Below are 72,089 nucleotides of genomic sequence, written 5' to 3'. Positions count from 1 at the left end.
GGGTGGGATTCTTAGCTTCGTCTAAGAACTGTTTCTTAGCTTTTAACTAAGAAAAACTAAGAATCATCTCTTAAATATGAGATATAAGAGCACCATTAACCTTTGTTGCTTAAGGGGTACTTAGCAATTTTTTAATTAAAAAAAAAGAAAGAGGAGAAGAAGAAGCAGCAGTGCTTAATTAGACGTCACAAGCTGCTGTTGCTTGCACTGTTCGCGGGCCCTACTGACACGTGGCGGTCCGCGATTGATTATTTTTTTTAATTTTTTTTTTTTTTTCAGACAAATACAAATTAAAAAGTTTTTTAAGCACTTCACTAATGATGCTTCAAGAGCCGGCTCTTAACCGAAAAGTGTAAAAAAACAAAAAAAAAACAAAAAAAATGTTAAATCATGAGTTAAAAAACTCAAATTAAAAACCTGGTTAATCATACTCTTATTTTCTTACGAGAGAGTGAAAAACTAATTAATTAAGAATTTAAGATAATGATTAACCGGAGCTTTTACACTAGAAGCGTAAGACCACCTCCATCAGTAAGGAGTCCAAATGGGTACTTAACATTAAAGTAGTATTTAATTTTGTGATTTGATAGCTTAAGGACTCATGTTAGTGTATTTAATTTTTCATCCTCCATTGGTAGAACCACATTGAGGTTCCTTAAAATTTTTTTTTTTTTTTAAAGTAGAATGATTTAAAATAAAAGCATACATAAAAGTTTTAATAAATATTACACAAAACATATTAATAATACAAATACAAATCGTGAACGAGAAAAAACTGATTAGTTAAAATCTTGAGGAGTTCCAAACTTTTGTCATATATTCTCAACCAAATCAGCTTTCAGTCGTTGATGTATTTGGTTATCACGGACTTCATTCCGAATGGTCAGCATGCCCATAACATTATGGAGATTTGTAGGCATCTGTGTTGAAAAGTTTAAATCGACATGTGAACTTCGGCTTGATTCCGGTTGTTCGAAAACTGATACATCAGTAAGTGTGTACTTGTCTCGTTCATCTTCCACGATCATATTATGAAGAATGATACATGCTCTCATTATCTTTCCAATTTTTATTTTATCCCACAAAAGAGCTGGATTTTTGACAATGGCAAATCGAGCTTGCAAGACCCCAAAAGCACGCTCGACATCTTTACGAACAGCTTCTTGCTTTGTAGCAAATAAGGATGCTTTTGGACCTTGCGGTTCTCGAATAGATTGGACAAAAGTAGCCCAGTTTGGATAAATACCATCTGTGAGATAGTAAGCCAAACGGTAGTTATGTCCGTTAACAGTATAATTGACTTTTGGAGCTCGACCTTGTAATATATCATCAAAAATCGGTGATCGATCAAGAACATTGATATCGTTTAAGGTACCCGGAGGTCCGAAAAACGCATGCCATATCCAAAGATCTTCTGAAGCTACAGCCTCTAAAACAATAGTTGGTTTTCCTGATCCACGTGTATATTGAACTTTCCAAGCGGTCGGACAATTCTTCCACTCCCAATGCATACAATCGATGCTTCCTATCATCCCGGGAAATCCGCGCTCCTCTCCAGTATCAAGGAGTCGTTGAAGATCTTCTGGTGTGGGTCTTCTTAGATATTCTTCTCCAAATAAATCTATGATTCCTTGTACAAAATGTTCCAAGCATAAAAGCGCGGTGGTCTCACCAAGTCGGAGGTATTCGTCGACTGCATCAGCTGGGCAACCATATGCCATCATACGAATTGCTGCTGTTGCCTTTTGTAATGGAGAGTGACCGAACCTTCCAATAGCATCTCTTCTTTGTTGAATGTATGGAATTTCAGCGGAGAGTCGATCAACAATTCACATGAACAAAGACTTGTTCATTCTAAAACGGCGTCGAAACATGTAAGAAGGATATGTTGCATCTTCACTAAAATAATCGTTCCACAACTGCATGTGTCCTTATTCGCGTTGTCTTTCAATGTAAGCTCTTTTTTTTGGACTTTGCAGCTGCTTGACGATTTTCATGGTGAGTGTAAAGTTGCTCGAATTGTTCGTCCCAATGTTGATCAAATGCTTCATCCGAAATATCTTCAAAATTTTGTGAAGAAGAAGAAGAGGAAGACATTTGAAAGTGAAATGGTAAGAGAGAGATGACAAAAGAGAAATAGTTTGAGAGAATATGAAACGAGAGAAAACGTTTGGCACAATTTGAATTTTACAATGCAGCAAAAAAAGAGAGAAAGAAACCGTTTGGCACAATTTGGAGAATACAATTTTCTAAACATGCTACTACATTATAAAGGAAGAATATGAAACATATGGAACTTTAGGATTCACATGCTACGACATTTGAAAGTTGTTTGTTTGTGTCACATGCTTCCCTGCTGTTTCTTTTCCTTTTCTTGTTTGCTTGTGTCACATGCATCTCTCTCAACCATCAACCTGCAAAATTCATATGTATAGATCAGTTACACAACAAACGTCACATGCCACTCACTTTATTTCTTTTGTTGTTTGTGTCACGAGAACTCAAACTCAATCTCATAAAAGATAGAAACCAATATTATATATTAAAACTCAATATCATAAAATAGAAACCAATATTATACATTGAAACTCAATATCATAAAATAGAAACCAATATTATACATTGAAACCCAATATTATACAGACTCGAGAACTCAAACTCAGACATAATATGAGACACAATATCATACAGACTCGACATGCATATCACAGACTCGACAATATCAGAAACAATATCATACAAACTTAGAGACAACATCATAGAAACTCAGACACAACTCAATACAAACTCAGACACAATACCATACAAGATCGATCAGAAACAACATCATACACGCCCTCAAACCAACAGATCATTGATTAGCTTGTTTTTCAAAGCTTGCTCTGGTTCAATTAATGGCTCAGTCTTGCCAAGTAGCCTCTGAAGCAATTTTTGATTGTTAACCTTCTCTCTCAATGCAAAGTCCTTTTGCCTCATGTCCCACATGTTCTCAAGGTCCACACACACCTTCCCTTCTGCTTCTTCAGTGTTAGCCTTCCTCACAGCCGCTTTACTTAATCTCTTTGCAGCTTTGACACCCGCAGGCCGGACCTCCACACCATTTGCGTCCTCTTCTCCAAGGCTACATGGAACTGACGTTGATGACTGTCCTGTTTGGTTATCAACCTTTCTTCTCTTAGATGTCACACCATTTTTACTCGCCAGACCTCCACACCATTTTTGATCATGCCTCAGCTCCAACCAAGCATGCTCAAGTGTGAACTTGCTCTTGTAATCATTGAAGAATATCTGATGAGCCAGCTTTAAAACATTATCCTCACTTTGCCCACTAGATTTTTGTTTAGTTGCTGCATCATAGCACCCTACAAACTTGCACACGCCCTCATTAAGCTTCCCCCATCTCGATTTACAGCCAGTTGAGTCTCTCTTCTGCAAACCAGCAACCTGTGGACTTGCCCCAAAATATGTAGCAATTCTTTTCCAAAAAGCCATTGCTTTCTGGTCATTGCTTACGATAGGGTCTTTAGATGTATTCAACCAAGCACTGATGAGCACCTTGTCCTCAGTTGGTGACCATTTCCGCCTTTCTTTACGGTCACTCACGATGTCTGCTTCTTCATTTTCCTCTTCAGGCCATCCAGTACCATAGGCAGACGCATCAGAGACAGAGGGGTATGGTTGTTGACTGTTTAAAAGGTTTTGAAAGCTACAAGGTGACGTAAATGGATCCATAGCGAAGGGGAATGAATTAAAAATGGGGAATGAGAGCTTGTTCTATTTTATGAAATGCAATTTGAAAGGAGAAGAGATATGAAATGAGAAAGGGATACTTGGTCGTTTTTAAAGCAAACTTAATGAGAGTTTAGTAGGTGTTAAGTGTAAATGGTCATCAATGTACTTAAAACTAAAAAATCAAGAAAGTCAATGTATCTACCTAAACAATTGCCATCAACTACATGATCCTAAAGTCCATTTAATTCTAACCTAAACCATGTCTAACACGCATTAAAGGATGGACAGCTTACCTCTGAACCTGAAGAGATGGTTCGATATCTTTGATGAAGAGAGTCTTCAATGTGAGATGTCTTCTCCTTTCCTGTATCTTGCTGCTCTTTGGAGGATCTTTGTCTTCAATGTTATCTGTCTTCTCCTTTACTGTCTCCCACACGGCTAAACCATCCAAAGCTGCTACGAACTGTCCTGTTATCAAAACCGAAGACACTTGGTTAATTACAACACCAAAATCATCGGATTCGACAACCATAAACCTCAAAGTTGTCAGAGGAGTTGTCGAATTGAATCAACCGGTTCCGAGAGTCACTACCTCTATGTTGGAAGAGACAGACGAGATATCGAAGGCACCGGTGGAAGATCAGCGACTCGGTGCCGATAAAATCGATGGAGGAGATGGTGAGGAGTCACAGCGAGTTGGCTAAGGACTTGCAGAGCTTGGAGTCGCTGATCGAGAGGAACTTGAGGATGGACGAGAGGAGGAGCCACGACGTCGTCGGTATCGGATTCTGGGGCTGGGACATCGTTGATATCAGATTCGGCGCGTTACTCCACTGCTGTCTCCTCTTTGTCGTCGTCGGCGTTAAATCACGAAGAGGAGAGACGGAGAGACCGAGCCATCATCAAGCTTTGGAGATTTCATCAGAAAAGCATCTCTGATTCTTCGATGACATCGAAGATTAGAAGAGAGCACCGCCGAGACAACAATAGAGAGAAAAGATCACGCGTTTTTTCCTTTCGTAGAAAAAGAATCAACCAATACGAATATGTCACGTATGAGTTCTTTACCACTCCTATAATCACTCAATTAAGGAGCGGTTCAGCTTAATAAATTTATTTTTCATTTAATTTTTTCTCTTTAATATATCAAGACCTCCTCTAGATGCTACCGATAGAGGTGGTCTAAGAGAGGCTAGGTTCTTGGCCAGGTTCAGACTTCAGACAGAGGAGAGATTACACCAAGCGAGCAAGCGAGGGCGAGATTATGATTCGGTTGGGGCAATAGTACTGAAACAGATCAGGATGAGCGACACGTGGCAACTTCTCAGACAACAGTTGATTGATAATGGGACCCGACCCACCCCACCGTTGGATCTTGCTTCTGCGGAGTTGAAAAACCTATACTCGGTGGTTTCAGACCTGTACCCTATCTGAACATTCTTGACCAATGATTAAAGGGTGTTCTCCTCAAACAAGACAGCCCATGTGTTCTCTTTCAACCAATAATTTACTGCTGATAATCATATCGTTTCCATGTTTATTTCACCCATGGGACCCATTGCACCGTTCATTCAATAGTTTTCTCATCGACTGAAAATTAAACACGATCATCCAACATATATTACCGAGATTAGAATTAATTTTCTTAATTTGATTGGTTGTTGGTATTTGATTTTTTATTTATTTAATTAAATTTTTTTAAAGAAAACTAATTTTAGAATTACCTAATCTAATATATTTTACCAAAACAAACAATTGAAAATCTTAAATATAGATGAATTAACATAATTTGTTTATTCAAACAATTAAATATCATATTATAGAAATGATTATATAAATATTTTTAAACATATTTTTATTAATAGTAGATACAATATATCATATATTACAGAGGAATTAACCTAAATCTAATAATATTTCTTATAATCATTCACTATATATATATGTATATATTTTCTAAAAATAAGTCCAATGAATGCAAAACAGTTAAATATACAATTTAAAAAAATAGTCAGTTTCAATGAAAAAGGTTGATAGTATAATTGAATTCTTTTAGAAATTATTTATTTATTTTTTTTTATTTTTTTGACAGCAAACATTCACAGACTCATGTAGACTTTGTAAAGAAATTATTTATTTTTAAAAGCAAAAAATTATATGGTAAGCTGTTTAAAATAATAATAATAAATTAATTAGACCTCAAAAACTAAAATAAACAAAATAGCATTTTTTTATTTTGAAAATTTTAATTTTTTTTTAAAAAAATTTGAAATTCTATCCCCAAAACCCTACTGCTCAACTCTAAACCCTAAACCCTAAACCTTAAACCCTAAATCCTAAACCCTAAACCCCTCCCCTTAACTCTAAACCCTAATATCTAGATTAATTAACCCTAGGATATAAGTGTATATTCAATTCTTTTGATAAAACATTTAATTCTGTTTTGGTCATTTTTATTTTAAAAATCTATATTTGTGACAAAAAGAATTTTTAGGTCTATCCTAGGAAATTTTTCTACTATAAATCGAAAAATCAGAACATTAGATTAAGATTTTTACGATGTATGAAAAAAAAGTTCCAACAAATTGTATACAAATAGAAACTTGTTATTTTGATGTAATAAATTCATTGAATCTCACATTGATGATATATATATATATATATATATATATATGCAAAAATAATTACATCACATTATTAAAAATTAGATATGATTTTTCTGATATATATTTAATGAAAATAGGTTTGCATTACAGTAATTTTATAAAAAAGAAAATAATACTTTTAAAAGATATTTAAAATATAATTATTTTTAATGAAAATCTTGGTCAAATGAATCAGTGTTTGATAAGATAGTGTGTTGATTGGAGAGAATTGCATATCCTCAATGTAAATTATGTAATCCTGAAACATGAGAAGAAGAATTATAAAGGAAAGATTAGAGTTGTTACGAAAAAAGGTCAGATTAGAAAGAAGAAGATAAATATTAATTTAACCCTTGGTTATTTATTTAACTCTTCAATTTCCTGGAGCCCGCTTGAGAAGGGGCTTGTCATCACACCAGCTGAAGAAAGAAACCAAACAAACATGTTTATGAAGAAGATCGTTTCTACTGAAACAAAAAAAAAGACGGAAGCTTACAACCCGCAAACCGACCAGGAATCGAGCACCACCAAACGCAGCTTTAAAAATGTATCCATAAATTTTTGAGACAGCTCACAAACAAAAAAAATATGATTCCAACGAAAATCAGAACAGAAAAAATTGACATACCAGTTGTGCTTAGGAAATCATTGAAGCATTTCAACCACCTAATCTTTTCGACAGTTGAACACGGCCAAAGTTTTCACCCACGTCAAGCCTAGCAATTAAGTCCTTAGTTGATTCAGTCTCTTTCTGCTGTTTTTCCCAAGCTGTATTCTGAGTTTCAATCACTCTACCTTTGAGATCATATACTGACAGTAGTTACCCTCAAATGTTCTTCGAACAGCCATCTCGGCTTCCACAATTTTGGTACACAACTGATCAAGGAAGGCTCTGTCGTGTGAGATTATAACCATAGGCACCTCTTTCTTTTGCAAATAGCCTTCAAGCCATTCAATAGTATCAAGATTCAAACGGTTTGCTTCTAAATGCAGACCATTCAATGTGTGTTTATTCTGTTCCTACCCAAAGCTGAATATTTCTGAGTGACATTATCATTTGCCATCCACCGCTAAACGAAGCCACAAGCCCATCAGCATCCTCCGGTACAAACCCTAACCCCGGTATCAGCTTACTAACTTTAACATAGACCATGTCTAAGTTCACAGCTTGAGATCTTCTCTGCAACATATCAAACTCGTCTAAGAACCTCCCCATAAGTTCCAAACCATCAACAGACCCTTCAATAGCCTTCTGAATTTTCTCCAGCTTCTTGGTTATCTCATCTCTTCCTTGAAAGCACCCATGAACTCTTCCTTCACAGTCCTGCTCATGGAAACCTCGAACTCTTGGCTCAAGAATGTAACTTTTATATTGGGTTGGCCTTGATAATGTAACCTGAATCGGGTTCTTGATGATCATGAGCTGGGTCATCTTCCCCGCTCCGTTAACCCCTTACTAACCCTGCTTTGTCTCCTCTTTTTACATCCAGGTAACGTACTTGAGCATAATGACGCTTTTGGAGCTCTTCCTTATGTTCTCTAGCTTCACACCTGAGCAAACCGTGGACGCGCTGTTGTTCGAGATAGATATCTGAATGGAAGAGTACCAGAAAAGTTTAAGAAAATGAACATGATATCTAAGATCGGAAAACCTGAGAAATCTATATTAAACAATTGAAAATTTATGAATGGCAAGACCCAAAATTGAAAAAAAAAACAATATACTTGAGATTCAAGAGCAGAAACCCACGGAAAACATTTTTAAAAATTAATTTTGAGATCTAAGATCGGAAAACCTTGGCATCTAGGAGAAGCATATCGACTCCCATCAACTCCGACGTTCCTATAGCTTCCCAAAAAAATCAGTAGCCTCACTTCGAGGGTGGAAGAAAAGTGGCCAGCTTTCAAATCACGAAGAACACATGAATTAACCATCATACTGCAAATAAGTTTTTAGGAGACAATGTTTAAAGGATAAAGTCTTACCTATTTATAAGTGGAGAAACACCGGCTCTGACAGGGATAAATATCATTGAATGAGAGCGTCGTGCTTGATGGGCATTGAGGGAGTTAAGAAGATTAGTAACAACATTGAATCCAGACAAATCGAACCATCTCTGATGATTCATTAAGTGAAAACGAAACAACGAAATCTCACCATGACACATAGTCTCCTCGAAACGATTCCTCCGAAACGACATGCTGAATCTCCATGGCTGGCTAAAGACGTCGCATATTGGAGAAGGACAGTTCGAAGAAGACAATGAACCCTAAGTTTGTAAAACACCTTTCTGGCTAGAGGTCAAACACTTAAACACACAGGTAAATCAAAGCCCATCACAAAAGAAATAAATGAAACACTGAGTTTAATCTTCCTGAACACATGTCAGCCTGACATATGACGTTGATGGCCTAAAAATGAGAGAAACTTTCTTTTATAATAATAGATAGATAGATAAATGATTATCTGTATTGAATTTTCTGTCACTCATTTAAAACCATGAAATGATCTCAATAGATCATAATTTGTTTTTCTTACCTGCATTTTCCACATCGCATTTAATTCACATGTTGACTAGTAAATGCTACGTGCGAGAACATGTAAAAATTTCATAAATTTTCAACAATATACTTTAACGTGAAAAATCATCAACTATTAAAATACTGTCAAGTACTGTTGAGAAAATTATAGCAATTGCTAGTCTTTTTTTTTTTTGATCAAAAAACAATTGCTAGTCTTTCATATGTTTTTGTCAAAAAGAAAATCTTCTTTTTTCTATTCATTTTTAATGGTTAATATTAAAGACTCACCAAAGATAATTGTATAAATATTTTAGTTCAAGGTAAACTACGATCCTTTTATTTAAGCTACCAATTAACCAGATTATTAGAAATGGCAAACATCTGTTTTATTTGCATCTAATCACGAAATATTGCATATTAAATTTATTAATAACAGTTTCGAACCTAAGAGCATGATTAACTCGATCCGGTCTCTTAGCTAGGGTTCATAACTCATGATTTGACTTTTTTTATATATTTTTCGGCTAAGAGACGACTCTTAGAGCATGATTATTCTAGAGCTCCTTTTTGGGTCTCTTAATATTTGTTTAATATTATTAAGTAGTAAATGTGAGGTTAAGAGACATAATCGAGAGACCAACAAATTTAGCGCCTCCAATGCAAGTCTCTTATTGAGATGAGGGGTTCTTATGAAAAAAAATTGTTTTGAGAAGAAGATACCATAAGATGAAAATGGTTTATAAAAATTGTTTACAAGATAGAAATTGTTTTAGATTTATATGAATATTTTGAACATGAAAAGAAAGAATACGAGAAGGAGAAAGAAAAGAAGAGCATGAGAAGGAAGAACAAAGGATTGTAAGTTGTAACGTTGAACGTTTTCGAGCCTTGTAACATTAATCATGTGATGTATATAGTACAAACCTCATATTTACTCCATTCAAAATCATAGCAAGTGTTTTCTTCACCTGAGCAAACTTTACAGAGTTACTCAGGACTTAGTCTTGGTATACTTTGTACTCTGAAGTAGTTGCCTGCAAAGTTTTATCAACCCATTAAAGAAACTGCAAATCCAATAAGCAACGTTTTAGTTCCATTCAGTGTACCTGATAAAGCAACAGCTAGTCCTGTAATAGTGTGGTTGTTTCATCAACTAGCTTAGACTTTTCATCCATGTCTTTGTTCTGCTGCATTTGAACGAACATAATATCCGAACCACCAGCCTTCACGAAATCTTCCTCGTCGGCATAATCCTCCCTCACCGCAACGCAGCTCTCGCTACCACCGGAACCTCCTCCACCGCCGCCGAGGACGCTAGCTCTGACGACTCTACATTGTTGCTGTTCTATTGAAGTATAAGTAACAGAGAAGGAGAATCTGGCTTTTGCCTTTGGTTATGTTTCCATTTGTTCTGCAGCAGGATATGCAACAACTCCCAACACAATCTCTATGTTCTTCTTCACATCAGCAACCTGATCACACACATACATATATTTTTGTATATAACCAATAGTTAATCATCTACATAACGAAAACAAAACAAAATCAGGAGAGCAATACAGAGGAAACTCATGGATCCAAGAAAAGAAACCATACAAGCAGCTTCGCGTATCATGGAGTTCACATTGACCAAAGAGCACATGATTCAAGAATCTACAAACCAAAGTACCTAGAGAAAAAGTGATCAGCGTTCTGTCGAGGAGAAACTCATGGAACTAAGAAACGAACCCATACAAGCAGCTTCACGTATCAGAGTTCACATTTAAGAAACCACCAAAAGTAACTAACTTCCCAATCAAGAATCATTGATCAAACCTTTGTGATGAGAAGAAACGGGTAAGTAGGTGAGTGACGACGAGAAAGAAGAAAAGGACTCAACTTACACGCTCGGGTTTACTATATCACCTCCCTCACGTTGTGACGTATGCCTGGTGATGCTTCTGGTGATGGATCTGCATGATCTCGCCGCTGATCGCCGGCTCCAGCGCGCTGTAATCATAGGGGAGGTTAAGAAGCGTGAAGGTCTGGATTGATCGGAAACCAAGAAGCCTCGAAGATGCCTCCTTTAAGGCCCACTAGGGTTTTTTCTGCTGGCTACGGCACGAATCGCCATTGTTGCCATGTTGATAGATAGATAGATGATGAGAATTTGCCGTTCGTATCGAGAGAAAGAGAGAGAGACCAAACTCACTTTTCCTTCACCTTCTCATATTGTGACACATGTCACTAAGATACGTTTCTTCTTCCGAGACGTATCTCCACCTAACCTCTATTTTTCATTTTTTTAAAATTGTAATAAAATTAAAAACCTTTTTTAAGAACTCCCGTTAATAATGCTCTTATATCTCTTATTTAATAGACGGTTTTTAGTATTTTTAGTTAAAATCTAAAAAAAACTAAGAACAGTCTTTTATCGAAGTTAAAAACTCCAATTTAGAGATTGAAGTTAAAGATGATCATATACACAGCCGCAATCTTAACGTTGTAATAAATATTTCGTGGAACATCGTGACTAGTGGTCATGGACCACAATCAGTGGTCCGCTCAAATTCTGCTCGCATTATTGTTTGAATCCTTATCATTTTAACTTTCATATGTCTCACAGTTTCAGACCCTTATTATCACATGATTTTGTTCGGTGAAAGCGAATACAAAACCTTACTATTCTAATGATAAAAACATGAAAATATCACAAACTGTGACTGACAAGTGGGGGCGAGTAAAAATGTTTACTTTTTAATAGCAGTCGATTCAAAGCCGTAGAAGGCCATCAACTAAGCAACGTATACGTTTCTATTGCAGCCATATACGTACATACATAAACTGGATTAAAACACCAATTATTATTCGCATTGTTTCTTGTCATATTGTGGCGGCCCAATTTTATATGATGCAAGTTGTCACTTGCGAGTTGTGTAAACTAATTAAGTTGATATATAGATAGGTTCATACGTGTTTTTTTTTAATTATCTATGATTGTATATATTGGTATATTGGATTTTTCTGTATATTATAATAAATGAAACGATGTTTTCCACGACTTTAAAGTGTGCCATATGAATTCGAACATAATTGATTCAAATTCCCTGAAGAAAAGAGAAAAAAAAAGCATGGCATGACTCTTTATGTCTATAGGCGTTTCATGAAACACGGTTTAATTATATTCGAATTCATATAGTCAAACTCATGTCGGTATAAGTCGTCGCCTCGTTGGATCATTAGTTTCATTATCCCACCAATACATTTATACATGCTACGAATATTAGTTTTCGGCAAAAATAAAACACCAATGATTAGAACACCATATAAAATGAGAATGGTTTGTAGCTGTTACAAAAACGTTAGAACGTTGAAGATTCTCTTTTGCAAGATAAAATTAAAAAAGAAGCCCATATGTCGTAGGATTGCGTTTTGATAAACGTTTATGAGCCACTGAGCCATAAAGGCCACGAAAGTTCTTACGTTGTCTTCTGGCTAGAATGGTGTCTCTCATGAAGACTCGGTCCAGTGTTCTGAAGAGCTGTGTCGGAGTCGTAGACATACCGTCGTGGTGCAGTCGTTTATTCCGTTCAGACCAGATGATGTAGATGGTTGCTTGTGCAGCAAGGCGTTTGAGAAGTCTAGGAGATGTTAAGTCTCTGGTGCCTAGCCATGATGATCAGAAGATTCCCCATTGCATTCTGTTTGCTTTTATCCAGTCTGACAAGAGAGATTTAGATTTTGCAGAGAGAGTCCTAAACCACCCTCTTCCTCTGGTAGACAAACTGTTTTCCATGTGATTTTAGATACAGCAGCTAGTCTGGTATGTTTCCGCTCCATAGGAACCTTGAACGTAGAGTTTCAACAGCCTTTAGGTAGTAAAAACACTGCAATTGTTCTAACTTGATGACTCTCCATGCTTTCTTCCAATAATCCATGACGTTCATTTATGCCAAAACGCCATGTAACCGTACCATCATAACCAACATATGTTTCATCACATTACTGGCCTTTGAATAATAACATCATATATGACGACAGCTTTGATCCCTTTGGTAGATACAACAGTTGTTGCAACAATCTCCATTGTGATCCTCTTTCTGACCTTGATCATCACCACCTGAGCTTCTTAGATTCACAAGTGCCACTCTTTCAAGCATTCTAAAACCACAATTGCACAATTCACGTGACTTAAATCTGAATCAGCTTGGTGTTGTTGATTTAACCAATAAACCCAACTCACGTGCTCTTCACATGACAACCTTAAGCTTGAGCACCTTCTCTTGGACTGAGAGTCTTATCATAAGATCAGATAACACACTTCTACACTTTCATCATACTTCAGCATTCTTATGATTTTGCTATCACAGATTCAGAACACTCCTAAGGCTTAAACATTAGCTTAGATTCTACTCTGAGGCAAGATTTGTTAATGTTAAGTTTTTTCGTTTCTATTTTCCACTAAATATTAATGGAGAAAACGTGTATTTAAATACCAAAGTATCTCATCCCCTATATATTATTTGTGAAACATTACAACTTCTTTTTATAGCCACATGTCATCACTAGGATGATTCTTAGAATTACTAGAGAAATAGGTTGGTCCATCTACTTATATAATAAACTTTTTATTAAACTAACCATAAATTCATTATTAATGTCAATTATTATTTCCTTAAATAAAAATTACGGAATTGCCTAATGTGGGTAAAATATATATGACAATTAATGATTTTGAATAAAAAAGATCAGATAAAAAAAATGTATCTTCTATCAAATTTGTTTAATTTAAAACTATTAAAATAACTTAAAAAAAACAAAATAACCATATTATAAAAATTTAGATTTTTCTGTATATTTTATATTTTGAATTTTAAAAAATGACTATAAATTACTAAAATTGTTAAAAGTCTCACATTCAAATTTTGCGATCCATGGTTTAAAATTTTTGTTATGACAAAATACAAATGATTACAAAATCATATAAGTAAAAGTCTAATTTAATTAATCATTAAGATTTAAAATATATATGTCTATATATATCATTCTAAATTAAACTATAAACCATATTGAATAAATAAATATTTTAGTTTCAAAATTTACTTTGAATAATTTTTTTGATAAAAGTTTTGAACTAACATTGATAAATTTTTTTAAATTATCAATTACTAAAATTATTAGTCCCACAATGAAAATTTTGTTATCAGTAATTTAAAGTTTTTGCTATTAAAGATACACATGATAAAAAAAAAAACATATGAGTAGAAAACACCATTAAAAAAAAATAGACATTAATATTAAAAATATACTATGTATGTTAATATCATTTAAATTTAATTACATATCCTATCAATTTTTTTTAAAAAATTGTTTGTATTAATAAAATTGATTTATACGTTCGCACCAATTTTATTATATATGTAATAGTTACTGACTTTTAATTATTTAATATATATTTATTATTTCATAATATGTAAGAACATATAATACATAAAATAATTTATATATATAATTTTTATCCCGCGCAAGGTGCGGGTCTTAATCTAGTATTCTCTTAAAAAAATACAAATTTTCATTAACCCAAATAAATATATAGACTGGGCAATATTAGGTAGGCCTGGGACGGATCGGGTATTCGGACAATTTCAAGGTATCCAGATTTTTATCCGGCAGATCCATAATTTTACTATCCTTATCCGGATCCGGGGTTCTCGGATATCCGGACGTCGAATATCCTTCTAAAAATTATAATATCCGGATTCGGATCTAGATCCTTAAAATAAATAAAAATAATAATATTAATATATATCAAATATTAACAATAATTAAAAATTAAAAATATACTCCCTCTGTTCCTAAAAGGAGGATTTTCTGGAGTTATTTTTTGTTCCAAAATAATAGATTTTCTAGAATTTTAAGGTATTTTTAGTAGTTAATGTTGATAAATTGTATGCTTTTAAGAAAAATTAATTGAAAATATTTGAATTGATTAAATACTATTGGTTGATGGTTATTGAAAAATGTATAGTGAAACAAACGATAAATTTAATTGTAAACATTTATTATATTCTTAATATGCGTGAATAGTCTATAAAATATTTCTTTTAAGAACAGAAGGAGTATAATGTTTTTAATTATTTCTATGTATAATATTACAAAATTTACATAAAATTTATATATACTATTATAAAAATAAAAATATATTAAATAAAATTAGTTTATATATATATATTACTATTTTTGAAATAGTTATTAATAAAACTTACGGATCCAGATATCAGGACTAAAAAATCAAGATATCCGGATCTGGATCCGGCTTTGACGGATCCAACATTTTACTATCCGGATCCGAATTTGGCCCCTCTGGATATCCGGATTTTTGGATCGGATCTGGATCGGATCTCAGATCGAATCCGATCCGGATCTCGGATAAAAGTCTCAGGCCTAATATTAGGTACACCTTTGGTCAACTTAATTTGTCGTTAAATCTCCATCTAATATTCCGTTTGTTGATATGACATCATTTGAGAATAGACCAAAAAGCTAAAAATTCCAAATTGATACTTTTAATCCATTTTAGAACCATGTCTTCTTTGTTTTCTCTTTCGTTCTGCAAATAATCTCCCATCTAAACTAATGATCTCTTCTTTCTTTTCTCTTCGGACATTGCTAGATATGAAATATATTTTTGTCTATAATTTTATTTCCTGCAACAGTTTAACGATTTTATATATGTTCGAGTGGTTTTACTGGTCACAACCCGAAAACCATACTTGGAGGAGACTGTGGACTAAATAAGATAAGTGGACACCAAGGAATCTGTAGTAGAAGAGATGGATGAGGAAGCTCAAGAAGCGGTGTTTCCCGGCACAAGCGAATTAACTTTTGTTTTCTTTTTAAACTGTTTCTGACATTTTTGGACATGGGAAAACTGTTTTTGTTAATTTCAGTTTGACATTTTTCTCGTAATGACAAACTGACATGCATTAACAGTAGCTTTCTGGTTTGTTTTTGTTCTTGTTTAACGATTATGCTCTGAGAATAAGAAACTCAAAACATGTTACGCAAGCCAACCTTGCAACTGATACAAAGAAAGACCATCACAAAAGGCAGTAATAAAAGGACACACAAATAGTTCTCATAAAACATAAGGAATCCAACTTTGACAAGATAAGTAACCATCTCTTGAAAAAAGGAATATCTCAGCAACACATGATAGTTTGAAACAGATAAAAACAACGACAAAAGAAACAACAGAGGCATCATATGACCATCAATCTTGTGATCCAATTTGTGATCCACCTTGTGATCCTCCCTAATAGAACACATAAAATTTTGAGGTCTTCTAGAATCGATATGATATAAAATCAGACATACAATAAAAGTGTACCTGATCATTCTTTGGCCGACCCCTTAGACATTTGGGTTCAGGTTGTACGCTTGGTTTTGAACATCTCGGCTTGGTATGTCCTTCTTATCTACAATTAGAGCATGTCATGACACGATTCTCACGGCTTAACTTGGTTTTAGTAGAGGAAGAGGATGATTCATTTTCGATTTTCTGTCTGGCATAAGTGCTTGGTCTTCCTCTATTACCTAACCTATTTGGTGGATGTAAGACTGGTAACCTGTTCAGCATAGGCCATAACTTCATTCCTTCCACATGCTTCTTCTTCAGTTTGTATGCCACATCCTTCTTCTTCTTAAACCTCATTCTCATATTCTTCGATTTCATCACCAGGATCATCAACAATAGCCTCACAATCATCACCGGCTACAAGTTCACACTCATCTCCGTCATAGCCTATAAATATTTCATCACCTTCAGCAACAGGTTGAGGTTCAGGTTCTCTACATCTGCCTCGACGTAGTGGAAGCTTTTTCTTATCACCATGTTAGTAAAAAACGATTTGCAGTTTTAAAACGAAGGAGAAGAAAAAGAAGAGATGATAACGATTTGGAGAAGAGATGATATGGAGCTTTAGTATGAATGAAAAGAGAAAGACGAGATGAGTTAGGATTCTACAATGAGCAGAGAAAGAAGAGAAGAGTACGTGTAGATTAGAAGTGTCGTTTTTGATTCTTTAGGTTTTTGTTCTATTCTTAAAACGACACCACATCATTAACCATTAATATCACATGGACATAAGATGATAAATTAAATTGAGAAAATGTGTACTCAGTATGGCTCAATAATTAAAAGTTTGTGATTTATTTGGGTTAATGAAAATTTTGTATTTGTTTTGGAGAATTTGGGATAGTTTGATATTTAAATAGAGAAAACAACCATTAAAATCACGAACTTTCAAATTAAAGCAAAAAAAAACTCCAATTCATGTTTGAGCCAATTTTTTTTTTAATTTTTAAATACTGACCGTTTTAACTTTCCTATTTTTTTACTCGGGCCATTTAATAAATTCGAATAGTCAAATGTTAAACTCTATTCAAAAAGACAAACGTCTGTTAACTCTTTAAGGATGGTATTTTTAAACCTCACTAAAAACTTAATCATATGACATCATTTCACATGGATAGTAAGCACTTAATCTCTTGTTTCTCATGAAACCCATAAAATACCAAATACAAATATAGAGATTTTAGGGTTTTCAATTTGGGATTAATGCAAAAAGACGTCGTATGATTAAGTTTTTAGTGAGATTTCAAAACGACGTTGTTAGAGAGTTAATGATAGAACTGTGGAAGCAAAATAACGAAATCAAACCCAAACTCTCCAAGAGAATTCAAATTCAAGCTCGAATCTTGAGTTCAACGAAGCAGTCGATGAAATCAAAAGGGTTAAGAGTTCTCCTCTTTAAGCGATAAGGCTCAATTGCTAAAAGCAGTTTATAAAATCCAACGTAAAAAATATACAAAGGCCTAGTTCGGGTATATATAATCTAAAGGTTATAATTATCCTTTACATAAATAAAATCAAAACAAAAGATAAACATGAAAAGCTTGTAACGCAAGGAAACGTTAACGGCTAGTGATCGTTGCTCACTCCATAGATGCGCTTCATCAGGTCCCTCCCGGTGAGGAAAGCTTCGTCTCTGAAGCTAAAGGGTCATTGTCACCATGAAACCTCGACAAATGCTTCACGTTGAAGACGTCAGAGGTGTGAATATGAGATGATAGGCGCACCCGGTAAGCATTTGGGTTAATACATTCAACAACTTTGACTTGTCCAATCTTTCTTGAGTGCAACGAATTGTACTCCCACAAAGGCATTATTTCTTTCGTCAAATAGACCCAGACCTGATCACCAACCTTGAAAAGTACTTCCCGCCTCTTAGTATCAGCTGAAGCTTTATACTTAGCCACAGACTGCTCAAGCTTCTCCATGGTGCGACGATGTACTGCTTCAAGCTCGGAAACAAAGTCCACAGCTTCGCCATGAAACCGTATCTTGTCTGGTATTACCGCTAAGTCAAGAGGACAGCGAGGAAGCAGACCATAGACAACCTGAAAAGGAGAGTGACCGGAGGTTCTATTAATCGCATGATTGTGAGAAAACTCCGCTTTACACAACTTTGTGACCCAACTCTTGATGTTATCACCGACAAGGCACCTGAAAAGATCACCCAACGCTTGATTAGTCACTTCAGTCTGCCCATCCGTTTGAGGATGGTAATCAGTGCTCATATCCAGACTAGTGCCTAGAAGTTTTCATAGGGATCGCCAAAAATTACCGAGAAAATGAGTGTCGCGGTCTGACACAATAGATGATGGCAACCCGTGAATCATGTATATCTCCCGAAAGAATATAGTGGCAACGTTCACAGCATCCATGATTTTCTTACAAGGTAGAAAATGGGCCATCTTCGAAAAGCAATCAACTACAACAAAGATAGAATCAAACCCTCGTTGTGTACGAGGGAGTCCAAGAATGAAGTCCATACTGACGTCCGTAAACGGTTGCATGGGTATCGGCAGAGGAAGGTGCAACCCTGCGTTCGTCGCTTTACCCTTGGCCTGTTGACATGTGTGACATCGCGCCACAAAGCGCTCAACATCCCTACGGAGAGACGGCCAAAAATAAGACTGTGTGACCAGTTGTAACGTCCGGTCCTTCCCACGTGGCCCTCATTGTGCAGCTCACTAATGATCTAAAGACGCAAGCTAAAATCAGGAATGCAAATACACAAATCCTTGAAAAGAAACCCATGTCCAGTGTGTAGGTAGTCGAGAGATCCATTTTAACGTCTGCAATTATGCGAGCGAAGAAGGCATCAGTCACATACAGCTCAACAAACGTTGAAAACCTTGTAACTGAAGTATGCATCGTGGTGACCAGTGTGTGACGTCGACTGAGGGCGCCAGTAACACGATTGAACATCCCCGATTGGCAAATAGAAAATGTGAACTGCTGTAGATATGAAATCCAAGGTGCATGCCGAGAGGAAACTTTTGCCTGACTGTCTAAGTGAATTAAGGCATCATGGTCAGTAAACAAACCAAATTCCTTGTGAACCATATAGTGCCTCCAATGCTTGATGGATTGCACGATGGCATAAAACTCTATGTCATATGTAGTGTAACGACCACGAGCACCACCCAGCTTCTCACTAAAGTAAGCAATATGGCGTCCCTTTTGGCTCAAGACTGCTCCAATACCGAGTTTAGAAGCATCGCAGTGAAGCTCGAATGTTGCTTCAAAGTCAGGTAAGATCAAGATTGGAGCAGTAGTTAGCTTCTCTTTTATCAATTCGAAAGCTGTTGTCGCCTTTGTCGTCCAATGAAGCGCTCCCTCACGCATACAACTGGTTATTGGCGCCATGATCGTGCTGAAATGACTCACGAAATGTTGATAAAATGAAGCGAGGCCATGGAAGCTACGCACCTCAGAGACAGTTTTAGGAATCGACCAAGACTTTACTGCTTCCAATTTCGAAGGATCAACAGAAAGGCCCTGAGACGAGACCACATAACCCAAGAAGAGGACTTCGCTGACCCCAAACTCGCACTTATGCCGTGCTGCAAAGAACTTTTCACTGCGAAGCACGACTAAGATCTGGCGCAGATGGGAGATGTGATCTGATACTGAAGCGCTAAAAATGAGAATGTCATCGAAACAAACGACGAAGAACTTTCCAAAGAATGGCCGCAAGGCCTGATTCATTATGCGCATAAAGGTGCTCGGCGCGTTGGATAAACCAAATGGTATTACTAGCCATTCAAACAACCCTTCTCTGGTCTTAAACGCTGTCTTCCACTCATCACCTGGACGAATCCTGATTTGATGATACCCGCTTTTCAAATCAATTTTGGAAAATATAGTCGCAGCTCCAATCTGGTCCAATAAATCATGAAGGCGTGGAATGGGAAATCGGTACCGGATTGTGATCTTATTGATGGCACGACTGTCTACACACATGCGCTATGTACCATCTCTCTTAGCAATTAGAAGAGCTGGAACAGCGCAGAGACTAAGGCCCTCGCCCACATAGCATTTCTGGAGCAGTTCCTCCACTTGTCAACGCAGTTCCTCATCCTCGCTCGGACTCATCATGTAATGTGCCCTATTCGGAAGAGAGGCACCCGGAACAAAGTCCATGTGATGTTGTATATCACGTAAGGGTGGTAAACCGGTGGGCAACTCTGAAGGAAAAGCATCTGCGAACTCAGTGAGAAGAGGGGCGAATGCTGTTGACGAGTTGCTGGAGATTAGACGTGAAGTAGACGCAGGAAATACAGCAAAAGCGACACCTTCATGTCGCAACTCCGAGACGAAGTCAGCATAAGAGCAAAGCAGTATTGCGGGCTGAACATGTTGCATGAGTTGATGTGATTGAGACGGAGGTGCTAATAAGGCGTCATCACGAGATGGAAGCATGACAATCTTGTGCGTTTCCCACAAAAAGTTGTATGTGTTCTGAAAGCCGTTATGAATGATCTTCCTATCAAATTTCCATGGGCGTCCCAGAAAAGCTCACTGATATCCATAAGAGCAATATAACAGTAGGTTTGATCTCAATAAAATTCCCCAATGGAGAATGGAACCAATGCAAGATGAGTGATTCATATGTTAACCCTCTTGTCCAGCCAGCCAAGTGTGTAGGGCGGTGGATGTGGTTCGCGTACCAAACCCAGCCTCTCAACTTCATGATCTGCAACCACGTTTCTGCAACTGTCAGAGTCATTGGCATAAGTACGAACCCGACACTCAATCACACAAGTAGATCGGAAGATGTTGGTCCGAAGCCACATAGTATTTTGTCGACGCGGAGCCGTACAAGAACGTCTGACGACAAGCATCTTTGCTGCAGTACCTTTATGTGGCAAAACCGCCTCTTCCTCTTGATCATCGTCCTCCATGTAAGAATCATACACGGGACAGTCATTGTAACACCCCTGAACCGTTCTAGGCATAGGTCGAACCACCGGCCAACAATCAAACAAGAACATGACCGACGGGCCGACCGTCTACCAAGGATCGGGAGCGCTACATGACGGGTTAACGGCCGATCCGGCCAAGGTCACGAAAAGTGCAATTCGTGATTAGGCCAGTCCGCCCGCTAACACGTCCCATCAGACAAAAGCCTAAGGCTTCTCAACCCGTACTCCGATCTGACGTTGTGTTAGCTTGGACAAGCTAATATCAGAACAACAAGGCATTTACACAAAACATTCGCTTTATTTATTTTATATATTGTATGGTTCAAAACACACAACATAATATACAAGCGGTGGCATGCCAAGAAAGCGAAAGTACATACTTATAGTCTGATACTTATAGTCTGAAACGCTTTAACCAAAAAGATGCAAATCTACACCAGCCAGCCTAGCCTCCCGCGACCTCTACAAGCTCGCTACTGGTCACCTGAAACAACAACGAGTGAGGAGTTAGTAATCTAGCATTACTCAGCGAGTTACAATCCCCAACTAACAAATACAACCCCTCGCTATCCCACCCCAAGCAATCTAAAGCGAGAGGTTCACCTAACAACAAATCAACCCAATTCAACGAATAATAATAAGCAATATCAGAAATACGCAGCTGGAAAAAGATAGTAAGATAACTAGCATTATGCTAGCTCACCACCAAAACTCAACCTTGAATAATTTAGAGTTTATCAACCCAAAACAAGATATAATAAATATAACTAACTCGGCCCCGGTGACGTTATGTTCCTCCTTCACTATCGGCAATATCCTATCTTCCTACCACAAAGGCCAGAAGAAGGAACTTTCAACCGACCGCGGCCCACAGTCCTTCGGGTCACCGCGCGACAGCCCACAGTCTTTCGGGTCACTGCCACATTACACCGTCGTGTAATACTCAGCCATAGGACATGACCCCGTTCGTCTAAGTCTTCCCGATCCAGTAAATAAGGAATTTCCTTGAACCCGCCGGGTACGAGGTCTAAAGGAACACTAACTCACCCCAATATGCCTAGCATTGTGGGTTACACAAATGCTGTCGGCCAATATACGATTAATACTAAACCCAGTAAAAATAACACAAGGTTCCTAGTATTAATCACCACACAATCAACACATTCCACCTCAAACATGCCTAGCATTGTGGGTTACACAAATGCTATATGGCCAAAATATGATTAATACTAAACCCGGTAAAAATAACACAAGGTTCCTAGTATTAATCGCAAATTAACACAATCAATCATATTCCAGAATCTAGCATAAAGACTAATTCCAGAATACCTAACTATCCACAACTTAGCGATATCATCTAAGCATTCCGCATTCGCTAACTAACCAATCAACCTAACTATTAGCATGCTACTACGGTTCTCAAACAATAACAAGCATGCCATCAACTCAATCAACATAACCTCAATTATTCAAACCGTTACTCAGTTAGACCCGGCCACCTGCCATGATCCAACTTCCAAGTAACGGGACCCTGCATGAAAACAACTCAGCAATCAATCGATTATAACTCACAGTTTTTGGTTGACCGTGGCCTTGACCCCAAACCCGACTTCTGCGATCCGAACCCTTTCTCGACCTTCTAAAGTAGACCCACGTCCAGACTGGTATTGAACTGGTCTCCACTAGAACTGATCTCTCTTCACTTGAACAGAACCTTCTCCAGGTGCTGACTCGAAATCGGCAGAGTAACTGTTCTCGAAAACTGCCTAAATCGCTCGAAAACTATTGAAACTCGATCTTTCTTTCTTTGCTTTCTCTCTCACATTTTGAACTGACTTTCAAGTGTTATGAATGTGTTCAAATGAGTGGGGGTCGTGGGCTATTTATAAGAAACAGCAACCAATCAGGAACAAGCCGTGTGGCAGCCCGTGTGTCGCTTCGCATGGCTCCAGACGCATGCGCGGCGACACCTCGTGCTCCACATGGCTGGCTGCATGTCTCAGTCTCATGCAGGATGACACCATGCCCTTTACCTGTCTGGATGCATGGCCTGCTCACATGCAAGGTGACACCACGTCCTCCACATTACTGGCCGCATGGCCCGGTCGCATGCATCGCAACACCTCGTGCTTGGCCATTCCACCTCGTGCTTCTATGTGTCACTCCGCATGCTGTGATCATTTTTACTGCAACATCTCATGCTTCGCTTGCCACATACCATTCCAGGCAGTTGCCACCACGTCCTGATCTCATAGATCGAGCCACCTCGAGCTTCTCGGTCCATTTGTCCAATTTTGGCCTTTCCGGTGAATTTTTCGTCCCGTGATCAATCCCATTATTTTTTGACGCCCGTTCTCATGATATGATTATTTTTAGTAAACTCCAAATGAATCCTGAATTGATGGAAAATATTTTCCGAGTTTCCGGCTTCTTCGAAAAATTCCATAATACCGAAATTAGGGTTTTTCGCCCAATTTCCGGTCTTCCTTTTGTGCTTCCAAAAGTGTCATGCTTCGAACGTCCTTTGAGTAAATATACCACATTGTCTAACCATTGTCTAGTGGGATGCTTGAATCATGGTCCGCGACTCGACCACCCAAAAGATACTCGACCATTCCATTTTTTTTTTTTTTTTTTTGTTTTTTTTACTTTTTTTTTTTTGGGTTTCTACATTCTCCCTCCCCCCCCCCCCTTAACAGAATTCATCCTCGAATTCTAAGGTTCTGAGGGGCCTCCTTCTTCCATCACAACATCCTCTCGGAAGAACTCCGGGTGATCGGTTTTAAATCGCGCTTCATCTTCCCAAGTAACATGAATCCTGTTTTGTCTTCTCCAGAACACTTGTACTTGAGCAATCTCACGATTCTTCAGCTTCCGAATACGCCGTTCTCCCAATCTGATTGGTCCTTCCAGATACGTAAGGTTTGTCCTCAACTCCTCTAGTGTCTCGGGTTCAACGGTACTTGGATCCCGTATATGTTTCCGAAGCATGGAAACATGAAATACAGGATGTAGATGCATATTCGCTGGCAGATCCAAACGGTAAGCTACCTCACCAACTTTCCCGATGATCTTGTACGGACCAATCAACCTGACCGCAAGTTTCCCGACCTTGCCAAATCTGTCCTTCCCTTTATGTGCAGTAACTTTCAAATAGACCCAATCTCCTATCTCAAAAGTTACCTCTCTTCTTGACTAGTCTGCGTACTTCTTCTGGCGGTCCTGAGCCTTCTTCATGGTGGCCTGAGTCGTCTCCAGCGTAATCATGGTCTCCTGAACGATAGGTGACCCAAACATTTTTTCTTTCGCCCACTTCCGTCCAACACAAAGGCGTTTTGCATGGCCTTCCGTATAACGCTTCATAAGGTGACATCCCTATGCTCGAATGATGACTGTTGTTATACGAGAACTTGACCAACGGTAAATGCTTCTCCCAAGTTCCTGCCCAATAGAGAATACACATCCGAAGCATGTCCTCGATGGTCCGAATGGTTCTCTCCGTTTGGCCATCTGTTTCTGGATGGAACGCCGTACTTCTGAATAGTTTAGTTCCCAAGGCTTCTTGCAGTGCGTCCCAAAATGATGCCGTGAACCTTGGATCGCGATCTGAGACGATGTCTGAGGGTACACCATGTAACTTCACAATTTGGTCGATGTACAACTCGGCCAACACTTCAACTTTATCAGTGTCCCGCATAGGCAACAAGTGTGTAACCTTGGTTAACCTATCCACAATCACCCATATCGAGTTGTCCGATCTACCTGGAGTAGTGGGTAATCCAGTGATGAAATCCATGGAAATAGAGTCCCATTTCCATTGAGGTATCGGAAGACTCTGCAATAATCCTCCTGGAACTTGATGTTCGACCTTGACTTGTTGACAAGTTGCACACTGCGCGACCCATTGCGCTACTGATCTCTTCATTCCCGACCAATGATAGTATCTTCTCACATCTCGGTACATCTTCGAACTTCCAGGATGGATACTAAGTAAAGAATGGTGTGCAATCCTTAGTATCTCATATCTCAGCCCTTGTCCTTTAGGAACCGTGATCCTCCCATTAATTAGCAAGGTTCCATCCTCCGCCAAGTAGTATCCAACATTATTTGGCCCGGCTTGTCCTTTGAGTTCTTCAGCAATCTTCAATAGCTTCTCATCCTTAAGTTGTTCTTCTCGAATTCTCTGAATCAAGCTGGCCTGGTTCACCGCTTGAAGTCCCAATGGCTCGCTCGCTTGCCCTTCCAAAACGACCAACTTTACTTGTTTCAATTCTTGGTTCAACAGCTCCACTTCTTTCTCTAAATCTGCGTCCAACTTTCTTCGACTTAAGGCGTCCGCAACAACATTCGCTTTACCAGGATGGTAGCGAATCCTTATATCGTAGTCTGCCACAAACTCCATCCACCTACGCTGGCGTAGGTTGAGATCTGGCTGAGTGAAGAGGTATTTAAGACTTTGGTGGTCCGTGTATACCTCCACTTCTTCTCCATACAAGTACGATCTCCAAATTCGCAAAGCGAACCACTAACTCCAAGTCATGTGTACTGTATTTATCCTCATGCTTCCGTAGTTGTCGTGAAGCATATGCAATGACTCGTCCATCTTGCATAAGAACACAACCTAACCCAACTCGTGAAGCATCCGTGTAAACCGTGTAAGATTTACCTTGCTCGGGCAAAGCTAACACAGGTGTGGTCGTGAGAGCTTCCTTCAACTTCTTTAAAGCCTTCTCGGTTTCTTCCACCCATAAGAAAGGAACTCCTTTACCGGTAAGTTTAGTTAAAGGCTTTGCAATGGAGGAAAAGTCCTTAACAAACTTCCGATAATAGCCCGCAAGTTCGAGAAAACTCCTTACTTCCGTCACAGTGGTAGGTCGAGGCCATTCCCGTATGGCTTGGACCTTTTCTGGATCAGCAGCCACGCCCTCTCCTGATACTATGTGACCCAGAAATCCTATCTCTCTCTTCCAAAACGAGCACTTGCTGAACTTGGCAAATAGCTTCTGATTCCGTAACCTCTCCATAACCAGTCTCAGATGCTCTTTGTGCTCCTCCTTACTTCTCGAGTACACCAGGATGTCATCAATGAAAATGATCACGAACTTGTCGAGGTAGTCGTGAAACACTTCGTTCATCAAACGCATGAAAGCCGCAGGTGCGTTTGTGAGACCAAAGGGCATAACTACGAACTTGTACTGCCCATACCTCGTCCGAAACGCGGTCTTCATGATGTCTGACTTGGCAATAGGAATTTGGTGATACCCTGATGCCAAATCAATCTTCGAAAACCAACTAGATATCTTTAGTTGGTCTAACAACTCGTCTATCCTCGGAAGAGGATACTTATCTTTTATCGTGATGTTGTTGATACCACGACAATCGATACACAACCTCATGCTTCCGTCCTTCTTCTTCACAAATAGCACAGGTGCTCCCCAAGGTGAAGAGCTCGATCGGATGAATCCCTTTTCCAATAGATCTTCCAACTGCTTCTTTAGCTCAGCCAACTCCGCTGGTGCCATCCGATATGGTGCCTTAGCTATAGGTTTTGTTTCAGGCTCCAAAGTAATGGTAAAGGGATTACTCCGAGGTGGAGGTAATTCCTTTAGTGGTGCAAAGATATCCTCAAACTCTTGGACCACTTCTATGTTTTCGACCTTAACTTCATCATTAGTGGCTCCTCCACTAACCGATAAGGTCACCAAATATACTTCCCCATCTTGAAACAAATCTTGTACTCTCATTGCTGCTACCAAAGACACGGTCATACTAGGACTGATTCCATAGTACACCATCTCTGGTCATTTACCTCTGCCAAACAACAACCTTCCCTTTCCACAGTCAATCTGAACTCTGTAGCTCGATAACCAATCCATTCCAAGGATTACTTCGTACCCTTTCAAAGGCACGACTAACAGATCTGCCAGATCTGCCACAAATTCTTTCTCTTGAATGAGCAATGGAACATTCTTGATACACTGATCTGCTTGAAGGGTTCGGTCTGCGGGGGTCAAGACGGCTACGTTTATCCTGTCAACCGCAAAACCATCCCAAAACCGGGCAGCTACTTCAGGGGTCACAAAACTATGTGTTGCCCCCGAGTCGAACAATACATGTGTGGGTTTACCAGCAACATGTATGGTTCCTGCCACAGTAACCCAATCAACAATATCTCAATCACAAAAACTAATCAAAATTTGCACAACCATCAATCATCAATCCAAAATTTCTAAACGCGCAACCTAGCGATCAAGCAATATATACTTAACCATCATACTAACTAGGTTCCAACAACTAAATTCCATTCAATAAACAGAGGAGGTTAAGCACCCAATACCTGTGATGGGACCGCTTGACGGTCCTGCATTGTCTGGGTTTTCTACCCCTAAGGCATAAACTCTACCTCCTAGGTTTTGTTTCTTTGGTGCTGGCTCAATAGCTGGACGGCTAGGAGGAGCTCGGATCGCGAGAGGGGTCGCATGGATTGGCTTGTTTGGACATGACGATGCATAATGGCCCTTCCTTCCACAGAAGAAACAAGTGACATCTTCCATCCTCAGCGATGAATAACCTTGCTGGTTACTCCGTTGTCTGCTGGGACAAAACTTGGAAATGTGTCCCGGTTGATCACATATGTAACATACTCCGGTGTTACTGCGATAATTGGTTTGGCCTCCAAATTTTTGCCCTTTGCCTTTGTTAAATCTTGGACCCTTGTTGAAATTTGGTCTTCCTCCTTGGCTAAAATTGGTAGGTCCACCAGAATGCGGTATGGTCTTCCTTTCAGCCTCCAATACAGTCTCAACATTAACAATTTTTTCCATCAGATCCGATAAGCTGCTAAAGTTGCTTCCAGCTAAACGACTTCCAAGCTCCGGCTTCAATCCGTACATAAAGTTACGGATCATAGTTGCTTCATCTTCGCACCCATCAAAGACATGTCGTCTCAACCTTGTGAACTCAGATTCGTAACTCCTCACTGGCCTATCTCCTTGAACAAGGTTCATGAATTGGCGCTCCAACCGATGCTTCGCTTCTGGAGGAAAATTCTTCCTCTCAAACTCTCCCTTGAATGATTCCCATGATGTGATGGTGTGTCCACGCTGCCTGTCTATACTGTCCCACCATCCTGTTGCGTCGCCTTCCAAATAGTACACCGCGATCTTCTTCTGATACTCCTCAGGACACTCCATAGCCTCAAAGTTCTTCTCCATCATAGTAATCCACTTGCCGGCTTCAATAGGATCGGATCCTCCTTTGAACTTGTAGGATCCAATGTTCTTCATGGTAGATAATAGCTTGGAAACTTCAGGGGGTTGAGTACGCCTGCCTTGGTTACCAAGTGCCTCGGTCATCACGTCATGTAAAAGCTTCAGGGTGTTTTCCGCTCCTTGATCTTGTGGTCCTTCAGTGGAACGGTTCTGATCTGGCCTTGGGTGTGATTGAACGGATTGATCATGTTGATGTCTCCGGTCCCAATTACGACTTGGGCCAATACTCGCCAAACTGTCTTCCCTCACTCTAGTCCTGTTACCGTACACATGAAAAGATCTTGTTCTCTGCAGAGGGGTCCTATCATGTCCAAACATCTCACTAATGCCATTTCCATCCTCTTGATCAGATCTGTAACCCAATCCTCCGCCTGTCCAATCCATACCCTCTCCCCATATCCGACCTCGTCCATCGTAACCTATCCCGCGATTAGCCATCTGCACACAATCAAAAGGGTAAGTCCTATTCCTATTAAACCTATTACGGGAAGCGGCTGGTTTCCTAAACATTTTTTTGCGACTCCTTTGACTCGATAAAATCGTTAAAAAGCACTTATGTCACGCATGGATGAAACCATGCTCTGATACCACCTCTGTAACACCCCCGAAACGTTCTAGGCATAGGTCGAACCACCGGCCAACAATCAAACAAGAACATGACCGATGGGCCGACCGTCTACCAAGGATCGGGAGCGCTACATGATGGGTTAACGTCCGATCCAGACAAGGTCACGAAAAATGCAATTCGTGATTAGGCCAGTCCGCCCGCTAACACGTCCCGTCAGACCAAAGCCTAAGGCTTCTCAACCCGTACTCCGATCTGACGTTGTGTTAGCTTGGACAAGATAATATCAGAACAACAAGGCATTTACACAAAACATTCGCTTTATTTATTTTATATATTGTATGGTTCAAAACACACAACATAATATACAAGCGGTGGCATGCCAAGAAAGCGAAAGTACATACTTATAGTCTGAAACGCTTAAACAAAAAGATGCAAATCTACACTAGCCAGCCTAGCCTCCCGCGACCTCTACAAGCTCGCTACTGGTCACCTGAAACAACAATGAGTGAGGAGTGAGTAATCTAGCATTACTCAGCGAGTTACAATCCCCAACTAACAAATACAACCCCTCGCTATCCCACCCCAAGCAATCTAAAGCGAGAGGTTCACCTAACAACAAATCATCCCAATTCAACGAATAATAATAAGCAATATCAGAAATACGCAGCTGGAAAAAGATAGTAAGATAACTAGCATTATGCTAGCTCACCACCAAAACTCAACCTCGAATAATTTAGGGTTTATCAGCCCAAAACACAATATAATATATATAACTAACTCGGGCCCCGGTGACGTTATGTTCCTCCTTCACTATCGGCAATATCCTATCTTCCTACCACAAAGGCCAGAAGAAGGAACTTTCAACCGACCGCGGCCCACAGTCCTTCGGGTCACCGCGTGACAGTCCACAGTCCTTCGGGTCACTGCCACATTACACCGTCGTGTAATACTCAGCCATAGGACATGACCCCGTTCGTCTGAGTCTTCCCGATCCAGCGAATAAGGGTTTTCCTTGAACCCGCCGGGTACGAGGTCTGAAGGAACACTAACTCACCCCAATATGCCTAGCATTATGGGTTACACAAATGCTGTCGGCCAATATACGATTAATACTAAACCCGGTAAAAATAACACAAGGTTCCTAGTATTAATCACCACACAATCAACACATTTCACCTCAAACATGCCTAGCATTGTGGGTTACACAAATGCTATATGGCCAAAATATGATTAATACTAAACCCGGTAAAAATAACACAAGGTTCCTAGTATTAATCGCAAATTAACACAATCAATCATATTCCAGAATCTAGCATAAAGACTAATTCCAGAATACCTAACTATCCACAACTTAGCGATATCATCTAAGCATTCCGCATTCGCTAACTAACCAATCAACCTAACCATTAGCATGCTACTACGGTTCTCAAACAATAACAAGCATGCCATCAACTCAATCAACATAACCTCAATTATTCAAACCGTTAATCAGTTAGACCCGGCCACCTGCCATGATCCAACTTCCAAGTAACGGGACCCTGCATGAAAACAACTCAGCAATTAATCGATTATAACTCACAGTTTTTGGTTGACTGTGGCCTTGACCCCAAACTCGACTTCTGCGATCCGAACCCTTTCTCGACCTTCTAAAGTAGACCCACGTCCAGACTGGTCTTGAACTGGTCTCCACTAGAACTGATCTCTCTTCACTTGAACAGAACCTTCTCCAGGTGCTGACTCAAAATCGGCAGAGTAACCGTTCTCGAAAACTGCCTAAATCGCTCGAAAACTATCGAAACTCGATCTTTCTTTCTTTGCTTTCTCTCTCACGTTTTGAACTGACTTTCAAGTGTTATGAATGTGTTAAAATGAGTGGGGGGCGTGGACTATTTATAGGAAACAACAACCAATCAGGAACAAGCCGTGTGGCAGCCCGTGTGTCGCTTCGCATGGCTCCGGACGCATGCGCGGCGACACCTCGTGCTCCACATGGCTGGCTGCATGTCTCAGTCTCATGCAGGATAACACCATGCCCTTTACCTGTCTGGATGCATGGCCTGCTCACATGCAAGGTGACACCACGTCCTCCACATGTCTGGCCGCATGGCCCGGTCGCATGCATCGCAACACCTCGTGCTTGGCCATTCCACCTCGTGCTTCTATGTGTCACTCCGCATGCTGTGATCATTTTTACTGCAACACCTCATGCTTCTCTTGCCACATACCATGCCAGGCAGTTGCCACCACGTCCTGATCTCATAGATCGAGCCACCTCGAGCTTCTCGGTCTAATCGTCCAATTTTGGCTTTCCCGGTGAATTTTTCGTCGCGCGATCAATCCCTATATTTTTCGACGCCCGTTCTGATGATCTGATTATTTTTAATAAACTCCAAATGAATCCTGACTTGATGGAAAATATTTCCCAAGTTTCCGGCTTCTTCGAAAAATTCCATAATACCGAAATTAGGGTTTTTCGCCCAATTTCCGGTCTTCCTGTTGTGCTTCCAAAAGTGTCATGCTTCGAACGTCCTTTGAGTAAATATACTACATTGTCTAACCATTGTCTAGTGGGATGCTTGACTCATGGTTCAGACAAAAACAATCTGATCGTCCGCGACTCGACCACCCAAAAGATACTCGACCATTCCAATTTTTTATTTTTTTTTTATTTATTTTTATTTATTTTTATTGGTTTCTACAGTCGTCACCTTTGGTCTCGTCGGCAATAAATCCTCTGCGCTGTTGGTGAGGGCAAGCATCTTGACGATCCCCTTGTTCCCCACAAGAGAAGCACTTGACTGCTGGTAGGCGAGTGGAGCGTCGCAACTGCTGGTCATCTTGTGCTCCTGGCGATTTGGTTGTCACCATACCACTATAGGAGTTCTTGTTTTGTGGTGGTGCACTTGACGAAGACTCTTGGGAACGAGATCACGATGAAGGCAATGTCCAATTTGTTGCAGCCGAACGAGTTTGTTGTTCAAAAGAAACAGCACATCGACGAGCTTCAGCAATGGTGGTGGGATCAAACTGAGCCAACGAGTTTTGGAGCTGAGGCCTTAGTCCGCCTATGAATCTGGAGACAAGCTGATCCTCACTGTCATATATCTTTGTTCGAGTTAACAACATAGCAAACTCCGGCGTATTCATCCAGAGAGTGTGATCCCTGTTTCAGATTCTGAAGCTTATTGTAGATCAGGCGATCGTAATTGTGTGGAAGAAAGGTGGCGCACAGATGCTTCTTTAACTTTTCCCAAGTCTGGATCGGAGCACGACCAGTCGAGCTCTTGTCGTCTTGATATGTTTCCACCAAGAAGCTGCATGACCCCTGAATCACATGGCCACTAACGGTATTCGACGCTCTTCTGGCACTTGTTTGAACTCCAAAATCTCCTCCACTGAAACCATCCAATCCAAAAGAACATCACTACGGCCACCGCCGTGAAATTCTGGAATGTCAACCTTAAAGGCCATCTCCCAACGATTGTATGTCTGGTCCACACGAGCAGCCTGATAACCATAACGATTGTAATTCACGTTTGCATTGTCACCGAGTTGGTTGACACGCGCGAATGGATTATGGTCGTCATGTTCCAATTCCTCAAAAAGAGGATTCGTAGCCGGCATACGGTTGATCAAAGTTTCCCCGAGTTCCATAATATATCTTTGTAGTGTCCTCTGTAAATCTTCATGTAACACCACCAGTGTCTGGCGAAGCTCTGTCCAGTCTGCAGCAACTGCATCCCGGGGTGCATCGACTTTGTTTGGAGGCATAATTGAATGATCACGAAAACCCAGAACGTCCAAGTATGATACTAACTGATAGAGATGTGGAAGCAAAGTAACGAAATCAAACCCAAAATCCCCGGGAGAATTCGAATTCAAGCTCGGATCTTGAGTTCAACGAAGCAGTCGATGAAATCAAAAGGGTTAAGAGTTCTCCTCTTTAAGCGATAAGACTCAATTGCTAAAAGCAGTTTATAAAATCCAACGTAAAAAAATATACAAATGCCTAGTTTGGGTATATATAATCCCGTAGAAAATCTTCCCAAACGATATCTAAAAAGGTTATAATTATCCTTTACATAAATAAAATCAAAACAAAAGATAAACATGAAAAGCTTGCAACGCAAGGCAACGTTAACGGCTAGCGATCTTTGCCGACTCCATAGATGCGCTGCATCAGTTAACATACGCTTAGTTTTTGAATAAAGTTTAACAGTTGACTTTTTGAGTTTCTTAAATGGCCGAATCAATAAAATATGAAAGTTAAAATGACCAATATTTAAAAATTGAGATTTTTTTTTAGCTCAAACATGATGTGGAAGTTTTTTTTTGGTTTAATTTGAAAGTTTAGGATTTTAATGGTTGTTTTCTCTATTTAAATACACATTTTCTCAATATTAATGGTAAGATTTGTTGACCTTTGTTTCGTTTTTGAGTAATATCATCTCATCTCAAGAAGGTGAGGTATCTATGTACGGATAACGTTCTTGAGTTCTGCAATCAAGTGTTTAACAAGTACTTATACACCGCAGCAAAACAGTGTTGCAGAGCGTATGAACCGTACATTGATGGAGAAAGTCAGGTGTTTGTTGAATGAGTTAAGGCTTGAGGGGAGATTTTGGGCAGAGGCAGCCGCAATCTCTGCATACACAGTAAACAGATCACCATAATCAAGTATTTGTTTCAAGACACCAGAGGAAGTTTGGTTGAATAAATGACTCGGATATGGACACATGAAAAAGTTTGGTTTAGTGGCGTTTGTATATGTTAACCAGGGAAAGTTGAAGTCAAGGGCATTGAGAGGAATCTTTATTGGCTATCCTCTAGGAACCAAAGGTTATAATATCTGGATGATGGAAGGAGATCGGTGTGAGATAAATAGAAATGTGAAGTTTCAAGAAGCTCTGACGTACAAGGATGTGACTAACAGAAGATGTTGAAGAGGAGGTTTATCCTATACTTGGAACTGAGAATCATGACATGTCGGTCAAGGATGTCTCATCACTTGAACATACCGTTCAAGGTGGAGCTGATGGAGCGAGCCTGGATGGTGATCTTGATGATATTCAGGAAACCACTCCTGAAGATACAGCAAGGTCAAGCTTGTCTAACAATCAGTTAGCAAGGGACATGCCTAGGAGACATGTAGTACCTCTAGTCAGATTTAGTGAGTATGACTGTACAAAGAATGAAATTGCGTTTGCTCTGTACAAAGCTGATGTGATTATATTAGAAGAGTCATGAGATTTTACAGAAGCTAAGTTGAATCTTGAATGGGATAAGTGGAATGCAGATACAGATGATGAGATGGACTCTCTGAGACGTAATCAGACTTGGGTTCTTGTTAATAATCATGTGATAAGATAAATTATCAGCCTATTGTAAGTCCACACTCTCTTGAAGTCCTGATTGCAATTTCCACTTCCTCAATCTTCTGATGTTTGCGCACCAAGCTGACTGAGAAAGGATAGATAGCTGCAGTCACTAACCGCTTCGCATTGTTCAAAATATAAATAGCCACTTCTTTCTCAACTTTTGTCCCTTCATAGTCTCTCCACTCAAAAGATTTGAGATGTAAGAACAAACATACAGGAACACGCCTCGGTTGGATCCAACGAACCTTGCGGACCTTACGGTCAGCAAGCATCCCATGGTCCTGCGTATCAATACATTTTTTTTTTGAAAGAATGTTAAATTTATTCAAATAAGAAAAAAAACTTGAATCTGTGTAATGAAAAAACCTTTTAATAAATAAAGAAGATTTTCAACAGCTTCACTTCTACTCCCTTGCAGCAAACCACGGCATCATTGCCGTTGTATAACGTCGACTTCCACCAACACACAGCGAGGAAATACGATTCCTTACTTTTTTGTCAATGAACTTTAGCAGGATTTGTGATGTGTGATGCTTCTCACCATGTTTCCTCCTATTTCTCTCCAACCATATGGTATGAACAGAGCATTGAAAAACATATCTTCGAAGGAACATATCCGTTTTGTTTCTTCCACTTTCCACCAGAAGATTCAGGATGCCATTCCAGTCCTCCGTATAGCGAGACCTTAGCAGATTATTTGTTAATCCCTTGCATATTTTCTAAGAATATGGACAGCAAAAAAAGAGATGTTCCCGAGTTTCTATATGGCCCGTACATAGGACACAATGAGCATCTGAGTTGGGACTCCATTTTTGAACTCTTACACCTGTAGCTAACCGGTCATGAACAGCAATCCAAGTGAGCACAGAGTACTTTTGCGTGAATCAATACATTTCACTGTTAATTAAACCAGAAACCAAACATGATTGAGAAATTTGGGTTTCAGAGAAGAATGTACCAGGAGATGCTTGAGAGCTTTGGTTTAGGAGAATGTTGGAGCAATCTCACAAGCATATTCGTCCAGCTATCATCACATGAACATAGCTACAAACGCAAAAGCTGAAACAAAACTGTACCACGAGGATACCGAGCCTGTATACATGATATAAGCAAAAAGGAAACAATGTATTAACAGTTACAAAACTAGCTAATGAATATAAAGCTTACCTCACCAGCTAAGCATACTTTAAGACGCCTGACGAAGGTAAAAGACTCCAGAACATTGGCATGGTAGGAAAAAGATTGAATATTCACGTCGACAAGTTTGAGAAGATTACCAATAAAATCAAGTTCACCAAAATAGTCCACAATCCTCAACCGCTTCAAAGATTGGGAACGTATCACGAACATATGATCATCAGGCGGATTGTATTCCCAATGGATAAACTCTTCAGTGAAGGAAAGTCAACAGTGAAAGTCACCACATTGTCTTTGTGACAAGTCTCTACAACTAACTCTTCGAGGACGAAACAATTCGATATAAGCCTAGGAGAAAGATTCGTCATCTAAGTAAACGACGGATAGAAGGCACAGCTTCACGAGGGAGCGGAAGCTAAACTGAGAAGAAGGAACATTAAAAAGAATCACCCTATGGAGCTCCAAAGTCTCGATCATTTCGCATCTAAACTACCTACTCGGAAACAGAACAAGACCGTGATCGTGATAAAAAAACTTATTTTCAAGTTGTGCACGAAGCGATCGACTGCAATTCTAACCCATAGACCGATCTGGGAAAGGCTGCATTCCGAGGTGGTGTTGAGGTGAAATCTTTCTAGAACCGCTGCCTTGTGTAGTAGCAAAGTTCCAAACACAAACTGCGACAGAGATCTTATGGCGTGAATTTCATTACCCTCTTCGTCTTCATCGCTATCTTCCTCTGAGAAATCATAAAAGATAACTCTTGGCACCGATGTCCAAAGAGACAGCCATCGTTTGGACAAAATGCTCATAGCCACATCGTCTTTGGTGGGGACAAAGGAGAGTATCTTGATGAGTAAATCATCTGGCAACTGACTTAACCTATCCATAAGAACTCTCTCAAAGGTTGCTTCTTTTGCCCTTTCAACTTTCACTTGCCAGAATCAAGCAGAGAAATACCTTTAACAACTTCGAAGAAGCATACTCCACACTCGGTTACCAGTTCGTCCTTTGAAAAGAACCCTAAATCCTAAATTGATTTTTAAGGAGCTAACCCCTCTTATGTTTTTAATTTTTTTTTTTTTATGAAAATGGTATATTGTCGGGTTTGTATTTGCTATTTTCAGATTCACGGCTTATATAACTTTAATATAGTTTATTGCTATTTTCAAAATCAAGGCATATAGTCAATGTTCAAAGCTATCTTTGATGGATTTTATCCTCTATGTATTAATCCTCGACCATTACAACGTGTTTTTGTAACCATGTGTCATCATTATGATGATTCTTAGAATTCTTAGAAAAACAAGTTGGTCCACACAAATATATATTATACTTTTTATTAAACTAACTATCAAATTGATTAATAGTGTACAAAATAATATTCTTTAATTTCTTAAATAAAAGCTACAGAATTACTTAATATGATTAACATATAACAATTAATGAGTATGAATAATACATATATGATAGCAATTTTTGTATCCTTTCTCTTTTTTGTTTAATTTTATATAATTAAAAGAAATTAAACAATCACATTAAGCATATAATAAAAATTTAGATTTTTCTTATATGTTATATTTTGAATTTTTTTAAAACGATTATAAATTACTAAAAAAGCAAAAGTCTCACACTGATAATTTTGTGATCAATGTTTTTATTTTTGTTTTGTTCAAGAAAGATACAAATTATCATAAATAGTATGAATATGAAGTGTCATTAATAGATATTCATATTTTATAAATATATATTAATATCATTTAAATTAAATTATATACTATATAAAAATATAAAAATATGTTAATTTCAAAATTTTCAGTGAAAAATTATTGAGATCTTAATATTTTAATTTTAAAATTTGTATTGAAACATCTCACATTACAATTTTGTGATTAATGGTTTAAATTTTTGTTACAGAAAATATACAAATATTAATAAAATCATATGAGTAGGAAGTGTCAATAATAAATATCTATACAAAAATATACTATATATATATATATATATCAATATCACTAAAGTTTAGTTATATACCATAAAAAGTAAATAAAATGATTGTTTTGATTTATTTTACAAAAACATGACTGTAAATTAACAAAAGGTATTGGTTCTGATTTATGTGCTTACTCTAATGTATATAATTTTATGTATACAAATTCTTTTTTAAATATGTGGTTTTCAATATGTTATTTGATCGTGACAATCCTAGAAATACACTTCTTCAAATCGAAATAATTTTTAATAATAGAAGCACTATATATATATATATTATTTCATTCAGATTAAATAATTTAGTCTCGATTTTTTAGCTTTTAATGAAATATTATGATAAGATTTCAATCACCTCCCTTTTGAGTTTGTTTGAAAAATGAGAAATTTGATCATTCGTCTAATATTTGTTTCTTCTTAATACCCTATCTAGCTATTATAACTGTAAGAATGAGATATTTGAACTATTTATTATAATTTTTATGGTTTATCATTCATTAAATCAAACTTATACATAGTTTACATATACTAGAATGGTAAAGTATTATATTTATTTTTTATCGGTATACACTTAAATAACTAAACCTCAAAGGCGTAGGTTAATAAAATAAGTAATCTATTTTGCTATTCTAGAATTAAATGATTTTTAGACCGAACTAGTAAATATATACTTAACAGAAATTTGCATTCGAGTCTATACTTATATTCTATAACAGCTTGATATATTAGATTTGAGAGTTTGCTGGTGATTTTTTTCAAAAATTTGATTCTTAGATATGTATCTGGAGTGGAACTAATTTCTACAAATGTCCATCTTTTTAAATTGACACTTATGTAATTTACCAAATTCGTAGAAGAAGTAAAAAAAACTCATATCAATGAAACATAGACGAAAACGATAGCACAATTTTAGAGAGGTAGAAAATAAAATCACTTATGGAGAGTCAATAGTAAACAAATTGAGAGCAGAAAACCTAATTCCATTTTGTCATTTTACAATCGATGTTGCATATCTGGTTTTGGTGATTTGTGTCAGCCGCAAAACTTAATTTTTTTTTGTGCATATCAAATCTTAAAAATAATTAAATTGAGCTGTAATATGTTAACTATTCAACAGCGATGATACATTTAATAGACCAACATTTGTATTCTTCATTTTACAATTGATAAAAATTATAGTGTTACGAAATGTTAAAACCATCCAATAAACAAACATTAGTATAAAAATTTACTTTGCTCATAGTTGGTGTTATCCGTGGATCCTAAAACCGGTTAACATATTTTCTATCACAAAATGATACATATTTCTTTGAATATTAATCATTAGGTTATGCGCAAGGATGAGATTAATATTACAAAATAGCAAAACAAAAATGTTATCTTTGTTGTTGAATAAGTGTTGATTCACATAGATTGTATAAAACCATTATAAGCTTTTGGTAAAGTTATGGTTGAATAACCAGCGGCCTTGGGCTAGTGGTACTTGAGGGGAAAACCCCCAATACGGTACCCGTAGTTCGAGTTCCGCTGGCCACCCGGGCTAGGGTTAAATCCCAAGAATACGTGGAGTGCTGTGGGCCTCGCGGGAATAGTCGGTTGACCACGGTCGTCGGAAACCGCGGTTACCTAAAAAAAAAAAAAAAAAAAAAAGGTTATGGTTGAATGGTTTTTAGGGTTCAGAATAAAGTGTTGTTTATATAGTAAAACAACGGTGCTGACGGAAATTATTGACTCAAGAAAAGGAAAGAAATGTGTATAAACCACATTAAATGTACAAATATTCTTCGCTATATGAATTTAATCTTGTCCTTTATTAATTCCGGATTCAATACAATATTTATAAAAATACATTCATTAATTTGGAAATATTTTGGTCTTTGTTTTGTCACGTGATTGAGTATCCAATTAAATATTCAAAATCTAAGGAGATTAGTTTAGGAAACTAATAAAGTTTCGAAGAAATATTTATTAACCTATAGAGATTTGAATTCATCATGACGTGATTGACACCTTTTATTTAGGAAACACACCCTTCTCTAGTTCTCTTGGTTGAACATATTCATAGCAATCAATTTATTAATTTACTGATACACCTTTTTTTATTTCTGCCAATATCTTTGAATTGCATACCAATTATAGTCAGAATGAGTTTGACATGGAGTGCAAAAGATGTATATTCATTTTTTTTGGCAAAACTTTTTTACTACGTATAGATTTATATCCACACTTTTATATCACAGAGCACTAACTTGGCATAGATAGACAACCAGATAATAACATAAGAGAATAACTAATTAGCAATCACATAAATAAATTTAAAACAGTGTTATCTCTTAACATTGCCAATTTGCCACTATTTTAATAGCACCGTAAAAGGCATAACATTTTATGGGAAATGCATATAAGGAAGGAGTGAGCTGGCTCAGGATAAGGGCTAACAATACATTTTTCTTTCAATTCTTATCTTCTTCTCCCTTGTAATAATAATCAAGATTTGATTTGTTATGTCAAAAGAAAAAAAAAAGATTTGATTAGTTATTTTTCTTTGTATCCTTTCCTTATGTAAAACAAACAAACAAAGTACACACACGGAAACAGAAACTCAAATATAAAGACCCCACTCTCTCTTTTATGAGAAAATACTGGTTGTGATGGATAAGTTTAGTTGGTCCTTGTCGTCTTCTTCTCCGATAGGCAAGAATAGTGATGACGAAGGAAGAGAAAATGAAGCTGAATCTCCTAACAAAGGTCCTCTAGATACGATGGAATCAATCGAAGAAGCTTTACCCATCAGGTTTGATTTTAAAAAAATATATATATTCTGTCTGATTCTTGCTGTCTGAATATTGAATTTCTCTAACTTGTGAATACAACAAAACAGGAGAGGGATATCCAAGTTCTACAATGGGAAGTCCAAGTCTTTCGCCAGCTTAAACAATACTGAATCCTTGTCGATGAAAGATTTAGGGAAGCCAGATAACCTTTACAGTCGCCACCGGAGAAATCTTCTCCGTCACCGGCTTAGTAGTCAAGGTGGGATCTCGAAGAAACCGCTCAAGGGCAACTTCACGGTGGTCTCTTCCTGCGGCGATGATTCGTCTTCAGCCTCTCATTTAAAACATCAGCATTGACTGATACCACTGATAGAGTATCTCGCAGAAATGTTTTTTGAGAATTAAAAATTTAAAATAAAAAAAGGCTGGATTAATAAGAAGATGACACACACTGAGAGATACCTCAGTTTTTTTAAGTCTCTTTGCAAGTAAACGATTCTAACGATTTGTCACTCTCTTTTCTCTTAATTTTTTATTATTTTAATTCTAAAAACACACTGCCCATGAGCACTGGCTGTACCGCCCTTATTCTTTGCGTAATGAAAAAGTTGAAACTGTCTTTCATGAATCCGTGTGCTAACGGTTTCGATTTTTTACAAGGCATGCTACACAATCTACGTACTGCTACTGTTTTGTATGAAAGTTTATTTTATTGACAAATTATAAAATAATATTCTTTTGTCCACAAAGGAAGAATTATAAAGAAAAATTGTTTGAAATATCAATAGAATATCATTTTAAAAATACACTCAATCAAAAATACTCTAACATTTGGGTTTAGAATTTAGATAAATTACTTGAGATACTTTAATACTTGAGATACTTTAATCCGGCTATCACTTTTCAAAACTACACGAATAAAAAATACTAAAATATTTGAATTTAAGATTTAGTAACTATAGAGTTTAATATTTTGAGGTTGTGGTATACATGCAGCTAGTGATGGCAATTGGGTTGTACCGCCCCGCCTAGTCCCGCCCCGCCTAGTCCCGCCCCGCCACGGTACACACGCTCAATGCGGGTCTTGGCAGTACTGGCCCGCGTGGTATGCAGTCCCTAAAAGTTCTGCCCAATCCCGATCTGCAACTTGCACAAGCCTTGGCGGTACAGGCCCGCTGGACACTGATCTTCACGTCACCTGCAACAAGAAGAGACCAAGATAGATGAGACTACAACATAAGTCAGACTTTTGATACCAACAGGCTGGTAGGTAGATATTGCACGGTAACAAATAAAAGCCAAATATCAATATCTTGTCTCATACAATATTTATATTAACAATGCAAAGGTTCTTATTACCAATTTTTGAAAGAATTTATGGAGAGTTGAATGTTTCGAACATGATTTGTATATGTGTTTGCTTCCCTTTCTCAGTTCGTTGAAGACAAAGAACACGGCAACAGCTATTACTACCCAAAAGGAATTTATTACGTAATGGACTACTTCAAAACCAAATACGACAACCCTTTAATCTATGTCACCGAGAACATTACTTGCGTCTTGCAACATGAGCACCACATGTTTGTAAAGGAATAACATTATAAGCAAATATATCTCAAGAAATTATGTGGTTTTGTATATTTATGTAAGCTGTCTTAAGATTTGAAAACACTTCTTTGATTGGTTATAGTCTCGGTATTGATGGTTCAAGACGTGATCCAAGGCACAACAGTATACTGATCTCTTATTAGCCAACATTATACTGATCTCGTATTAGCCAATCATAATTAAGTTCTACTAACATCAGAAAAAAACGATCAAAATAATGCAATAACAGTTCAAGTTCTAACGGACTAACGATTAGATCATGCATAACACAAGTTCAAGTTCTATCAGACTAAGCAATACATGTTCACTACCTATCAGATTAAGCAATAACAATTCAAGTGCTATCAGACTGAACAATCATACATATCATAAGTTATTTATCATTGGTACCTGAGAACCACTTCCATGATCAGAATGATATCTTGAATGTGCTTGCAAGCTTCATGCTCCATCACCAAAGGAAGGAGTGCAAAACCAGATATAGCTGGCAAATTGTGGGAACCGAAATTCACACCGTCGAGATTTGTTAATCGGAGGAAAGCCAAGTTAACCTAGCCTTCCTTGAAGGTCCCGGTTATCTGCTGGGCCACGTACAACACAATCAATATGAAAGAGTCGAAAGTAATAAATCGTAAAAGAGCGAAAAGAGAACAAATAGGTCTTATTTCCGAATTCGCGTTTGAGCGTGAACAACATGTAAGATCCTAGACCACGAGAGCTGTCGGTACGTTCGCTAGTCTAGCCACCTAAGTTCTAACCTAGTCGAGTCGCAACTCGATAGTAAAAACGGAAAAATGCCTAGGTCGGTTTGCTCTGAGAAAGCTCTCCCTTTGCTCCTCGCCTTAAGCCTTCCTTATATACTCTCTCTAGGTTGGTTTGCACCTTTTCCTGGGCCGGATTCGTCACGAGACGGGCTTTTCCATTTTTCGTCACCCTTCATGATTATCTTCGGAAACTTGACATTTATCTTTTCCTGCGAATAAAAAATAGACCGTCATATCAGCCTTGGACTCAATCCTGTTCTAAAATCGTAAGTAGGCCGTTTAGCCGCGGTTCAGACCCCTTTTGGGCCGTTTTGGGACTTAGACGTTTTTACGATTTTTCCTAAGAAATAGCCGTTGGTTTTTCCGAAAGGATTCCAATTCTTCGTATAGTTAAGGCAACTGGTGTTCAAGCTAACCATAGCCGTTTTATACGGCAGGCAGGAATCCATTTCGACGACCAAGTTTTTATAACTTTTCCCGAAATCTTTCTTTGATAATCCTAAGCGAGACGAGATATGGGTATTGCGTCCAAGGGCCCGAGGATTGTGTTACGGGAACTTAGACGAGGATGCGCGGTTTCGGGACAGGAGGTCGGTCCTCGCCCATGGGCGAGGTGACCTCGGTGCGGGTCGTCCTCGCCCATGGGCGAGGTGACCTCGGCGCGGGTCGTCCTCGCCCATGGGTGAGGTGACCTCGGTGCGGGTCGTCCTCGCCCATGGTCGAGGTGACCTCGGCGTGGGTCGTCCTCGCCCATGGGTGAGGTGACCTCGGTGCGGGTCGTTCTCGCCCATGGTCGAGGTGACCTCGGTGCGGGTCGTCCTCGCCCATGGTCGAGGTGACCTCGGTGCGGGTCGTCCTCGCCCAGGGGCGAGGTGACCTCGGTTGAGACGGTCCTCGCATACGATCGAGACCTCTTCCAGACTGATCCTCTTCTCGACATTCCTCGGTTCGCATCCGCGAAAAACTGTTTTTTACTTAATTTGCCGTTTTCTGGGATTGTCTAGTTTTCAAGGATCGATCGAGAGTTCGTTTTCCGGGAACTCTCAGACATTGATTCCGCCGTGACCGGTTTTGACCCCATTAGTTAGCCCCCAGCTAGCTAGGATCCGCGGACCTGGGTGTGAGGTCCTAGCTTGCGGTATGACTTGTTTTGATGGAATTAGACGTAATCGTTTGCCGAAAGTCCGAGAATGAATAGTACCCTTTTTTCCTATATATAGGTGAAGTAAGTTTTTTTTTTTTTTCAAGGTCTTCATTAACTTCTCTTCTCAAGAAAATTTCTCCAAGGTAGAAATTTCTCTTATCCTCTCTCTCTTTACCTTTGTGTCAAAGTTTTTGTCTTTCAAAAAATGACTTTAAGAAAGAGATCCTCTAAGAAAAAGACTTCCCCTCAATCATCTTCTGGCAATCCTTGTACCAATGAGGAGATTGTTCCCAAAGAGGAATTCGAGGTCGAGCAAAAAGAGAAGGAAGCGTACTGGGATGCTTTATGCGGTTCGATAACTCCTCCACCCGAAGTCTTCTATCCCACAAGACCCGCGACGCAGCTTGATCCTACCCTTCCGAGCATGACCTCTCTCGCCTATCTTAAGACCCTTCGGGAGTTTTACCGAGTTCCGAGCGGGGTTATGTTTCGAGTCCCGGTGTATGGGGAGAGTGCGGAGGATCCCCCGGAGGGATTCTTCACATGCTACGAAGCTTTCCTAACACGTTATCGCATGTGGTTCCCGATTCCTGAGGCCATCGTCCGCGCATTCGACCGTTTTGAGCTGTCGATCAGTCAGCTAAACGTTACTTTCTTGGCGTGTTGATCCCGAGCTACGAGCTCAGAATGGACCTCAGCCCCGACGACTCTGAAGGTCTATGGTCGACACGAAAGACCTCGATTGACTACTCATACCGCATGGCTCCTAAGAGACATATGTCAATAATCCAGGGGCATACTTCAAATGCCAAGGGATGGTTTGAGCGTTTTTTCTATGTTCGAATCGATGGCGCATCCGTCGAGGAGAATTGTCTCCCCTTGTTCTGTGGCAAATGGAACTTTCATCGTGGTACGATGGTTTGAAATTTGGTTCGTATAGATACTCGGAGGTATCTAACGCATTTTTTTTTGTAGCGAACAGTATCCTCCCCGCGATCCCTAGGGACCTGTTTGCTAAGCGCGATCTTCTCCGCAATGGTCCGTTCTTTTGGGATTCCTTCACCCTAGACAGGATCCGGAATGCAGTGGCGCTCTACCGATCGCGAGGCATCTCCCGACCTTTACGAGCATCGGACATGGATGAGCCACACCCCGACGCTGTTCCCGATCAGAGGGAGAGAGTTAGGCCCCGAAAGGACAAGGGAATCGCTCTCGAAGACAGAAACTTTGTCTCAGAAGATCTTCCGCTATACGGATGGAACCCGGGTTTCACCCCGGGTGATGGGAGTGGAACCAGCGAGGCTCCTCTTTCGGACGACTTCTTTGCCAACCTTCCTCCCGGTTTTACTACTCCAGCATCACTGGATGAAGCGTCGAGGAGAGAAGTGGACGCGGAAGGTTCTCGGTTGATCGACGAGGTTTTAGTCTCTCAATTTTTTTTTTTGGCGAGTCTTCGTTTGTTGCTTCCATGTTTGACCCTTGATTCGTGTAGGGAATGCGGGTCTTTAATTCAACGCTTGACGGAAGTTTCAGAGAGGCGCGTCTTTCACAGTTCAAGGCCGAAGAGATCGAGAGGAAATTCATCCGTTTTCAGAACGAGGTTGCGGAAAGAGAGAGCAGACAGGCTGAGTCCCATTCCCGAGCTCTCATTCGTGCGGAGAGGAAAGGGAGGAGGACGATTGCTGCTGAGTTAGCGAGGAGAGCTACATTGTTTGATGCTGAGTTCAGGAGTTTCAAGGACGCTCAAGACTACGTGGGTGACTTCCGCGAATGCCGCGGTTCGGTTGGTACCCTTTGGTAGTCGCAGAATGCTGATTTCTCTTTTCTCTCCGAGGTTGCTGAGATGTCGGGCCTCATGGATGGGTGCGCCCAGGCCGAGTCGATGGTTCCTCCAATCGAGGGGAGGATCCGAGAGCTTTGGGAACCCATCGAGGTTCCGGAGGACACGACGGAAGTGAGAGCCGATGCTGTAGACGAAGGAGGAGAAGTAGATCAGCCTGCAGACTCATTTGGAGTCTCGATGTCCGGGTATCTTGACCTTGATCTTTGAAGGTCGTCGGGATTGTTTTCCCTTTGCCTTTATCTCATGATTTCGTGTGGTGTTTTAGGCCGAGTGTGGCCGTTTGTTATTTGAGTGTGCTATGGCCTTGCAAGGTCATTTGACTATGTATGCGGGACTGGCCGTTGGTGGCTTCGAATCCCAGCCGCTTTGCGGCCTTTTTATATATAACGAATGTTCTTTTAACATTCTATGGGTTTTAGTTTATACTTCTGACAAGTGTCGAGGGAAAGACACGAGTAGTGACTTCGTATCTTAACTCTTAATTTGTCGTTCCGTTCGTTTGCTCTTTCGAGGGTATTCGAAAACGATTAGGAGTTTTACGAAGTTTCGTGAGCGTTTTAGATGTGGACGATGAGCCATGTTTTAAGATCTCGTATCAGGTTCGATATCATGCCTTGAGATGTTAATGGACCAGTAGGACTGGATTTAGGGCAAGACCTAGGTTTACTTTCGGCTCTAAGGCTATGCGACGACTAATCGGCTTTCGTTTTGCCCGTTGACGATTTCTACCTGATTCTTTCCGATTAAAGTCTGCGACTGGGCGCCTGCTTATATGACTTGTGTGGGAAGAATCGAGCACTCTCCAGAGAACGTCTGGTGTGCTGACCAAAATTTCGGATTTTCTTGTATAGCACGCTATGGTATCGTTGTCGGATGTAAGAGAACCTTTAGTTTTTATGAAAGGTTTGACTACGAGTTCTTTTTTAGAAAACGTTTTGGACTTGTCCGTCGGGGCCAATCGACGGACATTTTGTATTTTAGAGTCACGGATGGACTGTGTATTTGGATAATATCTTTCGAGATATATTTGCGACGTCTCGCTTTCTCGAAGATATGTCTTTTTCTGTGAGATGGCTACGATCTTCGTTTTTATAGAAGATGCATTTTTCCGGTCTTGCTTGACCATGAGTATGTGTGAGTTATGTAGGAATTAGTTTTCGTCCAAGGACTGCTTAGACGGTATGCCCTTATCTTGGGCGTTTCTTAGGCCAACCTTAGATTACTGTGACTTATTGCAAGTGAATCGTAAGGTCGGAAGAAGGTAGAATTTATTGAAAAAGTTTCGAAAATATCGAGTACATTCATGGATATTTCGGACTTTGTGGGAGTATACAAGTATACGTACCCACCCCCCCCGTGGGAGTATACAAGTATACGTACCCACCCCCCCCCCCCTTTTAACGAGGGGGATAGCTGAACTTGTCGATATGACAAGCTGCCTACGTACCTCTTTCGAGGATCAAGCCATCTCGTAGTTATGCTTGTTGCTGCGGGTGTTCCTACTCGCTGGATGGGATCGTTCCGGTTACTTCAGCCGTTGGGGCTTCAGTTGGATCGACGACCGTTTCAGGATTCGAGCTGTCCGCTGGCAAGGCGATGGACTCGGGGACTATGTCGCTGTCTGGAGTCGTTGCCTGGTCGGGTGATTCTGGATCACTTTTTATGGAGCTCTCGGGAGCGTTTTGAGCTTTCTTAGCCCGCTTCGGGTTGACCGCGGGGGTATTCCGAGTTTGTCGTAGTTTATGCTTGGCCAAGAAGCAGAGCCTAGACTGTTTCTGGCATCCCCAGATTACCGTTGTTTCGTTTGGAGTTGGGAACTTGATGCCAAGGTGGTAAGTCGACGGTACCGCTTTCATGGCATTGATCCAAGGAATTCCCATGATGACATTGTAGATGGCCGGGTTATCGACTACCGCGAAGTCAATGATTTTTGCCACCTCTTTAACCATCACTGGGAGTTTGATTGATCCGAGGGTCATTGACGTTGCACCTGAGAAACCGGTGAGAGGTTTTGGTTCCGGGACGACTTTTCCGAGTTCGATGTTCATCCTCCGGAGGGTATCGTGGAAGATGACGTTGACTGTGCTTCCCGTGTTGATAAGGATCCTTCTCACTTCCAGGTCTCGGATTACCAGATTGATAACCAATGGGTCGCAGTGAGGTTTGTCGATTCCGATGGTTTCCCGCTCTTCGAAGACGATCGTATCGTTAGGGGCGTCGTCAGTTGGGTACCGAGCCAGCCAGCTTGAACTCGTCTCAGTCTTCTGTCCATAAGCTTTGATCGACGAGATCGAATCGCGATAGAATTTTGATCCCCCGATGATCATGCTCACCCTTTGACGGTTGCTGTCGCTTCCTCGGTCATCCTGCCTCCTTCCGCGTTTCTCGCCCGACTGATTTTCGCGGGTGTCATTTTCTAGGGACTCTTTATCGGTTTTGGGAGGACGATCGAAATCCAGGAGGAGGTCTTTTATGCCTGTGACCTTCGAAATTTCGCCGGCGAGGAGCTTTGCAGCAAGCCTTGCGCCGAGAACCTTGCAGTTCATAGTGGAATGACCTCTGGTCTGGTGGAACTCGCAGTAGAAATTATCCTTGAACTGGTTCCTGGTACAGGTATTTCCGGAAGTCTTCCCCTGTTCGGAGTTGATAGCGTAATTATGCTCGCCCTGGAGATCTTCTCCCTCGTGGTGGACATACCTGTCGTTACGAGGGTTTTTCCTTCTCGCGGACGCCTTCTGCGGGTTGTACTTCTGGGAGAGGACTTTCATCTCTTCTTCCATCATGATGAAGTCTGTTTCCTTGTGAAGAGCGTCCTGGATTTTTCTCGGTTTTTCAAGGGATATCCATTGCCGGAGTTTCGACCTGTACCAGAGAGTTTTCCGCAAAGCGTCAACTCCCACGTTCTCGCTGATTCCAGTGACTCTTGTTATTACCAGCTTGAACCTGTTCATGAATTCGCGGAGTGGTTCGTCTTCTCTTTGAGATAGACTCCAAAGGTCGAAGTCTGAGGTTTCCCTGTCTATGAACATGGAATACTGTTTGAGAAACTCCGAGGCGAGCTGACGGAAACTTCCGATGGAGTTTCGTTTCAGACGAGAAAACCATTCGAGCGCGGCTCCTTTGAGGTTTTCGACGAAGAGGATTCAGTAGCCAGCGTCTCGTTCGCGTTCCTTGAGCTTGCACCTTCCCATCGCGATCTGGAAAGACTGCAGATGCGCCTTCGGGTCGGTGGTGCCATCGTAGACGGGAATTTTGATCTTTCCAGGATCTGAGATGTTAGTTTCCGTGATCCGAGCAGTGAACGGAGTTTTCCGCGCTTCCTCGAGAAGTCTGTCGATCTCGGGTGCAGTGCTTGTCGCGTGGTGAATCTGCGACTTTACCGCCTTAACTTCTGCCACAGTTTTTGCGATGTACTCGCGGGGATCATGGATCCCATCACGATTTCTAGCAGCCTTGCGAGCCTGTCGGCGTTGGCTGTGGTGGATCCGAGCCTGATTCTCGGTCAGTACTTCCTGCTCTACCCAATAGAGGTTTTCTTCTTCCTCTGTCATGGGCTTTTCGAACGACGCATCCAGCCGAGTGGATTGGCTTCGCGTTCTTCTCGGATGGACGTCGGCACCTCCGTCCGAGTGATCGGACTGGTCGCTTATGTCCAGATCGATCCGAGTGATCGGACTGGTTCTCCGCAGTCGGTTGTGCGCCTGGCGGGACTGTTTCGTCAGTGTTCTGACCTGAAGAATCCTTGTCTGCCCGTGTGGCCCGATCGGTCAGAGTCTCGAAATCGAGTCTTCTGCCGCTGCGGGCTCTTGTGGCCCCGCGCGGGTTTTTACTCTTGGCCTTCGCCGTTAAGGTTGCCACCTGTTTTGCGAGAGAGGCCACGAGCTTTCCTTGTTCGTCCGACTTTTTCTGAGCGGAGGCGAACATTTCTTTCATCTGGTCCAGTATCACGGCGTTCGTAGTGACCGTGTATATGTTTCCAGCTGGAGTTCTTTCAGCGTTGGCATTGACGGAAATCCTGTCGTGTGTTTGCTTGTCTTTGTCAGCGTCGATCATCATACCTGACTGAGCGTGCGCGGTTGCGTGAGAGATAGATCCGTACCCCTCCTCCTTCTAGCGCCAAACTGTGGAAACCGGAATTCACACCGTCGAGATTTGTTAATCGGAGGAAAGACAAGTTAACCTAGCCTTCCCTGAAGGTCCCGGTTATCTGCTGGGCCACACACAACACAATCAATATGAAAGAGTCGAAAGTAATAAATCGTAAAAGAGCGAAAAGAGGTCTTATTTCCGAATTCGCGTTTGAGCGTGAACAAAAGGTTAGATCCTAGGCCATGAGAGCTGTCGGTACGTTCGCTAGTCTAGCCACCTAAGTTCTAACCTAGTCGAGTCGCAGCTCGATAGTAAAAACGGAAAATGCCTAAATTGCTCTAAGTATTAAGTTTGCTCTGAGAAAGCTCTTCCTTTACTCCTCGCCTTAAGCCCTCCTTATATATTCTCTCTAGGCCGGTTTGCACCTTTTCCTGGGCCGGAGTCGTCCCGAGACGGGCTTTTTCATTTTTCGTCATCCTTCATGATTATCTTCGGAAACTTGACATTTATCTTTTCCTGCGAATAAAAAATAGACCGTCATATCAGGCTTGGGCTCAATCCTGTTCTAAAATCTTAAGTGGGCCGTTTAGCCGCGGTTCAGGCCCCTTTTGGGCCGTTTTGGGACTTAGACGTTTTTACGATTTTTCCTAAGAAACAGCCGTTGGTTTTTCCGAAAGGATTCCAATTCCTCGTATAGTTAAGGCAACTGGTGTTCAAGCTAACCATAGCCGTTTTATACGGCAGGCAGGAATCCATTTCGACGACCAAGTTTTTATAACTTTTCCCAAAGTCTTTCTTTGATAATCCTAAGCGAGACGAGACATGGGTATTGCGTCCAAGGGCCTGAGGATTGTGTTACGGGAACTTAGACGATGATGCACGGTTTCGGGACAGGAGGTCGGTCCTCGCCCATGGGCGAGGTGACCTCGGCGCGGGACGTCCTCCCCCATGGGCGAGGTGACCTCGGTGCGGGTCGTCCTCCCCCATGGGCGAGGTGACCTCGGCGCGGGTCGTCCTCGCCCATGGGCGCGGGTCGTCCTCGCCCATGGGCGAGGTGACCTCGGCGCGGGTCGTCCTCGCCCATGGGCGAGGTGACCTCGGCGCGGGTCGTCCTCGCCCATGGGCGAGGTGACCTCGGTGCGGGTCGTCCTCGCCCAGGGGGGAGGTGACCTCGGTTGAGACTGTCCTCGCTTACAATCGAGACCTCATCCAGACTGATCCTCTTCTTGACATTGCTCGGTTCGCATCCGCGAAAAACTGTCTTTTACTTGATTAACCGTTTTCTGGGATTATCTAGTTTTCAAGGATCGATCGAGAGTTGGTTTTCCGGGAACTTTCAGGCATTGATTCCGTCGTGACCGGTTTTAACCCCAACACAAATCAAGCTCGGCTAGTATAAGGTCAATGTCATGTGTCTTCTCCTTTAGAGTCTCCCACGCAGCTAAACCAACTGAAACTGCCATAACTGTTAAAATAAGACCCGAGTTTAGTTTGACATACCAGAACATAAGTAGGTAACTTTAAACATATTTAAAACACAACTGACATGATGACAATAAGGCCAGATGAATGTGCGTCAACCGAGTAAACTACGGAGGTGTGCTCAACCATCTCCAAAATAATTTCGTCACTTAGAGCCCACAACCTGATGGAGCTGTTTTGATAAACAAAAAATCTGATTAATAACAGAAGGCTGTGAAACAAACAGATGTGAAGGATCAGTGACAACTATAATAATACAAAGGACAAATAGAAAAAAAAGTTCAGCTTCATCAATTTTACCTTCCTCGAAGAAAGTTCAGCCAAGAGACTCCAGATCATCTCTCCTGATTTTCTCTAAGTACGAGGTGTTATATTAGGATATTAGTGTAACAGTGTGAAATCTAAAATCGTGTAAATAGAGAGGCACGAGCTAAATACCTTTGAACATGCATGTCATTCTACTGTGTGGAGGAGAAGAAGATGCTCTGTTGTCGTCGATCGAAGAAGAAAGAGATGAAGAAACGGAAAGAAAAGAGAAGAGAAGAAGAAGGCGACTCTTTGATCGCAAGAGAAGAAGATGAGTTGTGTACAAGAGCTTGTGATCATCGATCAAAGAAGAAGAAACACAGAGTAACAGAGAGCAAGAATCACTGTTTAGCTCTGTTCTCGGCAGAGGCGAACGAGAAAAGTGTTGCGGGCCTCAATGTTTTCCCGCATCCCGCGAGACCCGCAACTAAAGGGGCCATAATATCTTTGCCCAATCCCGCCCCACAATGGGCCTTTACGGGTCCGGTCCGCAGGCAAACCTCTATTTTGCCTTCTCTACATGCGACATATAGGGGTTGATTGGTGTTGGCTCTGAGTGTTCTACACAACCATAATTTTTTGCAATAAAATCAAAACAATCAAGCTTTATTAATAAAAACTAAAGTTAGAACCCAAAATCATTAAAATGAAATATAATGGCTCTAGAAATCAATTTTTCAACAGCTTTTGGTTTACTGCTTTTAAGACTTTGAAATAGACCTACAACAATAAAATTTAAACCTGAAGCTACAAAATCTACAGCTTAAATCTTAAAGCAAAAAATCCAAAGCTACAGCTTCTACCAATCAACCCCATAGTCAAACTAGAAAGTTTTCCTGTTAACTAATTTAATGAATCGATTGTTAGTTTATACACAAATTAATATAATAATTTGGTGATGAATTAAAGAATAATTCTAACATTTAATTTGAAAATAAATGTACAATAAATTTTGAAAATATAAATTTTACATAATTTTTTTTTTTATTTTTCACTTCTACGCTAATGTGAAGATTTTATATATTTATAATTATGTTATTAGTTTAAATTTTCATTAATGGTGACATGTATGTTATTTTTATATTTTAAGAATTTTATCAGAAAGGTAAAACTTCATAAATAAAATTTTGACATGTCATAATAAAAAGTAAAACTTTGTTATGAATATATGTATGTGCTTTTGAATCTCTGTGGATTCTACATTTACTATGACTGCACCTTTGACTTCGCAGAATAGCTCATTAGGAATAATTTGAGCATACTAGCACCCCATAAAAATATATTTATCTAACTTATTTGACTCTAGGGGTTGATATTATAGAAGTTCATCTCTGTGAATCCCCACAGCGTTGATATTATTGACCTTTGTTTTGTTTTCTCTTTTTTACAGGCTCACCTGCTCCCGGTTGCTTGCTTCAATCAAGAGCCTTGCTTATGTCAAGAGTCGTTGAGTAACTCCTTGTCTAAGACAACCATGCACTTCATCATATTGGGGTAACTTATCTCGTTTAACAACTCTCTGTCTTATTTGAACTTTCTAAAGTTAAGTTTATTCTATTGTCTGAAGGTGTGTTGGAATTATCTTACATGTCAAGTCTATACTTCAACAAAGCTTTTGACACTGAATTCTACGAAAACACAGTGAGTATGCCCTTGCACTGAAGGTTTTTTTTTGTTTTCTTTCTAACTCTATTTTAACATATCGATTAAGCAACAGCCTCGTTCCTGAATTTTGGAAGTCGACTTCTTTAAGGACATGTTTCCTCCAAAATTTTAAGCAGCTGAGATTTCTTGGTATATGACCTTGCTGTTATTCAAATATTAATTAGTATTTTTGTGAGAGATATGATATCAGATTCATTAGCGCCAAATCTTTTTCTTGACTGGTGCAGGTGGTTTCGCTAGCGTTTGGCTGGGCAAAAACAAACATGATGGACGAGAATATGTTTTGAAGTTGATTAAGTCAAATGCCAACACATACACTCTCAACTGTGCTATGCTTCGGTGAGTGAGATCAACTAGAACACTCTCATGATTCTTGTAGCAAGTCAAAGATCAACATTACACTCTTAGTAATGCTATAATTCTTGTTTAAATGTGTGACACTAACACTGTTTCTGCATCTGCTTTGTTGTGAGTTACTCAGAGAAGTAGAATCACTTTCCGGCTTGCAGCATCCTCATGTTGTACACTATGTAAGATAAATGTCACTTCTACTCTTCTTTACTTTCTAGTAAGTTAGATATTATGCACACATTTGATACCACCCATGCCTACCAACGTGTTTCATATTGTTATTCCTGTTAAAATTCCTTATTCACCACAACTAATGTTTAGTTGTTCTAGCATCATCTGTATTGTGGAATTTATGTTGCTATCTTAGACTTTAGTGCCATTTCCCTGCGTATTTTCTGTTTGTTAGCGATTCTATTTTCATGGCAACAGGCATGGATAGAACAAGGAGTTCATCGTTTTGGTGAGACACCCGTCGGAATCAGAAACTGATGATTCACTAATTGGAGGGCTTGAACAAGAAACTCACAAGCAGAAGATTGATGATCATGAGTATATGTGTCTATACATTCAAATGGAGTATTGTCCAAGGTTAAAATAATTGATTTCTCTATGTTTCTTAGTTTCTATTTGCCTATTCTAGAAGAACTTACAACGTTTCATGTTTATATTGTGTTCTCACTACAAGAAAACACAAGATTTACGAGGGCGGTTTTCCTCGTGAATTCGTCGTAAAAGCAAGTTTACGAGGAATTACCAAGGAAACCCGTTTCGTCGTTAAACGTTTGTCGTAACGCATATTTCCTCGCTAATTCGTCGTAACATAGCGAGGAAATGATTTCGTCGTAAAAACGAAGAAAAGCATTTCGTCGTAAAAAACACGTAAAGCTTCCACGTAAGGACACCGCTAAATTTCCTCGTAAATACCTTGAAACGAGTTCCTCGTAAAACTCACGTAAATAACTCGAAAATATATCCTCGTAAAGTTCACGTAAATACCTTGAAAGTTTTCCTCGTAAAGAACACGTATACTTTTCCACATCATTTCCTTGAAAATTATTCCTCGTAAAGAACTCGTTAAACTTCCACGTAAAGAATTCGCAACATTAGCTACGAATTTACTTCGTTTCATTATTTTACAGAAATATAAAAATATTATTAAAAAATAATTAAAATTATTTAATTTTTTGATAAAATTAAAATTCTAAAAAGATCAAAAACCAAAAAAATTTATATATAAATAAGTTTTTAATTTATAATACAAGAACCGAATAAAAAAGAACTAAGAGTCGTTCATCGCCCGGTAGTATTCATCACTCATCGCCGCTACATCCGCCTCGGCATGTGTGTCGGATGATGACTCGCCTGGAATAGGATTTCGTTGTCGCATGGTCCTCAACAAGGTCTCCCATTCTGGATTTGTGGCCGCTACAACGTCCAAGAAGCCCTCGAGTCCACCCACACGAGCTGTGAACGCAGATCGCGTCGAGCTCAACTCTCTACGCAGCTCATCGGATTCTCTACGCAGCTGAGAGACTTCATCATCCCGTCGCTGACCATAAGACGATGTCGCTCTCGGAACATCGTTGACGGAACCAATCCCCAACGTCCGTCTTTTTTTTTTAGGGACAACCTTAAAAAAAATATATATATTGTTAGTAAAAATTTAAAGTTAAATTAAATGAATAATAAAAAAATAAAAATTTTAGAAAATTTACCTCCTCGTAAATCTTATCCACTTCAAGTGTGGATAAGGTGACGGGTAATCCGTCGGTAGACTGCTGGGTCAGCTGGGTCTGGCGGTCTTCAACCCGAGCAACCATGTCGTTGTAGATTTGCTTGTTCTTGTGGGTCCTCTCGTAAAGTTCCATAAGAGACGGGAGATGTCCCGTCTCTTTGGCCTAAAAAACATTTAAGAAAGTTAGAATAAAAATATATATATTAAAAAATTATTTAATAATATATTTAATTACCATTTCCAAACGGACACCAGCGTGGAGTTTTTGGCCCGTAGTGTGAAGCATCGGCCCGTTTCCGTGCTCATCGACCGTGTTACGGTTGTTAGAGCAAGACTGGACGATTCTAATGGAATCAGGAAGACGCCAATAACGGATGAGGCCATCCCACACATCCGTGGTGAGCTCAGCGGGTTTGCCACGCTCATATCCCTTCACGATCCAGTCACCCTTCCAGTTGGAGACCGTGTCCAACAAGCGAACTTTCGCCTTCGCGATAAACTTCTTCCTCACCCTCTCACTGATCCCCAAGGCCCAATTATATTTTTGCTGTTGGAAAAAATAAATTAACAATTAGTTTTTTAGAAAGTATAAATATAAATCATGAAAAAAATTAAAGTATATATAATTAATTAATAGAAACTTACAGCGTAAATTTTGAACCACGTCTTTCTGACGTAGTGAGGCGTCTTACTCCAGTTCGGATGTGCCATGGAGAAGTAACCTTTGATCGTCTCGGTTACATCTGATGCAAAACATCCGTCAATCCCAAACCAGAAAAATACAAATTTAAAATATAAATTATTTTTTAATGTTATAAAAGAATTTAAAACGAATAAAAAAATAATAATGTAACATACCACAAAGTTCCGTCCGGTCGGTCGGGGTCGATGACTGGTAAACCTTCTCTGCCTGGCAGACGGAGAATGTCCTCTACAGTGTACTACAAGTAAGGAGCACTCGGAGGCACCATCAAATCGGGATGAATCTCGGCGGGCATCGGAGGTGCCATCGGAGGAGGCACAGGAGGAGGCATCATCGAATGAGCCATCGGAGAAGGCACATGAGGAGCCGATGGTGCACTAGAAGAAGGAGACCCAGAGACTCTCTGAGTGTACTGAGTCTCGGGGACAGTCTCCTGACCCGAAGAACCGGGAGCTGAAGAAGACGGGTCTAAACGACTACCCGGCTCACCGAACATCTCTCTGTAATGAGCAGTAAGTCTGCCTTTTCGAACCTGGAAAAAAAATTTAATTTTTAAAATTAACATGAACAGTATATTTCCCAACATTATCCACCTAATCAACACTAAATAACATAAAATCTGTAAACCTATCTAAATTTCCTATACTAACCACCTAATCTATCCTAAACTAACCAAATTAGAGAGGAATTAGAGAGGCTTACCATTGCCACGAAATGGAGAGGAAGTAGAGAGGAAAGAAAGAGTGAGCGCTCGGGGGTATATATAAGATTACATATTGTCGCAATTTCCTCATAAGGTTACGACGAAATAGCGAGCAATTACAAAGGCCCACGTTTTATTGTACGAGGAAATAGCGAGGAATTACAAAGGCCCGCGTTTTTATATACGAGGTATTAACGACGATTTTGCTTACGTGGAATTGACGAGCCGCGCTTTCCTATAAATATACCCACAACTCTCCTTCTCAAACCACACACAAACTCCCAAATCACACCCTATCTCAAATCACACTCCTCAGCAAAATCCTATTCAAATTATAAATATTTGAAAAAAAAAAGGAAGAGAAGAAGATATTAGAATTCATGTGGGCGAGACTTACGTATTATAATTGCTGGAACTCTTGCCACATGTGAATCTGGTATTTTTCTTCTTTTTCTTTTTATTATAGTTTTTACACTACGAAGTATTTACGACGATTTCGTCCTATGTTGAATTAACGAGGCCCGTGTTCTTTATTTATTTTACGAGGTGTTTACGACGATTTCGTCCTACGTGATTTAACGGGGGTCGCTTTCTTTATTTTTTATTTCATCATTATTTCCTCGTCTTCTTACGAGTCCTTTACGAAGATTCTCTCTTACGTGGAATTAATGAGGCCTGCGTCGTAAGTTCGACGTCGCTTTACGAGGAATTAACGAGTGTTATGTTTAAATCCCTAAAATCCGAAACCCCAAACCCCAAACCCCATATTCCTTATTTTCTACTTCATATATTACAAACCCCATCTTTATTTCCATTCCAAACCACAATTCCCACATTTGCTTATTCATAAAACAAACTCCCACATTACCTTATTCGTAAAACAAACTCCCACATCTTATTCATAAAACACCCTACACAAAATCAAATACATCAATCGGATACATCGACATTCTCGTCATCACTAGAAACATCATCATTTTCATTAAACTCGTCTTCAACAGCTTCGTCTGTGGCATCATCGGTAAGATCTTCGTACTCGTGATTATGCGGATCAATGAGAAGGATGTCATCAATTTCTTGTTCAGGTTCCTCGATTTCATTTATCTGTTCTTCTTGCAAAGGTGGTTCTTCTCCACTGATGATTCGTCCTCGAGGTGTAACTTTGATCACTGCTAACCAATTTATACCTGAATCTCTCATCCGAGGGTATGGAAGGAAGCTAACTTGGTCTGCTTATGAAGCTAAGATGAAAGGCTCGAATTTGTTGTACCTTCGTCCACCGTTGACATCAACTACACCGAATTTGTTAAACCGAACACCTCTGTTGACGACGGGGTCGAACCATTCACATTTGAAGAGGACGCATTTCAGCTTCAGCATCCCTGGAAATTCGACTTCAATAATCTCCGTCAAGATCCCGTAGAAATTTGTTTCCCCTTTCCCACATATTCCATAGTTACTGGTCGCCCGCTGTCTACCATACTCATATGTGTGAAAAGTATAGCCTCGTGTGAAATACATCTGTGATGTGGTGACCTTTACAAGTGGAGATTGAATTACTTCGTGTAACCACTTAGGATAATCTGCATCGTCGTCATAATCAACCTGCAAAAATAAAAAGAATGTTGAAATACAGATCATGTATGAAAAAAGAGTTTGAGCTAAAACCTGATTCCGCAACCACTTAATGAAGTGTTGATCTTTCCTTTTGTCTACGTCACTTGTGGATATACCAGGAAATGTTTCTTCGACTTGAGAAACAAATAGGCTGTAAAATCATATTTTATAGGAATGAATCTCTCGCAATTATATAATTAATTATATTTATATGTGTTTCGAAGTGTCCATATATGTTACATTTCAAAATAACGCATCAATGGATCCTCGCAATTGAGTAGAATATAGGTGTGTGCACTATGAGCGTCTTGTTCACTCGACCACCAAACCTCTTTAGACTTCCCACCGACTTGTCCAATCTGGCTAAAGATGTCTGGAACACCAGCGACTGCATATGTTGGCACAACACCACCATCATCATATCTTCTTGGAGCTCTTCTCCGCGTACATACTTTTGACGCAAAGTAGTACGATATGAAGTGAAAAACTTCTTCCGTCAAACTTCCAGCAATTATAGAACCTTCAACTTTGGCGAGGTTCTTTGCTTTTCCCTTCAAATATTTCATGGCTCGCTCATACTGATACATCCATCCATAATGTACAGGTCCACGAAGCAATGCCTCATATGGGAGGTGGACAGCTAGATGCTCCATGACGTCAAAAAATCCGTGAGGAAATATCTTCTCCAAGTTGCACAACAAGATGGGAATGTTCTCTTGAAGCTGTTCCACAACTTCTTCTTTAAGAGTGCGTGTGCTCAGATCCCTGAAAAATGCTCCAATGCCTTTTATATTCCAAAAACAATTAAACACATTGTTAGTCATATATTATTTTGCAAATTAGACCGTTATAAAATTATTGTGATATAATACACTACGTACCTGCAAGTGCTTCATGTGCGTTTGTTAGAAGTAGCTCCGCAAATGCAAAGGGCAGTAGTCGTTGCATAAAGACATGACAATCATGACTCTTCATCCCGGAGAACTTTTGACCCTTTTCAACACATCTAGAGAGATTCGAAACATACCCATCGGGGAACTTCACTTCTGATGCCACCCAGTTGAACAACACCGACTTTTTTTCTGAAGACAATCTGAATATCAGAACGGAAACTTGTCCATTGCTTTTAATATGTAACTCACTTCTTGAGAAAATATCCGACAAGTCCAACCTCGATTTTATGTTGTCTTTTGTCTTCCCTGGGACATTCAATATTGTATTCATGATGTTCTCAAAGAAATTCTTCTCTATATGCATCACATCGAGGTTGTGACGCAGAAGAAGATCCTTCCAATATGGCAACTCCCAAAATATACTATTCTTGTGCCAGTTGTGATGAACACCGTAAGAATCAGGCATATTACGAGGGACATGCCAATTACCACCCCAACGAACTGTTTCGTTAGCTCCGTAGTAGTCGATTTGCACTTCAATTTGTTCTCCAGTTAGATATGGAGGAGGAGTGTCTCTCACAACCCTTTTGTGCCTAAACAAATTCTTGTTTCTTCGGTAAGGATGGCCAATGGGAAGAAATCGACGGTGACAATCAAACCAACTTGTCTTCCTACCATTCTTCAGTTGAAACGCATCTGTCGTTCCATTACAATATGGACAAGCTAATCTCCCATGTGTAGTTCATCCAGACAACATCCCATAGGCAGGAAAATCACTTATGGTCCACAAAAGCATCGCTCGCATCGTAAAATTCGTCTTCGTTGAATAGTCATACGTCCTCACCCCTGTTGACCACAAATCCTTCAACTCTTTTATCAGTGGTTGTAGGAAAACATCCAGGGACCTTTTTGGATGGTTCGGACCAAGTATTAATATGGTCAAGAATAGCAACTCCCGTTGCATGCACATCTCTGGTGGCAGGTTGTATGGTGTAAGAAAGACTGGCCACAATGAATATTGTCTCCCTGACATTCCGAACGGATTAAATCCATCTGTGCATAGTCCGAGATACACATTCCGGCTATTGCTAGCGAAATCCGGATGTACTTTGTTGAAATGTTTCCAGGCTCTTGCATCTGATGGATGAGTCATCTCACCATCCGTCTGAGTATGCTCGGCATGCCATCTCATCTTTCCAACAGTCTGCTCTGATTGATACAATCTTTTCAATCAGTCTGTAATTGGTAGGTACCACATCTTTTGGTACTGTACCCTATTACGTCTCCGTCCTTGCGGCTTGAATCGTGGTTTCTTGCAGAATCGACATTCTTCTAGCTTCTCATCATCTCCCCAATAGATCATGCAGTTGTCGATGCAAACATCTATCATCTCTGCAGGCAACCCAAGACTATAAACTAGATTCTGAATCTCATAATAAGAATCAGCAGACATTGTCTTCCGGCAAATACTCTTTAAACAAGTCCGCCCATTCGTTCATTCAACTTTCAGGTAGATTGTGATCAGTTTTAATATTCATCATTCTAGCAGCTAACGACAATTTAGAGAGACCTTCTCTACAACAACTATAAAGTGGTTGATTCGCCGTGTTTAACATTTCGTAAAACTTTTTTTGCATCTATATTAGGTTCTTCATCTTCATCATGAGCTACGAATGCATCAGCTACCATATCATGAACCCTATCATAATCTACCATCTCCTCCTGATGGTAACTACGTTCATTATGCAAATGATGATCAACCGGTTCTTTTTCCTGAAAATTGCTATTACTACTAATAGCTTCATTCTGATCATAATTAAAACCTTCTCCATGTTGAAACCAGATATAGTAATTTTGCGTGAAACCTCTATTTATTAAATGCTTCCAAACATTTTCACGGTTTGCCAGTTTCGAATTGTTGCATTTCCGACAAGGACAGAACATCTTACCACTTTCTTGGGCGAGCGGTGTTGAATCTGCTTGATGCATAAATGTCTCCAGCCCCGCAAGGTATTCTTTCGTCACTCTCCCGTTAGCATCTCTATGCATATACATCCACTTCCGCAACTCGTAAATAGTCCCGGAGCCAGCCATTTTTTTTCTTTCACGTTTTTTGTTGTTGATGTGTTTAAAATGATTTTCAAACATCCATATTTATAGGAAATTTCGAATCTGGTAGTTGTAATTTTCCTATGAATTTACGACGAAAATTAATTAGGTGGCAAAAAAAAATATGTAACACCTACAAAGTTGGTGGATTCAAAATTTTCTCGCTAAATACACGTAAATTATTTTCTCGTAAATAACACGCGAAGTTTACGTCGTATTTACGAGGAAATAGTATTTCCTCATAAAAGACACGTCAAGTTACATCGACTTTACGACGAAACGCTTTTGTCGTTACTTTACGAGGAAATAACGATGACATTATTTTTCCACGTAAGTTCTTCGTAAAATCGACGTAAATTTACGAGGATTGTTTTTCCTCGTTAACTTTCCTCGTTAAGCTTGTGTTTTCTTGTAGTGTCTAGGATTCGCCGCCACCGCTTGGATGAAGTAGGGTATAGCGTGGATGATGATTTTGCATGGAAGACACTTCGCCAAGTTTTGGATGGCTTAGGTTACATTCATGAGCAGAACATAATCCACAAGGATTTAACTCCCATCAACATTCTTTTTTTTACTCTGACGGGGATGTCAAAATTGGTGATTTGGGTCTAGGTATGATGATCTTCACTCTAATATTATTTGCATTCTAGTTTTTTTCTTGTATTTAGCTTGTGAAATCTCTACATTTGTGATAATCAGCTAAGTTCTTGGATAAAGACGAGGCGTGTATCGACATGACAACATCTAAAAATACAGCTGAATCAAACAAAAAAGGCACTACGCTTTATGTTGCTCATGAGAGAGTGAAAGGTGCGTTAGCTGTGCAGTTGAAGCATATGCTCTTTGAGAATCCAGATAAAAGGCCAACCGCCAGTAAACTTCATACTAAATATGGTCTCGTCAGATAGAGGCGTGAAAATAGAGGTAAAGACCAAAAGAAAATAGTTGATTTCAAGTTTGTTTGTTAATGTTTTTTATATCCAAATGTTATCACAATTATGCTAGTATGTTAGACTTGATGTTTGTTTGTTAATGTTTTTCATATCCTATGTTTGACTTAAAGTTTGTTTGTTAACTTGGGATTTTAATATTATTATTTCTAATATAGTGAAATTATGTAACTAAACATCAATATTTTGAAAAATTGATCAATGGTTTTCTGCCATGTGTTCCTAACATAATTTATTGAGTTTCTAGTGGTACTTTGCAGACATATTAGTTCTGAAAAATTTTCTTTTTCTTTCTTACTTTTTGATTTATTTTATAATTTTAATGATTGAGATATTCCCTCAAATCATGTCAATGGAAGTGTCCTTAGACAATTTCCAATAGTTTACATCATGATGCAAACTCAAAATGAGTTTGTGATTTGCTTCAATGGTTTCCCTCATTTTCTCTCCCAATTCTTAATATATTAATTTTTCAACTTTTTATATATTGCAATTAACATCTTTTATTTGATAGAATTTAAAATTATGTTCACTTATTAAATTTTTTCAAATTTAAACTAAAATCTAACTTTACTAAACTAAACTAAACTATTATTGTATTGATAAAATTACATAACCATAGACAATACAATAGTATAATTTTATTTAAACAATGTTATTACTATATCTTTCACACAAATAACAAATCAAAACATTTTCTATGTTGTGTTAGGTTTGCATCTGTTTCAAAAAATTATATTAGTTATATATATTTTAATGTTACTATTTATTATTTATTATATCATTATTAAACTATAAGTTAAAGAAATTTAATCAATGTGTATATATATTAGAGAAAAGTTTTTAAAGTAATATTTTGTTTATGCATAAAATAAAGATTTATAAAAAATTGAGGGATTATTATGCAAATAAAACAATTTAATGTCAAAATGTGTTTGTGAATAGTATTCTTTCAAATATGATGTAATACTATTTACATACTCATTTTCCCTCAAAATGTTGTAGTAGTGGAAAAAGACATCCCTCATTTCTCGATGTTTTCTCTCATTTTGATGTACTATTGGAGATTCCCTTAGGTATCTACATAGTTCTATATAAATACACACAAAAAATGGTAGGATTAGGCTTGGGCCAACACAATTAAAACAAGAGAACAAAACAAAATTTCTTTAAAAAAAAAAACTCAAATACTTCGGTAATGATTGGTTGGGTTTTAACTCTGTTTGTTTGCAGGTTTAGGTTTGGTTGTTTGCAGTGGTGGTTTCCAGTTCATGACGGTAGGAGGATGCACTTTATAAGTGGTGTTGTATGGGCTGACTTGTTGTGATTTGGGGTTAGGATTTGAGGACGTCTGTTTCCTTGTCTCTCTCGCTCTTGCCTATCTCACTCCGCTTCTATCCGAATTTGTTGTTCACCTCTCCTCCATCGTGTGTGGTGTCTGGTTAAGCTAGCTGTGGTTTGCTTCTTGGTGCATCTCCCCTTACCAGCTGGGTATGTTACCATTCCAAATCTAATAAAATCTCAGCGTTAAAAAAAAAAAAACTTAACCAATCATGTTGTTGCTTTATTTTTCAAAATTAAAGCCTACAACAAAATTTAACAAACTTTCACGAATCAAATTGTAGCTTTATTTTTTCAATATACAGTAAAAAAGATAAGATTTTACTTTTTCTGTTTGTTTTACACAAAAGTCTTTCATCTTTATTATTTGGGCCGTAGAAAAAAACTCATAAATCAAAAATAAAAGTTATTATTATAAAAATATGAAAAAGTTTAAAAGCACGTCCCTATGATTAGTGCACGTCTTTATGATTCTGGAAAATTAGTATGTAGTATATTCAAATCAATTGATAAACTGATGCTCGACTCACTCGTTCTTGACTCAGTTGTGCTTGGGAGTGTTACTCATTTGTAACAATCGGTTCTATCAACTTACCCTAACCTTCAGAACCTTAGGATACATGAATCCAAGGGCTCGTACTATTGTGATGGGTCTGTTTAAAGTCCAACGATTAAGAGATTTGTATACAGACGTGATGATGATACTTCTGGTCCTAAGCCTTGTGTTAGGTTTGATACGCCGAGACTTGTTTACATGGAGTATTCTGATGTGGTTGCTGATAAGTATGAGATTCTGCGTTTGGACAGCTTGGTTGAAGTTAGGCTCATCCACTACAAGAAAACAACGACATACCGAGGGAAAAAATCGTCGGTATGTCGTCGGAATAACGTTATTCCGACGACATACCGACGAAACAAGTCCTCGGAAATAACTCGTCGGAAATTCATTATCCCTCGGAAATTTCCGACGGAATTCCGAGGAAATGAATTTCCGAGGAAACTCTGAGGACCACCAGTTCGTCGGAAAGGTCCTCGGAATATACCGAGGGAGAACTTCCTCGGGATATTTCGATGGATTTTCCGATGGTCCAATCCTCGGAAGTTCCGACGAAATGTTCCTCGAAATTTTCATCGGAAATTTCCGAGGAACGGAGCCCTCGGAAAATTCCGAGGAAGGAGTCCCTCGGTATATTCCGACGACTTATTCCGAGGAAATGCTCATCGGAAATTTCCGAGGGTTCATTTCCTCGGAATTTAAAAAAAAATTAATTTTTTTTTTAAAAAATAAAATTTTTGAAATTTAAATTCGAAAATATAAAATTAAAATTAAAATTGAAAACATATTAGATAATATTCAAAGTTGTACAAATAAAAATAAAACATTCCGAGTTTTTGAAAAAAAAAAAAAAAACTACAGGTCTTGCACGTTCGGGAAAACCTCGTACGGGTACATCCTCTGCATCATCTCCATCATTTGCTGGTTCAGCCTCTTTTGTGCCTCATAGCCCGCCTGTTGAGCCGTCATCTGGGTCTCCAACAAAGATATATGATCATCCTTGTCCTTCAACTGAGCCGTAAGTACTTCTGGGTCAACAAAGGGCGGTGGTGCAGAAGAAAGAGGAACCGACCGGGGGCGACGACCCAAACCGACCAAACGTCCCTTCTTCTTTGGAACCGACTGAAATAGAAAATAGCCAAATTTAAATAATATAAAAAGATGATAAAATAAAAATCAAGAAATAAATGAATTGAACTTAAAAAAAAAAAAACTTACCGATTCAACGATTTCGTTGATTCGAAACCGGGACAAGTTGGTCGAAGCCGTCAAATCGTCATCGTCGGTTTGAAGCTGAGACACTTCGTCTTGCACCTGAGTTTGGACCAGGGTGACCACTTTCCTCACAAGACCATCATCAATCTGGCCGGTCTTCTTGTTGGTATACGCCCTCTTCATTAGGGCGAGATCATCAACCGGCTCGCCATCATTTTCTTCCGCCTTGAAAAAAAATATAAATTAAACAAACATTAGAAATTAGAAGAAATGCACAAAAAATAAAATTTCAAAACTTAAATAATTGAAGAAAAAGCGGCTGAACTTACCATGCGATCCCCAAGAGTGGCAATAGATTGAGCACCCATGTTATGCTTGAAGACGTCCTTCCCTTTACGGTCGCTCCTGCGGTTGGTAGAGTTGGTGGAAGAAGTTTCTTTCGTCTCTTCTTTATCCCAATGCACACACAACTCCGTCCAGACCGTGTTGTTCATCGACTTTGGGACCTTTTAATAAAAAAAAAAGAAAATAGTTTAATAAATTAAAAAATAGTTTAATAAATTAAATTTTTTTTTAATAAATTAAAAACAACCTTGTTGATTTCCCACTTCTTTTTCCACTCTTGGATCTGCTTCCCATAGTTGTCCTTAACTTTATGGACGAAGTGGTGATAGATAAAGAGCGTATCATCGGAATTCCAGTTGAATTCTTGCTGAAAAAAGCACAATTAGTAGAAAATTTATATTAAAGATTAAAATATAAGTAAAAAATTAGAATACTTACCGCAAACTGACGAAACCACAGATGCTGCTTGTCGGTAGGGAAGTCAGTGAAAGTCGGATGTCCCTTGTCGAGGGCCGAGTACATCATACGGTTGATCCATGCGCTGATCCCGTTCCCGGATCGGTTGAACCTAATAAAAAGAACAAATTATTAATAATGAATCAAATTTTAATGAAAAAAAATACGTTTAATTACCATGTTTGACCCCGTCCATGTGGATACGGAGTGAGATAGGGAAGATGGTCACGACCGGGCTGTCGAACCAACTCCGCAACACTCATCACTCCCATAGGATCCAGAGGAGCAGGAGCGGGTGCAGCAGCGGGAGCGAGAGGAGCAGGAGCGGGTGCAGCAGAGGGAGATTTATGGTAGGAGCTGTGGGGCGAAGCGGAATCCTGAATCTGGCTGAAATCCCGAGACTGGCTCCCCGTACCACCACGACCACGACGCTGTCGAGGCCGGATCTGATCATCATTAGACCTGTAAATTAAAAAAACATATTTAAAAATTAGTTCTAATAAACAAAAAATAGTTTTAATAAATAAAAAATAGTTTAATAATTACAAAAAATAGTTTTAATAATATTAAAAATGTTTAATAAATATAGAAATTTATATTATATATATATATATATATATATATATATTTTTTTTTTTAAATCCCAAACAATAGTTTTTAATCACAAAAAAAGTTTTATAGATATTAAAAATGTTTAATAAATATATAAAAATAGTTCTAATAAACAAAAAATAGTTTTAATAAATAAACAATAGTTTAATAACTACCAAAAATAGTTTTAATAATATTAAAAATGTTTAATAAATATAGAAATTTATATTATATATATATATATATTAATTTTTTTTTTTAAATCCCAAATAATAGTTTATAACCACAAAATTAATAAAAACTAAAAAGAAAAATTCCAAATCAAGTGAATACCATAATCAAACTCGATTTTACACAATCCTACCATTCACCCTAACAAAAATCTATAAATATCACTCCAAAATCATCAAATCTACTTAAAAACCTAACAAATCTAACCTAAGAGAGTGGGATAGGTTCATACATGATGCAGTGACTGAAATTGAGAAGAATTAGGGCGGATTCGCCGGAAATCGTGGAGAGAGAAGGGAGGAAACAGCGGAGAGGAAGAGAGCTTCGGCGGAGAGGAAGAGAGTAATGGGGAAAAAGATCTGGTTCGACCTAATAAAATGAGGCGTCCGACGGAAACTGTCCGTCGGAATTTTCTCGGAATAATTAAATACTTCCGTCGGAATTTCCTCGGAAATCATTAATTCAATTTTCGCGAAATATTTGGCGGCTTGGTTTACCCGGTTAAATGAAAATATTCCGAGGAACCATGTTTCCTCGGAATACCCTCGGTAATTACCATTGAGGATTCTTTGTATAGATGATCATAAACCATGAAATAATAAAATTTCAAAAATAATTGTAAGTATTCCCTTTACCGTTTATTAAAGTGTATAAGTACGTTTCTCTTATGTTGTGTGGTTTTCGTTCATGCAATCGTAAAAGTATTTGTTATTGGGTAATACACCAAAGGTTGACTTCATAATCTAGTTAAGACACTTAATGAAGGTTATATATGTGTTATTCATTCCGCAAAACGTTGTTTTCGGTTAAAAACCCCTAGTTCCTCAGAATTTCCTCGGAATATTCCGAGGGAATTCCAAGGAAACCCTTATCTTCCTCGGAATTCCGAGGAAACCCTTATCTTCCTCGGAATTCCGTCGGAAAATACCGTGAAAATTCCGAGGAAAAAGACTCTATAATCAAATCCCTAAATCGACAAGGTCTATTCCGAGGAAATTTCGAGGAAACCCTATCTTCCCTCGGAATTTCCTCGGTATTTCTATTAAAAAAAAAAAAGTCGATGCTAGTCTGATTCCGAGTCATCATCACCAGATGAATCTGAATCTGGATCTTGGTGAAACTCTCCAATCACTGGTTCATCCTCTACGTGAACGACGGCTTCCTCTCCGAAGTCGGTTAAATCGACTACAAGGCCAACTCCAGCTAAATCTTCTGCTGCACTTAAGTTGCCGGATGTGCTTGGTTGTAGTGGGTCTTCCAGCTCAGAACTTCCCGGAACTCGGCCTCTCGGGTTGAGTCTTGTAACAGTAACCCATGGATCATCTATGTTCCTTACCCGGGGGTACTTGATATAACAAACTTGTAACATTTAAAAAATTATTAGTAAAATTATAAATTAATACACAAGATAATGAATCATTCTAAATAATTAACATTTAATTACTTGATCGGCCTGAGAAGCAAGAATGAAAGGATCATAATATTGCAGCTTTCGCCTCGAATTTACTAATGTAACACCAAATGCATCTGTTCTCACACCTCGATCTAGAGTGTTGTCGTGCCAATCACAATAGAAAATAGTACAGCGCAATCCAACCATGCCCAAATACTTGATTTCCAAAATCTCATGTATGTGTCCGTAGTATACATCATCTCCTGATGCAGAACAAATGCCAGCATCATAAGTCGTACTCGAACGTCTCTTCTTCTGAGTTGTGAATGTATATCCTCGAGTACAAAATCTCGGATATGACTTCACAACAAAGTTTGGTCCAACGACCATCTCGCGTATCCAATCGTCAAATGTTTCACCTCTGGCCAAACCAGCAGACACCTATTAATAGCACATATATATGTTATATCAATAAATGTGAATTAGTATAAATATGATAAATGATATTTTAATTTGTTTAAAGCACTCACATAAGTAAACATCCATCCATCAAATTCTCTATGCTTCATTTCTTATAGTTCGTCATCTGTGGCGTATCTATATTCGAACCGCTTTTCTGCCATGAAAATCCTGTACATATGATGACAATAATGTAATTAATTAAGATTTAAATTTCAACTTGTTAAAATAAAAATTTGTAAGCTAATTTATTTACCTCTCATATTGAAGAACATCTTCGCAGTTGGTGAGCAAATATGTTTGCAAATTACTGCGCTCCTGCTCAGTAAGTCGACGATCCTTTGGTTTTCCGCTAAGTCGTCCAACGTTTGTGAAAATGTCTGGAACCGTAACATGATATGTTGCCCGTTCGCCTCTATCATCATGCCGAGCAGGTCTTCTGTTTTTGGTTTGAACTTCTGCTGGAAAGTAGTACTCGGCAAAGTTTGAAGTTTCTTCATTGATCATCTGTGCGACTATAGAACCTTCCACCCTACTTAATTTTTTCACCATCTTCTTCAAATGGAACATATACCGCTCATACAGATACATCCATCTATACTGCACAGGACCACCAAGTTCCAATTCTCTTGCCAGGTGAATAACAAGATGCTCCATAACATCAAAAAATGAGGGAGGAAATATCTTCTCAAGGTTGCACTGAATCACGGCTATGTTAGTCTTCAAATTTTTAATACCTTCAAGAGTCACTGATCTCGTGCATAAATCGTGGAAGAAACCACTTATCCCTGCAATTGCTTCATGAACATTTCGTGGTAATAGTTCTTTGAAGGCAAACGGAAGGAGGCGCTGCATCATTACATGGCAATCGTGGCTTTTCAAGCCATTAAACTTTCCTTCCTTTATGTCGATACAGTTACGCAAATTAGATGCGTAACCGTCTGGAAATTCCACATAGTTTGAAATCCAATCAAAGAACACATCTTTTCCCTCTGCATCAAGTCGGTATATGGGAAAAGGAGCCCTACCATTCTCATCAACATGAAGTTCTGAACGAGCACATATATCGACTAAATCCAGTCTTGACTTCAAATTATCCTTTGTTTTACCTTGAACATTAAGGATCATGTTCATGAGATTGTCAAAAAATTTCTTCTTAATATGCATGACATCTAAATTATACCTTAGCAGATGATCCTCCCAGTAAGGCAGATCCCAGAAAATACTTTTTTTGTGCCAGTTATGTAGGTCTCCAACAGCATCTACCGGAAAACGCTCATGTCCACCGACGTCTGGCGTCCTTTCTGCACTTAAATCTCTTAGTTGTGTCTTCAAATCTTTCCCACAAATTTCCGGAGGTGGACTGTCAAACACCATCTTGTTCTTCGTAAACAAATTCCTACTCCTACGATATGGATGATCAGGTGGTAGGAATCTCCTGTGACAGTCAAACCAACACGTTTTCCTTCCGTGTTTTAGTTGGAAAGCATCAGTGTTATCTTGACAATATGGACATGATAGCCTTCCATGCGTTGTCCTTCCAGATAACATACCATATGCTGGAAAATCACTTATTGTCCACATTAGTACTGCCCGCATTTGAAAGTTATCTTTACACGAAACATCGTATGTTTCAGCACTTTGAGCCCATAGTTGTTGCAACTCATATATTAGTGGCTGAAGAAACACATCAAGTGATCTCTTAGGATGCTCTGGTCCGGGAACGAGAATCGAGAGAAACAAAAACTCTCGTCGCAAGCACAAGTTTGGGGGTAGGTTGTATGGTGTAAGAATGACTGGCCATAGAGAATGCTGTCTTCCACTCTTGCCAAACGGGCTGAAACCATCAGTACATAATCCAAGGTAGATATTTCTTCTCTCATACGCAAAGTCGGGATACTTTGATTGGAAATGCTTCCACGCTTTTGCATCTGAAGGATGTCTGATCTCACCATCTGTTGAGTGCTCCGCATGCCATCTCATTGGTTGCGCTATGCGTTCAGACATATACAACCTCTGTAACCTTTCCGTCAAAGGTAAATACCACATCCTTTTATATGGCACTGAACTCTTCCACTCGTATCTTTATAACGAGGCTTCCCACAAAATTTGCATGTAACCCGCTGTTCATCCGCCCTCCAATAAATCATGCAGTTGTCACTGCATACATCTATTACTTGATACGATAAACCAAGACCAGCTACAAGTTTCTGAACCTCGTAGTATGAACCAGGAGCTACATTATCTCCGGGTAGAATACCTTTTACAAAATCAGCAATCGCATCCACAGAACGAAAATAATTTGAAGAAGACATGTTTTTTATGAATCAAATTCGTGTGTAAAGAGAGTAAGAGGGAGGATGAAGATATGGAGTGAATGAAGACGAAGAGGGGTGCTTGTATTTATAGTTGAAATCCTACCGACAGACCGAGGAAATTCTGACGCCAACGGCTAGTTCGTCGGAATTTCCTCGGAATTTTAAAAATCCCCCAACGGCTCTCCAACGGCTATAATATATCCTCGGAATTCATCGATTTTTTCCGAGGAATACATTTCTCCTCGGTATTCCATAAGAATATTCCGACGGATTGATATTTCCTCGGAATTCCGTCGGTATATTCCGAGGAAATTCCGAGGAAACCAAATTTTGTGTTTCGTCGGAATATCTTCGGAAATTCCTCGGGATATTCCGAAGATTTCATTTTCCGTTGGAATGTCCGTCAGAATACCGATGTTTTCTTGTAGTGATCTTCTGTTGACTGCAGACCAAATCATGCGCAAGAAGGCTCCAGAGAGTGTTGGTTTTGTTCATGGGGATCAAGAACGTCAAGATCCTCTGCTTATCTGATGCTTTTAATGTGTAGCTTTTGTTTTTCTTAATCAGATATTTAGTGGTGATACAAAAAGATTTGATTCCGGTGTATTTGTGTGTCTTTCAGACGCTCTATGCGGAGTGAAGGTTCTAGAGATCACTGGGTGTAGGAATTCATATCGGTTTATAACTATTTATGATAAATCAACCTATGAATTTATATGCCTAGAATCTCATGTCAATAATGAAATAAACTTAGATCTTAGAGTTTCGAATATACCTGGTTATTCTGCAGTGGAAGGATGAATAAACCAAGTCGAGATTTCTAGCCCTCCAAACGTCGTGCCTCTACCGGTATCCACACGCACACAAACTTGATCGATACGGGATGCTAG

General features: G+C 39.3%; 3 protein-coding genes and 2 pseudogenes across 4 annotated transcripts in view; 1 reads left to right on the top strand and 4 right to left on the bottom strand.

Moving 5' to 3' along the window:
• Window positions 1-11,151, bottom strand: part of LOC111203357 — a 13,062-nt pseudogene extending 1,911 nt beyond the window's left edge. The window contains exons 1-8 of the transcript XR_007322060.1: window positions 10,497-11,151; window positions 10,007-10,372; window positions 8,536-9,934; window positions 8,364-8,427; window positions 8,174-8,278; window positions 7,173-7,968; window positions 7,006-7,093; window positions 1-2,414 (exon numbers count right to left, since the gene is read on the bottom strand). The exon at window positions 1-2,414 is cut by the window's left edge and continues 107 nt beyond it. The product of XR_007322060.1 is annotated as a transcription factor PIF5-like (transcript). The remainder of the gene's footprint in view (window positions 2,415-7,005; window positions 7,094-7,172; window positions 7,969-8,173; window positions 8,279-8,363; window positions 8,428-8,535; window positions 9,935-10,006; window positions 10,373-10,496) is intronic.
• Window positions 2,839-4,264, bottom strand: LOC106382715 (glutathione S-transferase T3-like). The gene is made up of 2 exons (XM_048755774.1): window positions 4,026-4,264; window positions 2,839-3,685 (listed from the first exon to the last, which is right to left on the bottom strand). The coding sequence occupies exons 1-2, from the start codon at window positions 4,262-4,264 to the stop codon at window positions 2,839-2,841; spliced, it is 1,086 nt and encodes a 361-aa protein (XP_048611731.1).
• A 23,112-nt stretch (window positions 11,152-34,263) lies between the features above and the next one.
• Window positions 34,264-36,793, bottom strand: LOC106439133 (annotated as a pseudogene).
• A 3,416-nt stretch (window positions 36,794-40,209) lies between these two features.
• On the top strand, window positions 40,210-40,689 carry LOC106429673 (protein OXIDATIVE STRESS 3 LIKE 2-like). The gene is made up of 2 exons (XM_013870422.1): window positions 40,210-40,352; window positions 40,440-40,689. The coding sequence occupies exons 1-2, from the start codon at window positions 40,210-40,212 to the stop codon at window positions 40,687-40,689; spliced, it is 393 nt and encodes a 130-aa protein (XP_013725876.1).
• Window positions 40,690-47,190: 6,501 nt separating this feature from the next.
• On the bottom strand, window positions 47,191-48,642 carry LOC125586008. The gene has a single exon (XM_048755773.1). It carries the CDS (start codon window positions 48,640-48,642, stop codon window positions 47,191-47,193), a length of 1,452 nt encoding a protein of 483 aa, XP_048611730.1.
• Between the last annotated feature and the right edge of the window lie 23,447 nt (window positions 48,643-72,089).

The sequence above is a fragment of the Brassica napus genome, chromosome C4, assembly GCF_020379485.1.
Source record: "Brassica napus cultivar Da-Ae chromosome C4, Da-Ae, whole genome shotgun sequence".
Lineage (NCBI taxonomy): Eukaryota > Viridiplantae > Streptophyta > Magnoliopsida > Brassicales > Brassicaceae > Brassica > Brassica napus.
Note: the sequence above shows the minus strand (reverse complement) of the source record. Positions and strands in the feature narration are given on the sequence as shown.

What these genes read in the sequence shown, in the direction of transcription:
- LOC106382715 (XM_048755774.1), bottom strand. Translation starts at nt 4,264, where the DNA reads ATGGTTGTCGAATCCGATGATTTTGGTGTTGTAATTAACCAAGTGTCT. An exon ending in CCATCTCTTCAGGTTCAGAG is followed by an intron (nt 3,686 to 4,025) that starts GTAAGCTGTCCA and finishes CCTTTTAAACAG; the next exon opens with TCAACAACCATACCCCTCTG.
- LOC125586008 (XM_048755773.1), bottom strand. Translation starts at nt 48,642, where the DNA reads ATGAACAGGTTCAAGCTGGTAATAACAAGAGTCACTGGAATCAGCGAG.
- LOC106429673 (XM_013870422.1), top strand. Translation starts at nt 40,210, where the DNA reads ATGGATAAGTTTAGTTGGTCCTTGTCGTCTTCTTCTCCGATAGGCAAG. An exon ending in GAAGAAGCTTTACCCATCAG is followed by an intron (nt 40,353 to 40,439) that starts GTTTGATTTTAA and finishes ACAACAAAACAG; the next exon opens with GAGAGGGATATCCAAGTTCT.